General features: G+C 43.7%; 2 protein-coding genes across 2 annotated transcripts; one reads left to right on the forward strand and one right to left on the reverse strand.

The window, feature by feature from the left end:
• Nucleotides 1–2,980: 2,980 nt before the first annotated feature.
• Nucleotides 2,981–30,067, forward strand: slc25a18 (solute carrier family 25 member 18). Its single transcript, XM_084334967.1, has 10 exons — nucleotides 2,981–3,091; nucleotides 4,306–4,658; nucleotides 4,973–5,095; nucleotides 7,157–7,212; nucleotides 9,761–9,851; nucleotides 10,708–10,826; nucleotides 13,498–13,690; nucleotides 24,216–24,394; nucleotides 25,730–25,805; nucleotides 28,864–30,067. Exons 2-10 carry the CDS (start codon nucleotides 4,639–4,641, stop codon nucleotides 29,003–29,005), a joined length of 999 nt encoding a protein of 332 aa, XP_084191093.1. The 5' UTR covers nucleotides 2,981–3,091; nucleotides 4,306–4,638; the 3' UTR covers nucleotides 29,006–30,067.
• Nucleotides 30,068–32,415: 2,348 nt separating this feature from the next.
• LOC311244895 (V-type proton ATPase subunit E 1-like) lies at nucleotides 32,416–52,086 on the reverse strand. Its single transcript, XM_084334586.1, has 9 exons — nucleotides 51,871–52,086; nucleotides 50,076–50,141; nucleotides 47,723–47,832; nucleotides 45,155–45,221; nucleotides 42,388–42,477; nucleotides 41,501–41,569; nucleotides 36,796–36,890; nucleotides 33,858–33,945; nucleotides 32,416–33,173 (listed from the first exon to the last, which is right to left on the reverse strand). Exons 1-9 carry the CDS (start codon nucleotides 51,901–51,903, stop codon nucleotides 33,111–33,113), a joined length of 681 nt encoding a protein of 226 aa, XP_084190712.1. The 5' UTR covers nucleotides 51,904–52,086; the 3' UTR covers nucleotides 32,416–33,110.
• Between the last annotated feature and the right edge of the window lie 7,065 nt (nucleotides 52,087–59,151).

The following is a 59,151-nucleotide window of genomic DNA, read 5'->3' on the forward strand; positions in this document are numbered from 1 at the left end:
GGTGGTCTGTGCTTATATACCGCGAGGATCGTCGGTCATTGGCACCACCACCCCGGTTTGATAGTCCCGTCGTCGTTTAAAGGGAATGCTCGTGAGTTGTGAATGGGTAGTGCGCTCCGAGTCCTAATTACTAGTTTTAATGAAACAGGTAGCAACCAAAGTGGTGCGAGTTGTTGTACAAACTTCATTATCAGTGGTTGCACGCTGTTTGATTTGGCATACGTTTACATTTGCGATGTAGGCTAATTTGTCTATTTACAATGTGTGCATGCACACTCCAGTGGGCTAATAATAAGTAAGAAGATTTATGTTCCATTAGATACATCTGATTAGCACAATTACCCACTAGTACTCATTTATATATGTTTTTATATTCTGTTTAATCACCTGTACATTGCATATTACTATTGCACTTTACTGTTACATTTGCACTGGTTGGATGCCAAACTTATTTTCGTTGTACTCTACTTGTTGTGCTGTATGATGACAATACATTTTATTTTTCAGCCTTTCAGCAAAATCCCGATGGTCATCGTGGCCGAGAGAGCATGGTTGGTGAGGCAGAATTTGTTTTGTAAACATTGGAAGCGGAGTCGAAGTTGAGCGCCTACACGGTATGTAAAACTGTGGCGCCCCCCGTCGCAAATGGTGAAAAGCGCATGTGATGGCCATTGCATTAACGGTGAGCGAGTGACAAAGTGCTGCAGAATAATATGTGGGCTGTTTTCAACGACATTTGTTTACAGTTTCCCTCGCCTTTATTATACCACAACTCATTAGTACTCCCTTTTTGCTATAATTAAATTATTTGTCCATGCGACCCATTTTGACTACTGTACCCACTACCCACAATATGACCCACAACTCACAACAATATTTATCAATATTACCATGAAGCTCTTCGATGGGAAATTCGCTTTTTTTTTTTTATTATCTGAATGCTATTTTGGGGTAGACAGTGGCTTATGGTGGTCACTCCTCCCAAAAGGCAGGGTGGTTCGTTAGTGGACAGCCATCACAGTGCTGTCAGTGCCATGATGGCTCACTGGGTCTCTTGGGAACCCCCTTCAGGCTGTGACGTTGCTAGGAGACAGAGCAATCCAGCGATTGTCCAATATAAAGCCTGGGCTAAATGGCTTGAGCGAGCTACAGGCTCTAACTGTAACCATTCAGTAAGACCACGAAGGTCTTCTCCTTATGATGCAAGGTATTCCTACAGATCGTGCAAGTAACATTATCTGTCAGTTTATAGACCCGTGGGAACTTTAGGCTTTAGAGGTCAGGACTCTTAGGTCCATAGGCTACAATAATAAACTAACCAAAAAGGTATTATTTGATCTTACTATTATCACAAGAAGCAGACGTAGGTTAGGTGTGCAATGCATGCTACTTAGAAAGAAATGTGTATTGGTCCATAATCTGTAATCCTTCCTCGTGCATCCTATTAGTTTGTGGATGACCTTTTAACCCGTAAAGGAAGCTTTGCGTTATAACAGTAGCATCCTCAGCTTTTACACTGCATCTGTAAACAATTAAGGCACTCATTTAATTTGGATAGATGCAGTGGAAGTGGAAGTATGTGCTATTTTATTTTTATTTATTTATTTATTTACACACTTTATATTGTAGGCCTTTGATCATCACAATCCCATCAAACGTAGTGAAATACTCTCATCCAGTAGTGAAGGGGTGTGAGGGGGTTTGCAACACGACACCGCAGGCAGTGTGGGGGCCACATTTCGCCTATGGCAAAAAAAACGGGTTTGAACTAGCCTCTCCCTCATTGGCTCCCAATGAAAGGCTCGGCTGTGAAAAGCCCACCCTCCCTCCCTCCCTCCCTCCACAAAAGACCATCCATAACCCTTTGAATAAAGAAAACTAATCTGCTATTAGGGTTGGAAATTTTAAAGAGTTTACTATCGAGGACAGAAGCAATATACAGTAGTAAACTTCCACAACGCTAAACTCTCCGTGTAGAAGTATGACGTGTTTTCTAAACATTTCACGTGACAGTGCACAGATAAATAATATACACCTGTCATCCCACCCTGAATCTGAAATATGTATCAAATGCTTTGCCAAGCTGTACTTTATCTTCTCGTAGTTGTTCTAGTTTATGTTATTCCATTGTAATTAACAGTAAACAGCTATTATATTTCACCATAAATAACCCTCCAACCACAACCACGTAGGCCACACAACTACACATTCTTTCAGAAAAAACTATTTATAAAACATCTATTTGTATGCAAGAATTCCCCTCGTGATGTGACAAATTACCAGTGTTAGTAGTTGTTTTTCCATTAACACCAATCAATACACCAATCAATGCTCATGAATTATAGTTGGAGGGCAATGGAGAGGTTGTGTTGATTTAGTCACATGCGCTTTTTGTAGCTGTTGTGCTTTCCAGTGCCCCATTCATTTACATGCTTTATTCTACATATACCAGATTCTATCAATAAATGGCTTCAAGTAGTTGGCATTTATAGTAATATATCATTGTTAACAAGGTTGTAATTGTCAGTCTCTCTTCATCCATGTATATTGTGCCCTGAGGGATTATGTAATACCAGCACTACTGAATAGAATGCTCATTACTGATGTAAAGCCTTTTTTGTCGCTGTTCAAGATGTGTGTATATATACTTTCAAAAAGGACTCGTATATCACATTATATTCATGGAGAATTAAGTGAGTGTGTGTGTGTGTGTGTGTGTGTGTGTGTGTGTGTGTGTGTGTGTGTGTGTGTGTGTGTGTGTGTGTGTGTGTGTGTGTGTGTGTGTGTGTGTGTGTGTGTGTGTGTGTGTGTGTGTGTGTGTGTGTGTGTGTGCGTGGCAGCAACCACAAAGGCGTGAGTTTATGTGGAGTTGTGTTAGCGCAGAGCCTGGTTGCCGGGGCCGTGTCACACGGAGAGTCACCGGGAGAGGGAGGGACTTAGGCAGCAGGACAATACTGGTGTTTGTGCAACGGCCCCTGAGCGGCGGCTGGCTCTCTCAGATCGCTCTCGCTTGACTACCACTGCTGCACACATTGTTGGCGTGAAAGGAGAGGGGACAGCTTGATCCAGCCCGGGGGATGCTCTGACAGAGGTAAGTCCCCATATCCCACTGCTGTAGCTCTGCCGTGGTAGAAAATGAGGGAGAAAAAAAAGTTTTACTCTATTCAGTCCCACAGGGGTTATGCTGCGTGAGCCCGGTGTTTCTGTGCGAATCGGTGCTCGGGGGTGTGAGACACCAGTGGAGTGAGACAGCCTGTGTTTTGGCAGCAGGGGTACCAGTGTGTGTGAAAGGAGCTGAAAGAACGTTTTCTCAGAGAGGGGCTCAGTGAGAGGCATGTGCAGAATGCGACTGGGATCCAGCATCACATAGGGGGAGAAAAGGCAGAGCTTGATGGAACAGAGAAGAGAGAGAGAGACTCCCAGACAGAAGAAAGTAGAGAGATGGCGACAGGGGGACGGTATCAGGAGATGGAGTTTTAAAAGAGGGCGTCAAGGTGAGAGACTATCACAGGTGATTTGATATTTCTTTCTCCCCTGCGTACTGAGAGGAAGAGTGTGTCGAGGATAGAGGGAAGGTTTACGTTGGTAAAAATAGACAGGGAACGTAGGTGGAGAGATTAAGAGAGATTAATTAGGGAGCTGAGGGGAGGAAGGAAGGAAGGAAGGGAGGAAGTGAGTAAGAAGGGAACAGGAAGGAAATGAAGGGGAGATAAGGACAACTTGACTAGTAGGAGAGAGGAACTGAGGAGCTGTGAACTTCAGACATCGTCTAGAAAACCTGCATATCAGGCTGGAGACCGCAGATGACTAATCCAACAGAAAGAGGAGGCAAAAAGGACTCATCAAACTTTTATTTTAATTGTTTTTTTTACACGTTGTCCTCAAATCTCTCTCTTTCAGTCCCTTGTAATGGTGGATTTCAAAGGAGGTAAAAGGAAACTGGTAAGCCCCTCATATTTCAGTTTAGTTCTGCCCTCCTCGCTAGATCAAACAGTCTTATCCCTTTTAGCTGGCAGATTAGAGAGATTTAAGATGTCTCCCCGTGGTTGTCCCAGGATATGGTACTATTCACAATTATGAATGAGCAAGGCTGGAGTTTATAGCCGTTGAGATTCAATACGAGGTGTGTGTGTCAATTTCCAAGCACAACCTGCCCACCTGCTACTACAGAGAGCCGTAACAAACGGTGAACAATGCTTCAACAAAGAAAATACCCCTGAGGCCTGTATGGGACAAAGAATCCACTTTATTCGCCTGGACTATCCTGTCCTATCCACATTAACCGCATGTGTTCTGTTTTGTCAGACGTTGGGACACGGACCGGACCTCGGCGTGAGGTACATCAAAGCAGGAAGGCTGGCCAGGAGACACGGAACCAACTCTGGTGGTTGGTGCCACATTTAAAAAACGAAAGAGGATCCATCAGCACCGTATGAGGGAGCAACAGCCAGCTCACCGGTGACAGAGAGAAGAGGCTGTGTGAGTGGCACTGGGAGGCCGTGCTGGAGACTGGTGGGGCGGGCGAGGGTTCGGCAGTGCATCACGGTGTGGGCCGGAGTGTAGGAGGGAGGAGGAGGAAGAGGCAGAGAGGGAGAGGAGAGGAACGGACCTGGGCCCCGTAGCCCAGCTGGTAACAGGATGGGTGACCTGAAGGTTAGGTGAGCATCTTCACCCTGTTCCTTTTACTTTATGTCACTTGGAATCAGAACATCGTCATTTGCCAATTGTGCAAGTTAAAAGTTATTTCCATCATTGTGTAATTGTGTGTGAGTGTGCGTGTGTGTGTGTGTGTGTGCATGTGCATTTGTGTGCATGCATGTGTGTGTGATTGCATGTTCATGCTCTATCCCGTCGGCGTGTTTGCCCATGGAAATGTGTCATTTGGACGGCTTGCGTGGGAGGCTGTGTGTAAATGCATCTGTGCGTGCATGTGTTGTATCATGTGTGTGTCTGTGTTTTGCTCCATTTGCAGCCTCCCTGCTAAGCTGATTAATGGGGGCGTGGCAGGGCTGGTGGGTGTCACATGTGTGTTTCCTATTGACCTGGCCAAGACCCGCCTACAGAACCAACAGGGTGCTCAAGTCTACAAAGGATTGTGAGTAGTACTCCCACGGCCCAAATTTACCAAAATAATAATAACAACAGATATAGAGACAGAAAGAGAAGGGCTTGCCTTGCCTTTAACTTAACTAACCTCATTTTCAGCATCTCTAGACTTTTTTAAATTTGTTTTTGTATTTAATTATTTTCTTATGTTGTGAAATAGTAAGACAGAGGCAACTCCATTGACTTCACTACTTTTCTATTTAGCTTTTTATTAAAAAAATAATTTGTTTATTAATATTATAATTAGGTATAATCTTATTTGGCATCACCTCATCTCATGATTGCTTTACAAATCAGTAGAAATGTTATCAGAGGGCAGCTGGGTAGCGCAGTGGACTAAGCACTTGCCTATCACCGCAGAGACTCTGGGATCAAATCCAGCTGTCAGCGGTACCTCCGGCTTGGTCAGTCGTCCCTACTAACACAATTGGCAGTGTTAGCGGGTGGGAAGCCGGTGGGGTACAGTATGTGTCCTGGTCGTTGTAAACTGCGACTCCTACTGGTTGGTCTGGGCACCTGTTCAGCAGGGAGGGGATCTGGGGGAAATAGCGTGAACCTCCACACACGTTACGTTCCCCCAGTGAAACTCCTCGCTGTCAGGTGAAAAGAAGCGGCTGGCGACTCCACATGTATCGGAGGAGGCATGTGGTAGTTCTACACCCTCCCCAGGCCAACAGTGGGGCAATGCACGCAACGACCAGGAAGGGAATTAGCATAATGACTGGTGAAAAATACAGAAAGCCCAAAAATAAATAGAATAATAAGAAATGTGAGGCGGTTAGGTGGTCGAGCGGAGATTGCGTTCGTCACCAGCCCCGGAGCTGTGAGCTTGGTTCGCCTGTTCGAATCCAGCTCACAGCTCCGGGGTTGTCACCAGCTTGGCTGGCCGTCTGCACTGATACAATTGGCTGTATCAGAGGGTGGGAGAAGCTGGCGGGGTGGGTCCGGGTCGTTGTAAACAGCGACTCCTACAGTTCGGTCGGGGCGCCTGCTAAGCGCGGATTGGACGTGAGGGGGATAGTGTGGTCCTCCCACACGCTACGCCCTCTCAATGAGAATCCGCGCTGCCAGGTGAAAAGAAGCGGTGATTGGCTGGACGTGTGTCGGAGGAAGCACGTGGTAGCCTCCACTCTCCCAAATGATCTGACTGTGGGGGGTAAAGCGCAGCGACCAGGAAGGGACTGGGAATTGGCATACGACTAACATTGGGATGGGAGAAAATCTGAGGAAAATGGAGGGGGGAAAAGACCAATAAAAAAAAAATAAAAAATAAGAAGAAATGTTATCTGTGAGAGGAACAGAGACACAGAAAGGTAGAGTGTTGTTGTTTTGGATTTAAAGCATGGCTACCTGAATGTTATGTGGTCAGAAGTATTGTCTTTTTTCCAGACCAAAACCTGTCCACTGTGTGTCAGACAAGTAAAGACTTGTTGTCTTGGTTACTGGGACTTTTCTGGCTCATTTTCTTCTTCTTTTTTTACGGGAGCTTTTGTGCTCACCACAAAGACAACAGACTATTTCTGCACATCCACACAGATAATTCTATGACATCAGAGGTTTTAGCAGGCATTGTGCCTATTCAGTAGGGTCCAGATAGAATGTTGGCTCAGGAGTCAGGGACCTAGTGGTTGGCTGCAGGGTGAGCCCTTGGCACCTCTTCAACTCATGGTGTATTTAAGTTAAAGCCTAGCTGCCTGGGGAATGATGTTTTTAGGGACGGGATAACAGGGATATACCTACTCTCTGTGGGGATAAGTGGCGCTCGGAGACTTGTGCATTCTATGAACTGGTTATTTGGCATTGACTCAATGATTATGCATTCTTTGAACTTTGATAACTTGTAGATAAGTGTAATAATAATAATAATGATAATAATAAAACATAGAGATAATTCACAATACTTTGGTTGTAAAGTAGAGCATGTACAAATGCTATAGACTTAGTAAGATGAAATAACCATCAACGTCCATCAGATGACTACAGCAGCAGAACATGATATTGTGGGAGTACATCACATGACAAAACCACCCTGTTGTTACTTGTCTTGAAGGTTGGATTGCTTGTCAAAGACCATACAGACGGAAGGCTACTTCGGGTGCTATAGAGGTACTCCTTTTGTTTCTAGTCGTGGTAACAAACAGCTCACAACTCTAGCTTAATTAGCCCACCTACGCTGCCGTGTCTCCTGTGAACCTTGAGTCTTTTTATAGAAACCAGTTAACTGGCCTCGAGCACGCACCATACCATATGAGCTAACTGGCCTCGAGCACGCACCATACCATATGAGCTAACTGGCCTCGAGCACGCACCATACCATATGAGCTAACTGGCCTTGAGCACGCACCATACCATATGAGTTCTCTAGCCTTGGACACGCACCATACCATAAGCTAACTGGCCTTGGGTACGCACCATACCATTATGAGTTCTCTAGCCTTGGACACGCACCATACCATATTATGAGCTAACTGGCCTTGGGCATGCACCATACCATTATGAGTTCTCTAGCCTTGGGCACGCACCATACCATATGAGCTAACTGGCCTTGGGCACGCACCATACCATATGAGTTCTCTAGCCTTGGGCACGCACCATACCATATGAGCTAACTGGCCTTGGGCACGCACCATACCATTATGAGTTCTCTAGCCTTGGGCACGCACCATACCATATGAGCTAACTGGCCTTGGGCACGCACCATACCATATGAGTTCTCTAGCCTTGGGCACGCACCATACCATATGAGCTAACTGGCCTTGGGCACGCACCATACCATATGAGTTCTCTAGCCTTGGGCACGCACCATACCATATGAGCTAGCCTTGGACACGCACCATACTATATGAGTTCTCTAGCCTTGGGCACGCACCATACCATATGAGCTAGCCTTGGACACGCACCATACTATATGAGTTCTCTAGCCTTGGGCACGCACCATACCATATGAGCTAGCCTTGGACACGCACCATACTATATGAGTTCTCTAGCCTTGGACACGCACAATACCATAAGCTAACTGGCCTTGGGCACGCACCATACCATTATGAGTTATCTAGCCTTGGACACGCACCATACCATAAGCTAACTGGCCTTGGGTACGCACCATACCATTATGAGTTCTCTAGCCTTGGACACGCACGGACAAGCTGATCGAGCTAGGTCTGAGCTCCGCCCTGAGCGCCTGGGTACTGGACTTTCTGAGCGAAAGACCCCAGGCGGTCAGGGTGGGGGGTCAGACCTCCAACACCATCACCCTGAGCATCGGGTCCCCCCAGGGCTGTGTTCTGAGCCCCCTGCTGTACTCACTCTACACACACGACTGTGTGGCCAAGTTCAGCTCCAACTCCATAGTGAAGTTCGCAGATGACACGGTGGTGGTGGGGCTGATCTCGGACAACGACGAGAAGGCCTACCGGGAGGAGGTTGAGGTACTGGAACGCTGGTGCCAGGACAACAGCCTGCTCCTGAACATTGGCAAAACCAAGGAGCTGATCGTGGATTATAGGAGAGGACAGCAGGAGACACACACACCACTGATGATAAACGGGGCTACCGTGGACAGGGTGAGCAGCTTCAAGTACCTGGGGGTCCACATCTCAGAGGACCTGACATGGTCAACACACATAGAAACAGTAGTAAAGAAGGCGAAACAGCGTCTCTACCACCTGAGACAGTTAAGGAAGTTCAGAGTATCGGGGAAGATACTCCAGTCCTTCTACTCAGGAGCTGTAGAGAGCATCCTGACCGGAAACATCACTGCCTGGTATGGAAACAGCACGGCACAGGACAAGAAGGCCCTACAGAGAGTGGTGCGCTCAGCCGAGCGTACCACGGGTATTGCACTACCCCCCCTGCAGGTTCTATACAACAAGAGGTGCAAATCCAGAGCCTGCAGGATAATGAAAGACCCTCACCACCCCAATAACAGCCTGTTTCAGCTGCTGAGGTCAGGCAGACGCCTGCGAACCCCAGCTACTAGGACAGAGCGGCTTAGGCTCAGCTTCTTCCCCCAGGCCATCAGAGCCATGAACAATGAACATTGAGTGCTCAGAACATTGAACTGTCCACACACAAGCACACATGAACACACACACGACACGCACACTGTGCACGCTCACACACGAGCAGCCACTTAACACTTTAACATGAGCGGGCACACACTCATGTCGCACACACGCACACTTATGGCCAAAGGAAAGGACACTTTAAATTAGAAGAACAGGAACAGTGTATTGCACTACCAAAGCTAACTAGCATGTCCCACATGCTCTGTAAATAACTATGTACAGATACAGAGAAAATGTTTGTCACTCCATGTTACCTGCTACCTGTTACTGCACAATGTTGTTTTCTTCTTTTGATTCTATTATATGTACCACTGTATTGCACATCGTTGCGGGCAAGACCACCCGCATTTCATTGTATACCTGTATGCCGTGACAATTAAAACTCTTGACTTGACTTGACTTGACTAGCCTTGGACACGCACCATACCATATGAGCTAGCCTTGGGCACACACCATACCATATGAGCTAACTAGCCTTGGGCACGCACAATACCTTATGCCAGTGCCCAGGTTGTCGTTTGTGTGACTTTGTGGAAGCGAGTGCACGGGTCACATTATTAAGACCTCATCATAATTTCCCTCCCCAGGCGCAGCAGTGAATCTCACTCTGGTCACACCAGAGAAAGCCATCAAACTGGCAGCCAATGATATCTTCAGACAGAAGCTCTCCAGGGACGGGTAACTTGGTGTTTGTCCTTAAACGTGATCTCAAACTATGACGTGGATTAAGCTAAAACGTAGCCATAGATTAATTATGTTAAATGTACATACCTGCAGTGTATTGGATCAGGATACGTTTGGTATTATTACAATTATGTTAAAGGTGCTATAGATGACATTCAGCTACTAGATGTCACACTAGATCACCAGCATGTAATTTATCCAATTAGGTGCATTCCACGTGGGGAAATGGAAAGTAGGGAAGGGATACATACCTGCAACATGTAAACAACAACATTAATTGTGGACCCGCACAATCTTTTTAAATTATAAATTCATTAATCAATAATATATTGGGGGGGGGAAACCAATTATTTTATTCTGCACCTTTCTAAAAGCTCAGTATTATATAAGAAAAAATACACATACATACAAATGTTATCTATAGCACATTTAAATCAAAATCAATACAGAGAGTTTATATCTAGCTGCATTACTGAAGCCGCTAGTTTAGTGTGTGGAGCAGTTTGTGGCTGAATGCCTTGCTCAAGGGCACTTCAACAGTGGATGTCGAGGAAGGGGGAGCGTGCCGCCCATTCAAATAACAATACATTGTATTATAGCAATATCAATATATAATAGTAATATCCTCTCTTATATAAAGGATTCAATGTCCCCGACGACATCACTGGTGGCCATATTCACTAATTTTTATTCTCAATAACTGTCAAACTAAATGAACATGGGCAAAACTGTTTTTGGATGTGTGTGAGATTATGTGCAAAATAAATAAATATTTTATAAATAAATAATCTGTTACTGAGCCTGCTTGTTTGTTTGTTTGTTCCCCCCCCCCCCCCCCCCCCCCCCACAGGAAGTTACCCCTTTGGGGGGAGGTGCTGGCAGGCTGTGGGGCGGGGACCTGTCAGGTGGTGGTCACCACGCCCATGGAGATGCTGAAGATCCAGCTCCAGGACGCAGGGCGGCTGAAGGGTGAGTCAGTCAACGGACACGCAACGGAAAATCCTGCCTAAAATAATCAGTCCTGCTGCTGCAGGGACTATTACTGAAAAAAGGAGACAATACCCACACACTGTGTCTTCCTCCTTCCTTCCTCGCTTGACTTGTATGGCATTTCAAACCACTTTAGATCCCAATTTGGCCTGAAAAAAAGTCAATCTAATCGGGGCCGAGATTCAGTGTGTGGATTGGTCCTCCATTATTCAGTCAGTGTATCAGGTCAGTGATGAGACACCAGTAGTATACTATATACTGTATACTATAGAGAGTAGATTGTTGCTAGTGAGGTTTTTGGCACCAGTATAGTATGTATTAGTAGTTATACAACGGCATGCAAATTTCTCTATTCTGATTGGCTGAAACAGTCCATTTACACGTATGTATCCTTCATAATCCACGCTCCTGGTCCCAGGACCCGCCCACCACCGAATCACATCACTCCGCCGGATCACTCCGTCGGAAAAAACAAGATGGCGGACAATAATCTTTAACAAATGGATATGTTGATAGCGTCATAACGACTAAATATAAAGCGATTCTGTCAAGGGGAACGTGTTAGTATTTTAAACAATGTTGGATGATGTAATTGATGGGTCTTGACTCAATCTAGAACAAAAGAAAAATCGCGGATTGTTTGATTGATTAATTGATAGATTTAAATTTCTACTTCCTCCCCACTGACTGCACTGCAGCGTTCACTCTCACTGTCCGACGCTGGAGTACCCACAAACACACACACACACACACACACACACACACACACACACACTGTGACACACACACACACACACACGCACACACACACACACACACACACACACACACACACACACACACACACACACTCCTGTCTGCAACAGCGGAGGAGTCAGACTGAGAGAGAAGCAGCGCTGTTTTAAGTGAGCATGGTCTATTGAATTGATTGATTGGTTGATTGCTAATTTTATTACTGTACCCCTGGTTTCCAACTGGTTAAGTTTAGGCTAAAAGAAATAAATAAAAAAATAGGGCGAAGAAAACGTTTTTTTCCTATAGGGCAAAGAAAACGTTTTAATTTGTTTTACCTACTTTATATTCTGCATCTGGTAATAAAATTTTCAATCAATCATTCCAATAATACACAGTTGGATGTGTTAGTTGGTTGGATGCACTTCAAGCTGCTTCCACATGAGGCAACTTCTCTCAATCATTCCAATAATACAGTTGGATGTGTTAGTTTGGTTGGATGCACTTCAAGCTGCTTCCACATGGAGTTGTGGGAACTACTTTTTCTGGCGGATGGTTTTTTCAATAAATCTTCGATTAATGTGTGTTTATTGTATAGAAATAAGGTTGGATGAATCTAGCAGTTGTATAAAAGCTTTACACCACGTGCAGTCGTGGTTTGTGACCAATAAACCATGCCTAGGGGGGTCTAACGACCCTCGGCTGCGCCTCGGGCCTAACAACCACCCCTAGGCATGGTTTATTGGTCACAAACCACTCCTGCGTGTGATGTAATGCTTAATTGTATAGACGGGTTTCTCGTCCACGTCAGACTCAGTGTGCGCACACATCAAGGAGGCAAAAATTAAGGTAATTCCTGTCGGAACAATGGGGCAGACTACAATATATTTGCATTTCTTTAGCCATGCTAGCCACCTGATCCTTTAGTGCTCCATTATACCTTTAGTCAGGGGAGTGCCATGGTTTCTTCATAGAGCTCCATAATACCATTATACCTTTAGTTAGGGGAGTGCCATGGTTTCTCCATAGAGCTCCATTATACCATTAGTCAGGGGAGTGCCATGGTTTCTCCATAGAGCTCCATTATACTTTTAGTCAGGGGAGTGTCATGGTTTCTCCATAGAGCTCCATTATACTTTTAGTCAGGGGAATGCCATGGTTTTTATATGGCCAGCATTTATATGGCCATTTAATTCTGGATAGGGGCTTTAAAACAGACCCGTTGTTTTATATGAGCATCAAGTGAGGGCCGGTAGAATCCAGGTAGAATTCTGATACAGACTGCAGTAACTGCAGCCGGCGTACGGGGAAACATTAGTGCAGTAACTACATTTACTGCGTATTGCCTCGGTTTTGAGTGATTTTGTAGTTACTGCAATTCTTCATATTATCTTTCTCTAAAACGGAGCAAGATTGAACTCTGAAACTTTGTCACAAGATAAAACCGATATTGAGAAGTTCAGTTTTACTTATAACTCAGTTTAGAAAAATATTGTAATTACTGTGGTTAGGCTCTGCAGGGCAGTATAGTCTACTGTATGATAGCCATATACAATTTATAGATATATATATACATACCCACTCTGTGCACTGCACACACTGTATATATATATATATGTATATATCCCATACCTACTCTTATTAGTTATACCACTGGCCAGTATGGCTTACTACTACCATAGTGTATTTATACTTATATTATACTCACTGTACATATGAGCATATTTACTCAGCAGCTCTGTTATATATATATCCCATTTAATCACTTGTTACACTGTATATTACTGTATATACACTGTATATTATTACACACATGTCCTGTATATTGTTATGCGCTTTACTGTCACCTTGTGCTCTGGTTAGATGATGATACATTTGAATCTAATCAATATCTGTTTGTTTTTGTTTGATCTGTTAGCTGCCAAGATGGCTGTTCCAACCCCAGCTCCAGCTGGTGCACCGGGTCCTGTGCCATCGCTGGTGGCTCCCCAGCCCACCAGGCCCACCCCCACCCCTGCACCCAGGACCTCAGCCACCAGCATCACCCTGGAGCTGCTGAGGACACGTGGCCTGGCTGGACTCTACAGGGGAGCAGGAGCCACTCTGCTGAGGTCAGACAACACACACACACACACACTCCTTCACCCTTTGTTTTCTCTCTCTCTCGCTCTCTCTCGCTCTCTCTCCATCTCTTATCTCTCTTTTCCTCCTTTATCTTTAGTCTGGTGAAACAAGATAAATTGACAGAACTACAACAACAGCAGCTACTGAAACATCAGTAACACTCAGTCAGTCAATCTTTCCAGCCCCATGCACACAGAGACTTATGTACATGTATGTAAATATTTACAGACACACTACAACATACAGACAGTTTACAAACAAGTAAATACAAGTATGAAGGTGGGGTCGGCCATTTCAGAGAAATTGTGAGCGTACATGTCCAGCTGAAATAGAGCAAGCTCTGCGTTACTTTTCTAAGCCTGGCACTGTGCTATGCTCAGTGTACTATGTTCAGTGTACTATGTTCAATGTGTACTATGTTCAGTGTGTACTATGTTCAGTGTACTATGCTCAGTGTACTATGCTCAGTGTACTATGCTCAGTGTACTATGCTCAATGTACTATGCATACACAACAAACATTTTCTACAGACTCACAGAAGCATAGGGTGGATTTTTCAAAAAGGAATAAAGAATATTTCCTGGCCTCTGACCTAGTCTAGATGGAAACATAGGTCCACCTGCATTTTCACTGCCTGTTTTTTCTTAATCCTTGAAGTGTCTATTTTAAGATTCTGCCAGGTAACAGGTTGAAATAATGTCCCATGGGGTTTATTTATAACCCTTTATTACACCTACCTGAACCAAAACCTGAAAAAGAAAACAGCATAACTTTTGAAGTTAACAACATATAGAGACAAATTAAAACATTTTCCCAAACAAGTTTGACCCAAGGAATTCAGTACAATAGTTATTTTTAAGATTCAAACACATCTTGGTTCAATTTCAGGACAGAAAAAGCAAAAAAAACGCTGAAAAAACGTATATCACACTCTATTTTTCCCTTTTACTCAAATGTAGTGCATTGGACGAGATCGATTTAGGTTAATATTGGAATAATATTGTAATAAAGATTGTCTCATGCCGTTATGCCCTAAATATTGTAGATTTTGTGTAAACATGGCCAAAAGTGGAAGATGAATGTGAAAAGACTAATTTGTCCTACATAGACAAAAATGAACACATTTTCCTATACAATTTGAAATCCAGTGAAATATGTTTTGTTAAGGTTCAAACAAAGTACTATTACAGTACATCTTCTCTGTTGGCACAACATTCAAACCTAAACTACTAATCATCATGATCATCATCGCCAAAGAGATTGTCAAAGTCTATCTCTCCAATCTCCATCCTCCTCATCACACTCGTATTCTCCATCCTCCTCATCCACGTTACGTTTAGCAAAATCTGCTTCCTTATTAAGAGCTTCTTGCTCTTCTGACTCCGCTTTCTGGGCCAGTACCACAACAAGAGAAGGAGGGAGGATGGGTCCCAACCATCCAGACAGGCTCTAAACACCCCCTCATCCATCATCTTCTCCCAGCCCATATCCTGATCATAGGGTTTGGGCCTCTCAAATATTGGCTGGTCTGCTCTTTTGCAGCAGGCAACTCTGAAGTTGACTTGCTGTACATGTGGGATGAGGACAGACTTTGAGAGGAGGCAGGTGTTCAAGGTCTACTTTGGATTTGGATATGCCCATCAACCTCCAAGAACTCATGCATTACCCCCTCGCGCCTCATGCACTTGGCTCTCCCGATGGCTTTTCTGCCAAGACAAACAATGATGATCCTCCTCTACCAGCATGACCAACCTCTCTATATACTGATGATCCTCCTCTACCATGTCAGCATGACCAACCTCTCTATATACTGATGATCCTCCTCTACCAGCATGACCGACCTCTCCATATACTGATGATCCTCCTCTACCAGCATGACCAACCTCTCCATATACTGATGATCCTCCTCTACCAGCATGACCGACCTCTCTATATACTGATGATCCGCCTCTACCATGTCAGCATGACCAACCTCTCCATATACTGATGATCCTACTCTACCATGTCAGCATGACCAACCTCTCTATATACTGATGATCCTCCTCTACCAGCATGACCAACCTCTCCATATACTGATGATCCTCCTCTACCATGTCAGCATGACCAACCTCTCTATATACTGATGATCCTCCTCTACCAGCATGACCGACCTCTCCATATACTGATGATCCTCCTCTACCAGCATGACCAACCTCTCCATATACTGATGGTCCTCCTCTACCATGTCAGCATGACCAAGTTTCAAGTTTCAAGTTTCTTTAATAGTTGTCATACAGAAGTACAGAATACTTTCATACAAAATGCTTCTTACTGTTACGCTCCAGAGACTGTGCTAGACAAGATAGTATCAAATAACATAGTATAGCATGTAATTTAGAAGAAGAAAATGAGGTCACAGTGTTCGGTATAGACATATGTACAATGTTCTGAGTTACCATATAATATACAATACTATGCAGTGTACTAATGTACAGTACTATATAGTGCAAAGCAGAAATGGGATGAGGTACAATTTAGGTACAATTTACAGTAAGGTGTACGAGTTGTAGTGCAATCCTTCATCAATAAATATAAAGTGTGGGGAGTGGGTGCTACAGTGTGTTTGTTTAAAGTGGGTGTGTGCTATAAAGTGTGTGGAGTGGGTGCTACAGTGTGTTTGTTTAAAGTGAGTGTGTGCGTGTGGATGTGTGTGCTATGTGCGTTTGGTGGTTGTTGTTGTGTAGTGTTCATTGTTCGTTTAGCAGCCTGATGGCCTGGGGATAGAAGCTTCTTCTGAGTCTTTCTGTGCTCGCCTTGAGACTCCGGTATCGCTTGCCTGACCGCAGCAGTTCAAAGAGGCAGTTGTTCGGGTGACTGGAGTCTTTAATGATTCTCTTAGCCTTGCCCTTGCAACGCTTGTTGTAAATGTTCTGGAGGGTGGGGAGCCCCCCTCCAATTGTGCGTTCGGCTGAACGTGTCACTCTTTGTAGTCTGCTTCGGTCTTGTGCAGTGCTATTCCCAAACCAGGAGGTGATGTTGCCGGTCAAGATGCTCTCTATTGTACATGAGTAGAAGTTCTTAAGGATCTTCTGACTGACTTGGAACTTCCTTAGGCGCCTGAGGAAGTAGAGGCGTTGTCGTGCCTTCTTCACAACACTGTCAATGTGTGTGGTCCATGTCAAGTCCTCGGATATGTAGGCTCCGAGGTACTTAAAGCTGTTGACTCTCTCAACCGGTGCCCCGTCGATGCTGAGGGGGCTGTAGTCCTTGACCCCCGACCTCCTGAAGTCCACAATCATCTCCTTTGTTTTGCTGACGTTCAGGGAGAGGCTGTTTTCCTGGCACCATCCCGCCAGGACCTTGACCTCTTCCAGGTAGGCCCTCTCGTCGTTGGCAGAGATCAGGCCCACCACCACTGTGTCGTCAGCAAATTTGATGATTGTATTGCTACTCCGCTGAGCCACACAGTCGTGTGTGTACAGGGAGTAAAGGAGGGGACTCAGAACACAGCCCTGGGGGGCCCCTATGTTGAGGGTGATGGATAAGGAGGTGCAGTTGCCTGCTCTCACCACCTGGGGTCTGCCAGTCAGGAAGTCCAAGACCCACTGGCAGAGGTCATAGTTCAAGCCCAGGTCCCTGAGCTTGGCTATGAGTATGGAGGGGACTATGGTATTGAATGCCGAGCTGTAGTCGATGAATAGCATTCTCACATAGTTCCCCTGCCTCTTGTCCAGGTGTGATGCTGCTGTGTGCAGCACATGGGCTATGGCGTCCTCCGTGGACCTGTTGGGGCGGTATGCAAATTGCAGGGGGTCCATGTTGATGGGGAGGGAGGAGCAGATGTAGCCCTTTACTAGCTTCTCAAAGCACTTCATGGCTATGGAGGTGAGAGCTACAGGGCGGTAGTCGTTGAGGCAAGCAGGCTTGGATTTTTTGGGTACAGGGATAATAGTGGACTTCTTCAGGCAGGTGGGGATGACAGCCTGTTCTAAGGACAGGTTAAATATGTCAGTGAATACTGGGGCCAGTTGGTCGGCACAGACTTTTAGGACGCGGCCGGGGATGCCGTCCGGACCTGCTGCCTTCCTGATATTCACTTTTTTAAAGGTCCGCCTCACCTCATGCTCTGTTACCCTGAACACTGCGCCTCCATCAGCAGCCGACCCCCCCCCCCCCCATTGCCGTGGCTTGTGAGCTGGTGTTGTTATTACCAGCATCAAACCTCGCATAGAAGGTATTGAGGTCATTTGCTAAGGAGATGTCACTGTTCAGTTTGAGGGAGGCGCCTTTGTAGTCTGTCATCGTTTTGAGCCCCTGCCACATAGCTCTAGAGTCAGCTTGTTCAAACTGGAGTTCAATTTTATCCCTGTAGCGCCGTTTGGCCTCTGACACTGTCCTCCAACCTCTCTATATACCGATGATCCTCCTCTACCATGTCAGCATGACCAACCTCTCTATACTGATGATCCTCCTCTACCATGTCAGCATGACCAACCTCTCTATATACCGACGGTCCTCCTCTACCATGTCAGCATGACCAACCTCTCCATATACTGATGATCATACTCTACCATGTCAGCATGACCAACCTCTCTATATACTGATGATCCTCCTCTACCAGCATGACCAACCTCTCCATATACTGATGATCCTCCTCTACCAGCATGACCAACTTCTCCATATACTGATGATCCTCCTCTACCATGTCAGCATGACCAACCTCTCTATATATTGATGATCCTCCGCTACCAGCATGACCAACCTCTCCATATACTGATGATCCTCCTCTACCATGTCAGCATGACCAACCTCTCTATATATACTGATGATCCTCCTCTACCATGTCAGCATGACCTACCTCTCTATATACTGATGATCCTCCTCTACCATGTCAGCATGACCAACCTCTATATATACTGATGATCATCCTCTACCAGCATGACCAACCTCTATATACTGATGATCCTCCTCTACCATGTCAGCATGACCAACCTCTCTATATACTGATGATCCTCCTCTACCATGTCAGCATGACCGACCTCTCCATATACTGATGATCCGCCTCTACCATGTCAGCATGACCAACCTCTATATACTGATGATCTTCCTCTACCATGTCAGCATGACCAACCTCTATATACTGATGATCTTCCTCTACCATGTCATCAAGACCAACCTCTCATATACTGATAATCCTCCTCTACCAGCATGACCAACCTCTCCATATACTGATGATCCTCATCTACCATGTCAGCATGACCAACCTCTCATATACTGATGATCCTCATCTACCATGTCAGCATTACCAACCTCTATATACTGATGATCCTCCTCTACCAGCCAGCATGACCAACCTCTCTATACTGATGATCCTCCTCTACCAGCCAGCATGACCAACATCTCTATATACTGATGATCCTCCTCTACCAGCATGACCAACCTCTCCATATACTGATGATCCTCCTCTACCATGTCAGCATGGCCAACCTCTCCATATACTGGTGATCCTTCCTCCTCTACCATATCAGCATGACCAACATCTCTATATACTGATTATCCTCCTCTACCAGCCAGCATGAACAACCTCTCTATAAACTGGTGATCCTCCTACCAGCATGACTAACCTCTCTATATACTGGTGATCCTCCTCTACCAGCATGACCAACCTCTCTATATACTGGTGATCCTCCTCTACCATGCCAGCATGACCAACCTCTCCATATACTGATGATCCTCCTCTACCATGCCAGCATGACCAACCTCTCCATATACTGATGATCCTCCTCTACCATGCCAGCATGACCAACCTCTCCATATACTGATGATCCTCCTCTACCATGTCAGCATGACCAACCTCTATATACTGATGATCCTCATCTACCATGTCAGCATGACCAACCTCTCCAGATACCTTGACCACTGCACTGGCACTGCAAGCTAATACATGTGTCCAAACTGGCTGAGTCTCTGGACTCGGAGTACTGCAGCACTCTGCTGGGATACTATGACTTTTCTGGGGATGACTGTGCCAGCGCTTTCAAAGGAAAGAGACAGGTGAATCCGTTGAATAGTCTGCAGAAGAACGCTAGATTCCAGAAGGCTTTTAGTCAGCTTGGCACATTGTCGCTGGTAACAGATGAGCTCCAACAGGAGATGGAGTCCTTCACATGCATTATGGATGGCCATGGTTGGATGAAGTCAGTTGATGCTGTGTGAGCCAAGATGCTGCAGAAAATTATGGGTGCTGATAAAGTCCTGGATGCAAACTCCAAAGTAGACATTGAACGCCTGCCTCCCCGTTTCATCCCACATGTACAGCGAGCCAACTTCAGAGTCGCCTGCTACAAAAGAGCAGAACAGCCAATATTCAAGAGGCCCAAAGCCTATGATCAAAGTATGGACTGGGAAAAACAATGGATGAGGAGGTGTTAGAACCTGTCTGGATGGTTGGACCCATCCTCCCTCCTTCTCTTGTTGAGGTACTGGCCCAGAAAGTGGAGTAAGAAGAGCAAGAAGCTCTTGATAAGGAGGCAGATTACGCAAAAAATAACATGGATGGAGGATGGAGAGTACGAGTGTGATGAGGCGGAGTTAGAGATGGAGATCGAAGAGATAGACTTTGACAATTGTTTTAGTGATGATGATGATTAGTAGTTTAGGGCACAAAATACAAATAGACAAAAAGACTTGAATGTTGTGTCAACAAAGAAGATATCCAGTCCATGATATCCAGTGCATATGAAAACATATAGTTTGAACCTTAACAATAAATAAATCAGGCGGCTAAGTGGCGCAGTGGGCAAGGCGCTCGCCAATAACGCAGGAGATGCTGGGTTCAAGCCCAGCTCTCGGCGTTGCTTCCGGCTTGGCTGGTCGTTCATACTAATACAATTGGCAGTATTAGGGGGTGGGAAAGCCGGTGGGTGGGGATCGGACGTTGTTGACAGCGACTCCTACAGGTCGGTTGGTGCGCCTGTACAGCAGAATCAGGAAGTATCGGGGGCAGCGTGAGCCTCCCACGTGTTACTCCTCGCCACTGAGAGATCGCGCTGTACAGGTGAAAAGATGCGACAGCTGCCTCATCGTGTACCGGAGGGGACACGTGATGCAAGGCTTGGTCCACATTGCAGCCGACCAGTGGGAGGCATGGGCTAACAACGTTCGAGACAGGGGAGGGTAGAATTGGATAATACGAAATTGGGATGGGAGAAAAATAGAAAATGGGGGAGAAAAAGTAGATAAATCACTGATCAAAATCGCATGGGAAAATGTGTTAATTTGTCTCTATATTGTTTATGCAAAACTATAATATTTAGGGCATAACAGCATGGAGACAATCTTTATTACAATATTATTTCCAATATTAACCTAAATCGATCTCGTCCAATGCACTACATTTTAGTAAAAAGGGAAAATAGAGATGTGATATACGTTTTTCTTCCAGCGGTTTTTGCCTTTTCTGTCCTGAAATTTTATCAAGATGTGTTTGAATCTTAAAAATAACAATTGTACTGAATTCCTTGGGTCAAACTTGTTTGGGAAAATGTTTTAATTTGTCTCTATATGTTGTTAACTTCAAAAGTTATGCTGTTTTCTTTTTCTTATTTTTCAGGTTTTGGTTCAGGATAGGTGTAATAAAGGGTTAAAGATAAACCCCATGGGACATTATTCCAACCTGTTACCTGTCAGAATCTTAAAATAGACACTTCAAGGATTAATAAAAAACAGGTGGTGAAAAAAAATTCACCCTATGCAGGTGGACCTATGTTTCCATCTAGACTAACCGGTTTTGTTCACTGTGGGTATTTTTCTGACAAGAAACACAATGGTGGTGTTCGTTTTCTGAATGGTGCGGAACACCATTTGGCAGGCCAAAACAATCTGATTGAGTCTTAAGATTTAGGTCACCTTGAGATTTTGGAGTTCCTGATCACAGTGCCTAGCAAGAGTCACAGACAGGCCTGGAGTCGTCCTGTAGTGTTTCTAGTTGTGACGCATGACAGTGAAGATGAGTTGGAGGACCTCTCAGCAGACCTGCGTTTCTTCCCCTGCTTAAAAGGTGGCCTAACTGGGGATATATTTCTTGCTATATTCCTCACTATATTCCTTGCTATATTCCTTGCTATATTCCTTGCTATATTTCTCGCTATATTTATTGGTATATTTCTCGCTATATTTATTGGTATATTTCTCGCTATATTTCCTGGTCTGAATGATTTTCCCAGTCCGGCCCTGGTCACAGAGACCGGATTTCTTTCGTATTTTATCAATCGGTAGCTGCTGGGATATAAAGAAAGTTTCACCAAACATTACCAACATGGTTTTAAAAAAAAGAGTTTCCAACCCCGACTTTAATACACACACAGCAGTGTAGAGAAATGCCTGAGTGATCCAATCAGAACCTGGTTGACCGGCTGTTGAGTTTTGAAGCTGTTTTTTCTTTTGGTTCAACTTTACTGACTGGTTATTGACTGTTCCGTAACTACTGCCTGTGAAGGATATTTTTCTTAATTTGTCCTTTAATACAGTAACATTCTAAACATACTTGTGCTGCCTTGCTTGTGGCTGTTTATTGCTTCGTCATTGCTTGCCTGTGGGTTATGTGTGCATTCTGGTTTTGTGGGTTTAATTCATATTGGTTCATGACGAGTGAAGTGTTGATTCATGTATCCAGGTAGTGATCGAGTTTTAACCGTCTCTCAGGAGGTTAGTTATACTGGAGGTTAGTTATACTAGAGGTTAGTTCTACTGGAGGTTAGCTATACTGGAGGTTAGCTATACTCAAGGTTAGTTATACTGGAGGTTATTTATACTGGAGGTTAGCTATACTCAAGGTTAGTTATACTGGAGGTTATTTATACTGGAGGTTGTGTTGGTAAAGACATTTCAGTTCAGTTCATCATATTGGTGCCACTTAGTTCAACATTTCTCCTATACACCCTCTGTATCACTTCTCTCTTGTTAACACATTTTCAAATGGTTAAATAATTAAACCCATCCTAACTACTTAGACCCATCCTAACTACTTAGACCCATCCTAACTACATAGACCCATCCTAACTACTTAGACCTATCATAACTACTTATACCTATCATAAATACATAGTCATATCCTAACTACTTTGACCCATCCTAACTACTTAGACCTATCCTAATTACTTAGACCCATCCTAACTATGTAGACCTATCCTAACTACTTAGACACACCCTAACTACTCACAAGTGCCCAGGGAGCATTTAGGGTCCAGTCTTGCTCAAGAATACAGATTTATAATTGTATTCTCTAAGTCTCTCTTCTCTTCTCTTCTCTTCTCTTCTCTTCTCTTCTCTTCTCTTCTCTTCCCTTCTCTTCTCTTCTCTTCTCTTCTCTTCTCTTCTCTTCTCTTCTCTTCTCTTCTCTTCTCTTCTCTTCTCTTCTCTTCTCTTCTCTTCTCTTCTCTTCTCTTCTCTTCTCTTCTCTTCTCTCTGCCTGTCTCTGTTCTTTCTGTTTCATCACTGTGATAATGAGTTGATAGTTGGTTATATAACCTGTAGTGTGATGGTTACTGTATGTTCTGGCATCTACCTACACGTTGTCGGTGTGGCCCGGCTCCCGGTTACATGTTTGTCCGGCTGCACATAGGTCTTGCCGTGGCGTTCAGCGCTCCCCTCAGAGAAGCACCGACATTTTGAAAAGTTTGCTTAAGTGAACTTCATACTCAAGTGTCAGACTCATTTATCCAAGGCGACTTACAAAAGGTGCAACAGTGGGGGTCCTATGGGCTCTAATGCTGGAGAGAACAATGTTCTCATTGAAAGGACCTATACCCTTTATCACCCACGCACAGAGACTGATACTTGCATACATTTTCTTTTTTGCTTATTTGTTTTTGCATTGTTTATTTGTACTATAGTATTGTGCTTAATGTTTTCTCTTCTCATGCTTTGGGGATGTGATGGGGGTGGTGGGATGGGGGATGGCGGGAGTGAATTAAGTTGAATTGTAGGATCACTAATACAGAAAGTAACCAAACACGAATCAATAGTGTCAACAGCCTGAAAATAAGAAGCTAAATATACAAGTAGTACACAGTGAAGGACAAGGAGGACGCCAGCAAGTTTTTCTTGGGTAACACTTTAAATTGAGTGGGCATGAACTAATACTAAGTACAGTAGGAACTAATGAGGAACTATATGTTATCAAACTATGTCAAGTGAGTAGCTCACAAATATTGATTGAACTTTCCTAGGCCATGGAAATAACATATTCAAATGTTTGGGGTTAATCTTTCTTAAAAGCTCTTTTATATGTCTTCATTGGTATAGTATAGTATAGTTATTAGGTACTTAATCATTATTTGGGCCTAAAACAAAGTGTTACCACTTTTTCATGTTCCAATTACATTTACCAATTCCTATCCATGCTGATGAAAATATTGTCTCTCTCTCTCTCTCTCTCTCTCTCTCTCTCTCTCTCTCTCTCTCTCTCTCTCTCTCTCTCTCTCTCTCTCTCTCTCTCTCTCTCTCTCTCTCTCTCTCTCTCTCTCTCTCCAGGGATGTTCCATTCTCTATGATCTACTTCCCACTGTTTGCCAACCTGAATGCGGTGGGGCGGAGGGGGGCAGGTCCCGGTTCCCAGGGCGACACCCAGGAGCGCTCCCCCTTCCTGCAGTCCTTCATGGCAGGCTGTGCTGCCGGCTCTGTGGCGGCTGTAGCTGTAACTCCACTGGATGGTGAGAGAGAGAGAGAGTGCGTCCACCCACACAAACTGTGAAGACATTTCAGACATTTCAGAGATAACACAAACTGTGAAGACATTTCAGACATTTCAAAGATAACACAAACTGTGAAGACATTTCAGAGATAACACAAACTGTGAAGACATTTCAGAGATAACGGATACTGTCCATGAAGACATTTCAGAGCTAACAGATACTGTCCATGAAGACATTTCAGAGATAACACAAACTGTCCATGAAGACATTTCAGAGATAACAGATACTGTCCATGAAGACATTTAAGATATAACAGAAACTGACCATGAAGACATTTCAGAGATAACAGATACTGTCCATGAAGACATTTCAGAGCTAACGGATACTGTCCATGAAGACATTTAAGATATAACAGAAACTGACCATGAAGACATTTCAGAGATAACAGATACTGTCCATGAAGACATTTCAGAGATAACGGATACTGTCCATGAAGACATTTCAGAGATAACAGAAACTGACCATGAAGACATTTCAGAGATAACAGATACTGTCCATGAAGACATTTCAGAGATAACACAAACTGTCCATGAAGACATTTCAGAGATAACAGATACTGTCCATGAAGACATTTAAGATAGAACAGAAACTGACCATGAAGACATTTCAGAGATAACACAAACTGTCCATGAAGACATTTCAGAGATAACAGATACTGTCCATGAAGACATTTAAGATATAACAGAAACTGACCATGAAGACATTTCAGAGATAACAGATACTGTCCATGAAGACATTTCAGAGATAACGGATACTGTCCATGAAGACATTTCAGAGATAACACAAACTGTCCATGAAGACATTTCAGAGATAACACAAACTGTCCATGAAGACATTTCAGAGATAACACAAACTGTCCATGAAGACATTTCAGAGATAACGGATACTGTTCATGAAGACATTTCAGAGATAACGGATACTGTCCATGAAGACATTTCAGAGATAACAGATACTGTCCATGAAGACATTTCAGAGATAACACAAACTGGCCATGAAGACATTTTCGAGATAACAGATACTGTCCATGAAGACATTTCAGAGATAACACAAACTGGCCATGAAGACATTTTCGACATAACAGATACTGTCCATGAAGACATTTCAGAGATAACAGGAGTGCATCCACAAATTCACGTGTGCTACGAACACCACAGTGTATATTTTAAACATTGAACCCAAACACACACTGAGGTGGTGTTACATGTACTTTCATAGTCAACATACACTGTAAATGAATGAGATTGTAGCAGAGTGATGACGGTGTAACTGTGTGCTGCTCATCTGTCCCTACAGTGATAAAGACCCGTCTGCAGACCTTGCAGAAGGCGGAGGGCGAGGACTCGTACAGAGGGATTGTTGACTGCACACAGTAAGACTGACTAGATGACCTGCTGACTGCAGTCAGTCACTCTTTACACTGCTTTCTTTCTTTATCTCTCTCTCTCTCTCTCTCTCTCTCTCTCTCTCTCTCTCTCTCTCTCTCTCTCTCTCTCTCTCTCTCTCTCTCTCTCTCTCTCTCTCTCTCTTAGCGCATCAATATGTACACACTATAAAAGAATAAAATGCAAAAGAGAGGCACATGGGACATGCTATTATAAGCACAACACTAGAGAAGTGTGCTCAGTAGAGTGCAAATCTCCACCAGGCAGTTTGCCTATATTCTGGAGTCAATCGATTCTTCACGTCTGGTCAATGTTAGCATGACAGTCAAACATCAAAAAAGAAAATTTATATTCTCCTTTGGTTCATTACAATTTACTCAAGCCTAGTAACAGACACAATATTTCTGACACTGTGAATACATCCCCTGGGATCCATAGATGTCCCTAGATACAAAGCACATGCAAATGGACCTTGTAGAAATCTTCCATTTACTTAGGTATGTATTTTAGGTGACATTTCTGAAAATATGGCTAGGGCTTACGAGGTTAATTAGATTGAATATCCAGTCAGACTGTTTGTTATCTAGTCTTAACTACATTGAATATCCAGTCAGATAGTTTGTTATCAAGTCTTAATTACATTGAATATCCAGTCAGACAGTTTGTTATCAAGTCTTAATTACATTGAATATCCAGTCAGTTTGTTATCAAGTCTTAATTACATTGAATATCGTCAGACAGTTTGTTATCAAGTCTTAATTACATTGAATATCCAGTCAGACAGTTTGTTATTAAGTCTTAACTACATGCCTATTACCATTGATTATAATTACCGGAATCCAAACACACTCACACAGTATACTGTAATGACCATGGATGCCTGGACTCGCTAGCCCTTGGGTCAGACCCTTTAGTTGACTGGTTAGCGCTGTCGCTTGTGGTCTGGGTGACCCAGGTTTGATTCCCAGCTGACCTCTGAATTTTCTATAATACAGAGGTCATCCACTGTCTGTGGGAAAGAAAATAAGCCTAACTGTGTTGACAATTCACTAGCCTACCAAGGACAGATAACAGACAGCAGTCTACATGTTAGATATGACCTACCAAGGACAGATAACAGACAGCAGTCTACATGTTAGATATGGCCTACCAAGGACAGATAACAGACAGCAGTCTACATGTTAGATATGGCCTACCCGCCTGTTCGAGCCCAGTGCTCCACATTGCTTTCAGTTTAGCTGGTCGTCCGTACTAATACACATTGGCAGTATTAGGGGGTGGGAAACTGATGGGTGGAGATCGGGCGTTGTGGACAGCGACTCCTACAGGTCGGTTGGTGCGCCTGCGCAGTAGAATCAGGAAGCGATGGGGGCGGCGCCCCTCCAAAGCGCAGACCCCTGACGCTGAAAGATTGCGCCGCGCAGGTGAAAAAATGCGACTGCTGTTACCTCGAGTATCGGAGGGGGCTCGTGCTATGTATGACTTAATCCACATTGCAGCCGGCTTGTGGGAGGCAAAAAACAGCGTTCCAGACAGGGGAGGGTTGAATTGGATGATACGAAATTGGGATGGGAGAAAAATAGAAAATGGGAGAAAAAGTGGATAAAAAAAAAAGATATGGCCTACCAAGGACAGATAACAGACCGCAGTCTACATGTTAGATATGACCTACCAAGGACAGATAACAGACGGCAGTCTACAGGTTATATATGGCCTACCAAGGACAGATAACAGACAGCAGTCTACATGTTAGATATGACCTACCAAGGGCTGAGAACAGACAGCAGTCTACATGTTAGATATGACCTACCAAAGACAGCTGACAGACAGTAGCCTATATGTTATATATGGCCTACCATTTGCTTGTGGAAATCCTGACATTATATTGGTGAAAATTAAATGGCTACGTTTAATTGACATTTAATACCTGGTGGCATCACTGGTAACGTTAGCTAGCTTGACACTAACAGTATGTCTGACTGACTCCACAAGTTTGTTTTGGGGCAACAACTTCACCTCCTAAGATATATTCACACAGTGTCCTTCTCACACCTGTTTTTGTTCCTTGGACGACTTGCCCGGATCAGGCTGAGGTCCTTAACACTGAGGTCCTGATGTGTGCGGCTACGTGGCGTAGTGGGCAAGGCGCTCGCCACGAATGCGGAGACGCTGGGCTCGCCTGTTCGAGCCCAGCGCTCCACATTGCTTTCAGTTTAGCTGGTCGTTCATACTAATACACATTGGCCGTATTAGGGGGTGGGAAACTGATGGGTGGGGATCGGGCATTGTGGACAGCGACTCCTACAGGTCGGTTGGTGCGCCTGCGCAGTAGAATCAGGAAGTGTCGGGGGCAGCGTGAGCCTCCCACGCGTTACTCCTCGCCACTGAGAGATCGAGCTGCGCAGGTGAAAAGATGCGACTGCTGTTACCTCAAGTACCGGAGGGGACTTGTGCTATGTATGACTTAGTCCACATTGCAGCCGGCTTGTGGGAGGCAAGAAACAGCGTTCGTGACAGGGGAGGGTTGAATTGGATGATACGAAATTGGGATGGGAGAAAATATAGAAAATGGGAGAAAAAGTGGATAAAAAAAAAAAACACTGAGGTCCTGATTAATGTTTCATCTATAGTAGCCATTTCAATGTCCAATTTAAGGATTGGCATTTAGCTGCATGGCACTGCAGTTGAAGTGTGCTGTTCACCCAAGTATTACACTGTATTATGCTGCCACCTGGTGGAGATAAAAAGTCATCCCAAATGGGCGCAGTTGGTCGCCTCCCCAGTAGCTCCCAACCAGTCAAGCCGGGCGGAGTTAGCGCTCGATTGGTTACAGGACATGTACCAAAAAGGTCTTGCATCACCAAAACCACGAGAGGTCCTTGTTCATACAGTCATAACTGTGCACAAAAAGGATTAGACTAATCGGCCTTGTAGTTTGTGGGATTTGCAGACAGATACACGCACAAATACACACACACACATACACACTGGACCGATTACATGACCTCCCCCAGGCTGCCACCAACTCTCTGTCTCTCTCACCAGGCGCATCATGAGGAGAGAGGGCCCGTCAGCCTTCCTGAAAGGGGCCACATGCCGTGCTCTGGTCATTGCTCCTCTCTTTGGAATCGCACAGGGTGTCTACTTCCTGGGGGTCGGCGAAGCACTGCTGGAGAGGCTGGGATAGCGGCGTTTGGCGGCAGTGGTGGTGATGATGATGATGATTATGATGATGGGGGTTCCCAATCAGCTAACCAAAAGAGTGTGATGTGAGGAGGCTCTAACATGTGCTCTAATATGTGAACCAGTGGTCCACACTAATCATGTTTCACTAGACTTCTAAATGCTGTCAACAGGGTCCTGTGTCTGTGTGTGCGTGACACTAACCGAAGGGTGCGTGTCCCATGGTGGCGGGGTCATCCCAGGTTGCTTGCTTCAGTACGTCGAGGGCTGTTCGCTCTGACCTGAGAGATTAGGCCTTCTCTTTGTCGTCACTATGGAGAGAGCTGCTGCAAGTGGTATAAAGAGCTCTGAAGAAAATTGCCAAGCAATCGTGCTATTTATATTACTACATAGTAAAATCACTGGATATCGCTCACTGTAAGTGACAAATATCCCCCCCCCCCCTTTCAATTAAACAAAACATTTTAAAAGAAAAATATATGATAAAAAAGAAATGTAAAAAAAGTCTTAATATTTATGTTATGTGTTTGACGTATGCCATTGTCTGATAAGTCTGAACCAAAGGTTTGGCTCAAATTCAACTGCCAATCTTTTCCATTTCACCAAGTTTTCCCTGAAAAAGGGGGCTTAACCTGCTTCCTTCCTTCCTCCTCCATCCGTGAGTTCAGAGTTGTAATCTCGGATTCCCGAATGTGAGGTGCTGCCTCCCAGTGACTCTCGGGTCATCTGTTAATCTGCTGGTAATGCTTTAATCCTAGTCTGTGTACCGTATACCCGGTCAGACGACTCACCTACTGCTTGTAGGTTACAGGTTAGTCTGCCTGCGTGGCCACTCTCTCGTGGCCTTGACTTCTTATTCTTACGCAGCCCTGGGGAGGCTTAAAGGGTGAGTTCAGAACGTTGGACCATGTGCCTTTTATTTCCTCCTCGTTGATGATGTCGTCGAAGGGTAAATCCTTTTTTCAGCATGATCCATGCGGTGCTTGGACTGGAGTCTGGACTGCATTTATGACCGCTTTTATCCAAAGCGCTTTACAATTTTGTTCCTCACGTTCACACACCGATGGTAGAGGCGAGCATGCAAGGTGCCAACCTGCTCACCAGGAGCAGTTAGGGGTTAAGTTCGAGTAAGACACTTAACCCCTAATTGCTCCCGATGAGCAGGTCGGCACCTTGCACGGTTGCCTCCGCCATCGGTGTGTGAATGGGTCAAATGTGAGGGACAAAATTGTAAAGCGCTTTGGATAAAAGCGCTATATAAATGCACCATTTACCATACATTTTTTACCATTTATTGCTTCATACTGGATACCCAGTTCAGTCTACTAGTCAATAACATCAGGTGTAGGAACAGGGCTAGTGGTCCGACATTCTGAATATACCCCTTTAAACACTCTTCACAAAGCTACAGCCGTAATAACTTGTTAGTTCAACTTTTATTTAATTTTTTTTATGCTAAAATGACGCACACGCGACAAAAGTGCAATCAAGCCTTATCTTTGCTCAGTCTCTTTTTCCTAAAACATTAAAAACTTGTATGTTAAGTCTCCAATCAGTTTGGTGGAATTCAATGTGTTGAAACTCTTACGAAAAAGTAATATTTCCAAAGAGGTATTTTGTGGTATTTCCATCATTTTCTGGTGACTGGTAGTGACCGGTCAGCCAGTTTCACCGAGCCAGGAGAATCTGTAGTCTCGATAGTCTATATCAGAGACAGTCCACAGACCTGAGCAGGAGATTCCAGGAGAGAGGATATCCTACAGAATGGATAGATAAAGCTGCTAACCGCTTTGATGTGGCCACACAGGACGAATGCCTACAACCTAGAATTAGACCCACTAAGGACCAGTCCCCACTGTGCTGCACTACATACTCTCCTGTAGGTTTTGAATTAAAAAAGATCCTACATAAACATTGGCACATCATCAACTCTGATCCCAAACTCCAAGCTGTTTTCAAGGAACCTCCTGCCGTAGTTTACAAACGCCCCCCCAACCTGAGAAACCAACTAGTGAGATCCTATAGCCCACCCACGGCTCACAGACCCACGTTCCTAGATAACACCCCGGATGGGAACTATAAGTGTGGTAACTGTGCACAGTGTGGCTATACTCTTAGACCTACACACATCCACGTAATGGTAAAACCCTCAGAGTCCGTGGCTTCATCACCTGTAGCTCCACTCATGTCATCTACCTAATCAAATGTCCTTGTGGCCTGTGCTATGTAGGTAAAACCAACCAGCAACTCAAAATACGCATAAGCGAACACCGCAGCAACATCAGATGTGGTGATGAACATAACCCGGTTGCAGTACACTTTAGACAGGCAGGACACAATATCAGCACATTAAGATACACAGGCATTGAAAAGGTAGAGAGACCAGCGAGAGGAGGAGACCATGGCAAACTACTTTTGCAGAGAGAGACCTACCATATTCACACCCTGCAGACTATGGCCCCTCTTGGACTGAATGAAGAGTTTGACATTAAACCCTTCCTGTAAATACACACATTCTGTCCTGATTGTGTTTTTTTAATTAATTTTTCTGTTTTTTAAGTTTTCTTATTATATATTTTCTCAATTTTGGCATGTGAAGGTGTGTCACATTTAACTACTAAACTACCGTACTACTGTTATTGTTACTATGTACCATATGTTCTAGGCACTTGAGCTGCAATATGGTCTGTAAATGTGTAGCCTATAGGCTAATTGATTGACCTGGCTCAACCTTGACCTTTAATTTGTATAGGTATATATACCCCACCCCTTTTCACATGTCGTTGACACTTGAAAAAGGCCACAGGCCGAAACGTTGTGTTCAAGTACATTAAAACTTGGGAACACTAGACGGTGTGCAGACTTTTCTTCCACAAACATTACAGATCTAATTCGAGTCTAGCACCCGTGACTACATTTGGGATGTGCGTGAGTCTTTTCTACTACGTGGTAGTGACTGATACCATGATATTATCACCAGTTAAATGAGATTATACCATGGTATTATTTAAGTACTGTACCAAGGTGATACATTACTTTTACCATGAAAAACGATCACAGTACGTTTTTGTAAGGGAATGTTATTTTTTGGTATTTGTGTTCAACAGTTTTGATTGGAGGATCAAGAAAAGAGGGTGGGGGTTGAGATAGGTCAGGCCTTTGATAATTGAAAAGACTCAGAACGATTATGGCATCTCGACTTGCCAACTGTTTGTTATTACTCAGAGTCCAATGGGTGGCACTAAAAGCTAATCTTTTTCTTTTTCTACATTTTTAATGCCAGATACATTTTAGTGAGAATAGAAATAAGTAGGCTACTACATTCTTCTTCATTGTAGAGAGCGCATATAGCCTGAATGGAATGAATGATTTGTTTACAAGTTGTAAATAAAAGACATCTTATATATTCTGGTTTCTCAGCTGAATGTTTATTTTATTACTTTACTTCATAGCATGTTAAGTGCAGTTATACATCCACATTCACATGCACGCACACACAGCACATCAAAGCACTTTGGCTGCAATTATTGTATGAAAGGTGCTATACAAATAAAGTCTATTATTGTTAATATTATAAAACAACATCTTAGGAAAATAATAGTTAATGAAAACATTAAGGTGGCAAACCAGAGAATGTATACAGGGACTTGCCCGTCTTGCATCCCAGGCGACAAATCAAAGAGCTTCAAGGACAGATTGCTTCAATTGTTTTTTTTTAACCCATTTAGACTTAAAACGCCTGCTAATAATGCATTATATAGCATGCATATACACACGTGTTTGCCGGTTTCAATGGGTTAAACGAACAGCTGAAGAATACCCTGTCAGTCACACGTCACTGAGCAGGACCTGAGGAGGTAAGAAAGAGGGGGTGGAGGCACTTCCTGTCTGTAAAAGAACACTTGTTGGGTTTCACTCAATCGACCAAATGGAAAAGCACATAACAGCGGACGGTTAACCCGAGGCATCACTGTGTTTATACCTGGATGACCAGCGGGGCCATCGCTCATATCATAACTCATTATAGTGATACAGCTGTGGATCTGAAACACTACAGTCGGCCATCGCTGCTGTATGTTCCAACTTCAGTCCATGTAGGAATCCTTCGGTTAGTCCATGAACTTCCGGTTGGGGTTGGCACCGAATAAGGCCATTCTGATGGCCGGCATCATCTGTCGGTCAGAGGTCAGGGTGCGTCGTTAGTAGGCAACTCTTCATCACAAACCAAACAATCTCCTAAAATTATTCATCTTCAAATAAGAACATAATATGACTTAATACGCTAAATTGAATTAGGGATGCACCGATCTGACTTTTTCTGGCACGATACTGATAGCGATACCTGGGCTTTGGGTAGACTTGGACCATTGGGGTCATTGGACAAAGACTATTGAGATATAATAAATAAATCTTTCTCCATTACGTGTCAACATTTCTGCAAATCAAGTCACTTTACTTTTGATTTATTTATTTATTTATTTTTTTAACTTTTATTTATAGCATTTTCAGCTTTTTCTGGCCATGCAGGACCGATAGAGGGATAACGGGAGGAGAGGTAGGGAAGACATGCTGCAAATGGTCGCCGGGACTGGGAAACGAACCCGGGACGACCGTTTCGCGGCTCAGCGCGCTATGTGGTGTGCTACTGGAGCGCCCTTTACTTTTGATTTCTGGCACGTTAGACATGTTTCTCTGTATCGGATTGTAGTATCAGGGAAAATCTCCATTACTGATTTTAGCCTGGTATCGGACCGGTATCCAATACCAGCATCGGTATCGATGCATCCCTAAATGGAATCGTGAGGTGCGTCCTTAAGATCTAGATCTGACTTGACATACAGACAGGTCTGTTGTACCTGCTGTGCCATGAGGTCCAGTCTGCTCTCCAGGGTGTTCGCCACCTTGATCTTCCCGTTGTCATTGTACACCTCAACTCCTCCACATCTGGTGGAAGAAAAGTATATATGTTGACAGATAAGATAAGATAATTCCTTATTGTCCGTTGGTACAGAAATGTGTTGTGTGTTGGAACACACAATACTGCGTTACAAAAAAGATAACATAAGTAAGACAACTATGTTACAGCAGACAAACATACAAACAAGACATCAGAGAGACAATGTAATTAACCCCTTCCAACCAACGTTATTAATTTTGATGTGGCACAGTCCCATAAGTACAAGGTTATTTTGTATTGCACAGCCCTTTTATATTGCACTGCCCCGTGTTAAGTTGCGACCACATTTCTATCGTACTTGTTAAGTAGGACCAGTAGCCTAGCTTAAAACTCCAGGGCCCTCATTTATCAATGGTGCGTACTGCGTACGCACAGATATGTGCGTAACCCGTGCATACGATCATTTCTAAGCAAAGTGTGTGACTTATCAATTTGAACGTGTGCTTGACTTTGTGCGTATATTTACGCACAGCTCTGACCGTGCGTACCTGGCGCCCGGTGGTAGAATATTATTATTGCAACGCGGAAATAAGTTTCCGTGCATTACTTCCAACACTGGCGTGTTCTGTATGAACCATAATTCATTATAGTTCATTGTAAAATAGCGACAGTAGTGTAATTATAACGTGCTCACGCGCGAACAAGAGGTTGGCCTGCTTGTTTGGCACGGGGGGGGGGGGGGGGCAGACGCAGAACACCCACCTGCAAACGCGATTAAATATTGTTTCAAATAATACTAATACGAAATACTATTATTTTGTGTGTCATGTTTCCAAATAAGATTGGTCACAACGAAATGCTTTCTACTTCAATTTGTTGGTTAGAATAGATGACCTCAGTTGAAACTTCACTGAGACTAACAGTCTATTTGTGAGCTCCCGCACAGACGTGATAATAATAATAATAGCTTCATTTTATATAGCGCCTTTCAAGAGACCCAAGGTCGCTTTACATAGATAAGGGGGGGGGGGGAATAACAAACATAGTGGACAGACGCAACATATAAATATGATGATGGAATTCAAGTTCAAGTTTGTATTGATCACATATAGGCAGGCTACACATGGCGTAGGCTACATCATACATGGCAGTGAGATTTATTGTTCTTGTATATGCTCTCGTATTATTGTTTATATAGGCTACCGATTGTATGCCTCTATAAATCATATGCAGGTAGAAAATTGACGGAAAATCCATTGCGATTTGGAATAAAATTGAGGAGAACTTTAATCCCTGGGTATTACTCTAATGAAACGGGAAAAGGCAGTCATATTCCAGCACGGTCTTTATTAGTTTTTGCGCTGCCCAGGCAGCAATGGTTAATAGATATCATATCCGACATCTGTCTGTCAGCCTGTCACGTATTTCTTCATAACACGCTTCGCTCGGCTTAGTCCACTTTTCCACATTTCATGGGGGTGTTTCATGACCATTATATGGTTAATTACGGGCGGTTCTATATGCAAATACTTAAAATCGTGCACGAGCGCGGAACAAATGGTATTTATCAACACGGAGTGTGCGTAGAACCTGTATACGCACGTTTGATAAATCCCGATTTTTCTGTGCGTACACACATTCTAAATTCTGTGCTTAACACTTTCAGTGCCAACGATGAGATTTCTCATTAGTTCATGCCAACCGTTGAGTGCCAGCCGACGAGAGATCTCGTTTTTAATCATTATTTTTTTTATTATCGATTTCCATTAATTTTTCATCAATCTAGCCTTACGTTACCAGTGGGGATCTGTCTGAACTCGAACAGGGAAAATACCGCCCCCTACCGTCTCTCCGGATGGTACTGCACCCCTTTGGATTGGATTGAATGAAACGCATGGAGAAAAAAAAAAGTCCTGCTTCCACATTTTACTTGTCAGACAAGTAACCGGAGACGATCGAAGTCATTGCCCACCACCAGAACAGCGGAGAATGTGTGTTTCCAGTACCCAGCGTTGGATCAATAAACGCGATCGATATTTGGAATGGCGATCAGGAATTGGAATAATCTTTTTGGAGAACATCTGATCTGAGGTAAGAAATCTATGTTACCAGTCTTGGGATAATCGGAGCTATTTTCACCTATATATCAGCGTGTGTGTGTGTCTGTGTGATCAGGAAATAAGATAATAGATTTTTCAGCCCGCTTCTATAGCGTGCATAAGTACACATATACTATCGATAATCTAGCGTTTATTTGAAAACGATTCATAAATAGGCCGAAAAATTACAACGTGTTTTGTGTATTCCAGTAAAGGCCGTTTATCACAGAATCTTAATTTTTTTCTGAAACTTTCAAAAAACTAGCGTTTTTCAAAATGGTATAAAACGGAAATGAACCAATTCAAAAACAATCCGTTTCGACAATGTTGACTGCAAACAAGTCATTGATAAGCGACGGCCATATTAGACACATAGCCATAATTTAAGATATAGTTTATGCGTTCGCAAATATGAGAGCTCTGTCATTGAAGTGGGTGGTGGCACGCAACAGGGTTCCGGGGCACCGCATGGCTGGCACTGAAAGTGTTAAGAACAAAAATAGAACACTTTCTACGCATTGTTGATAAATGAGGGCCCAGGAGAGGTGTTTTTGGCCAACAGCTAGGCTAGCCGGTCCATATCCGCTTCCGTTCATTTGTGTTAAGCTAGGCTAGCTTGCAGCCGGATAGCTTTCTACTGAACACAGAGAGGAAATTGGTATCCATCTTGTTGTCTGACACTGGAGAAGATGGTAAGTGCATTTCCAAAAAAATTTGGCGTGTTCCTTTAAGAGTTCTATTTGACAAGCTCTCTACAGTACTACTATAACATAATGAAATGCGTACTAATCATCTTACATGTCTGGTGAGAGAAAACGCTGGTTGTCAATTCTGACCACTATGTTGCATTTCACAGCCTCTCTGTACAGCGGGATGTCTTTATCAACTGCAGCCTGTGAAGGGAAACAAATGAGGAAGTCACAGTTAAAGAGGAACAACACACTACAGGTTAACCTTTCACTACCACACTACAGACGGTTAACAGTTTTAAAACTAGATGTAGTAGCACCAGGCGCCCAGTAGAGGGCAGCAAGGACCGTGAATGAAATCTACTGTAAATACGGTTACTTCCGGATAACCGACAGTTCCGCCATTTTTTACCGGACTGAGTCGCGTTTTCTTCCCTAGACGTTCACAGAAAGGTAAAGAAACAATATATGTTGTATTTTATGGTAATAACGTTGAGGTTTGTTTGACCCGTGAGATATAAACAAGACATTCCAGTCATTGCTTGTAAGAAAAAAGATTTTGGTTGGTGGCTGGTGTGAGCTGGGTAGTGTAATTTTATGAAATTTAGACATCCATCGAAAGCCCTGGGTCTCCTCTTTCTCTGGACTACAACGATTTCATGAGTGCTTCCTGTTCTCGCGTCTAAATCAAACGTGTTTTGATGTAATGCGCAGAGATTTTTTATAAGCTCATATTTCGCTAATAACACTTAAAATCCTTGCTAAACAAACGACTGCTGTTTTGATAGGGTTAGGGTCTTTACTCTTGGCTACATTTGAAAAATAAACACAACATCACTTAATACTCATTGATCTATTTGTCGAACGTTAAATAAATCTGGTTATCTCGTTAACAGGTTAAAGGTAATTGTAAAGGCCATATGAGTGTTTTGTTTATTGATTATTATTAGTATTATTATTATCTATATATTATATATTGGATCAATGCACTGTTTTAAACTGTCTTATTTATGTTTGGACACTAGAGGGCTCACCACCCATTACAGCCCTATAAATAGCCAAGGTGATCAATGGAATCGTGTGCACCTGTGTTAGGATACAATTTTCTACCTGTTTCACTGCTGTTTCACTGCTGTTTCACCGTTTCATCTGAGCACTTGACAACTGTTCTGATTTAACCCTTCATTCACCATCATTCACCTTTGGACAACAATAAACCTGTAAACCGAACCGGCGGCAACTTTGGACATTCAATTCATTCAACATCACAACTTTGGGACCGAGTAGGAGCCACTATTAGCGGGTGCACCGTGGACGCTTGTCAATTCACTGGGGAGCGACAAGCGGCCACTACAAAGTAGAAAATTACCTAATGGAAGAAGGACGTGAGTAAAGTGAGTACAAAGCTGGAAAACTCCTCACGAAAAAAGGACGTGAGTAAAAAGTATAGGACAACTTTCCTCACGAATGGAAGAGAGGTAAGAAGATTGGAAACTTTATTACCTGAAATTGAAATGGATAGTAGCGTGAAGAGCTGTAAACGCCTTCCGTGAAGATAGAAATGTTTGGACGCTATGCTGTAATTGCAAATGGAAAAGTGAGTCGGGACATTGTCACATTGTTGCGGTTCCGTGCGAACGCCAGAGGAGGATCCTTACGTCAGACTAATTAATTGTGATATTGTGGATTATGGAACGGACTGGAAGCCGTATTAAATGTAACGGATTGGATGCCGTATTACGTTGAACCATCGCAATTAATGCCGTCTGGACGTATGGAAATGAAATTGTTCGCTTGGACATCCCTGATGTGTGGCAATAAAATTCCCTGTTCCATATAGCCCTACATCAGTGAAAATTGGAAGTTTCTTTTCATTGTAGTATATTATGTTACTGCATAATTTACTAAGCAGAAAGAAAAGGAAACTCACTTTTGAAGGCTCTGACACCACACACCAAGTGAATGCAACGTTCAAACTACAATAAGGATAAATAAAAAATAAAAAGGATAAATAACATGTCTGAAGCCAAGATGAGGCCAAACAGTCATGGAGGTAGTAAAATAGCCTCTATGATTAGAAAGGTTGAAGCTGAAAAGGCAAGCTTAATGGAACGCCTTGCCAATTTAAAGAAAAGGCAAGAGCTTGAGAAACAACAAAGCGATTTGGAATATGAGACTGCCCTTGCCAATTTAAAGAAAAAACAAGAGCTTGAGAAACAAATGTATTTGAAATATGAAACATTGGAAAACAGACAAGCCAAGCAAGCAGCCAAACCGGCCAATGAATATCGCAACAATGGTGCTGATGTTTTTACTAATCACTGTGTTGATTTCAGCTCCAAGGAGTGCGAGCACAAGATACGTAAACTCCCCCTAGAACTTCCGTGGTCTGAGTCCAGAGGAAAGGACGGTGATCAAGGGGAGGGCAGTGAGGAAGAGGACGACGATTCGATTCCCTTTCATGTTCCCTCCAGGGAATGGTTGATGGATCATGGCCTGATTGAGGAGGAAGAAGAGGACGACAAAGCGAGCGCGCCTCATGTTCCCTCCAAGGAGTGGACGGTGGAGGGCGACCTGCTGAGTCCTACCCAGAGACTTCCTCCGAATGAACCAGACGATGATGAAGAAGAAGAGGACGACAAAACGGGCGCGCCTCACGTTCCCTCCAAGGAGTGGATTGTTCCTCAGACAGTTCCTCAGAACGTCGATGACGATGGTGGTGGTGGTGAGGAGGACGGTGTCGATGATGATGATGATGGTGGTGAGGAGGAGGACGGCGTCGATGGCGTCGATGATGAAGAAGAGGGCGGCGTCGATGATGAAGAAGAGGACGACAATTTGATCGCATTTTACGTCCCCTCCATTCTGACTGTGCCTCAAGAGGACATCGAAGATGATGAGGAGGAGGAGGAGGACGTTGATGAAGATGGGGATGACGATGACTATTCAATCCCACTTTATGTTCCCTCCAGGGTGTGGGTTGAAGGCGACCTGCTGAGTCCTACCCAGAGACTTCCTCAGAACGAACCAGACGATGATGATGATGGGGACGGTGAGGAGGACAACGTTGATGAAGAGGAGGACGCCGATGACTAAGGCAGAGAGGAAGAAGCAGTGACAGAGGAAATCGCTGTGTCAGACGCTGAGAGGGAGAGGTACAGTGTGGCAGCTGTGGGGGAGAGTGCTGCAGAGGAAATGCTGGAAGAACCTGAAACAGCACCAGCAAACCCAACCATTGACTCTGCTACATGGGCACCTGATGAAGACGAGGATGATGAGAGAGAGGAATCAGATGACTCCACAGATGATGAACGTACTGGGAAACCAGATGATGTGTGCGGCTGCAGCTCCTCAGAGAGTGAGGCAGAGGAGGAGGAAGATGCACACAACAGGGCCACTACTGAACCTCCAGTGTTTAAAACGAGAGCTCTCAGAAGCAGGACAGCAGCAGTCGCAGCCAGTCCAGGAGGGCTGACCGGGCGGCACCGTCCTGAGGAGGAGAGGGACGGCAGCATGGAGGTGCATCTCCCGAGACGTGGCTCTGCTCTGCAAGGACCTGCTGAGGACGGGAGTGTTGGAGGAGATGACGAGCCGGTGGAGGAGCAACTGCCTAAAGAAGCTTGTCAAGTGAGGCCCATGGAAGCCCATGGTGTTACCGGGGCCGGTGGTGACCGAACACTTTTGAATGTGCCAGTTTCCAAGAGTAGAAACTACAAAAGACGACGGCGTAAGGAAACCTGGGAAAGAATGGCTGAGACTTCCCGACCGACTTACCGCCGACAGCCATCCTGATTACCCTGATGGAGAGCCACAACCAGTAGACAGACATTGGCTATATGCCTATCAGAGCTATATGGCTCTGTTGTTTAAAAAAAAAAAGAGGCATTATTTCTTTGGCTCAAATATATCTTGTATGTTTATATTTTAGAACAGTACCCATAATAATGGAACCAGTTGTTGGACCAAAGTCTGACCAACAGCCTAGTGCTTGAAGTACTTTGAATATTATGGAAATACCTTGACTGTTACTTGACTCGCTAACTAATTTGTTCTTCCCATGCACAGGGACAACAAGCGAAAACCAGGACCCAGTCAAGCTTATTTGTGTTTGGAATTATGATTTGAAATTGATTATGTCGGTAGCTTCTCCGATATATATATATATATATATATATATATATATATATTTTGTAACTGTTTAGTTTAAAGCACAATTAGGCGCCGGTATGTAGAACAATGGCCAGCTATAATGAACACTCACCTGACCATGTTATTTGTTTTATAATTGTGTAGACACAATTAGGGGCCGGTGTAAAGGCCATATGAGTGTTTTGTTTATTGATTATTATTAGTATTATTATTATCTATATATTATATATTGGATCAATGCACTGTTTTAAACTGTCTTATTTATGTTTGGACACTAGAGGGCTCACCACCCATTACAGCCCTATAAATAGCCAAGGTGATCAATGGAATCGTGTGCACCTGTGTTAGGATACAATTTTCTACCTGTTTCACTGCTGTTTCACTGCTGTTTCACTGTTTCATCTGAGCACTTGACAACTGTTCTGATTTAACCCTTCATTCACCATCATTCACCTTTGGACAACAATAAACCTGTAAACCGAACCGGCGGCAACTTTGGACATTCAATTCATTCAACATCACAACTTTGGGACAGAGTAGGAGCCACTATTAGCGGGTGCACCGTGGACGCTTGTCAATTCACTGGGGAGCGACAAGCGGCCACTACAGTAATCATGTTTTTAATAAAACATTGTTGTTCCAGTTAACATGTGTTCAGCTCTGACCTGGACTATATCCACGTCTTGCTTCCGACAGCGAACAGTCACTTTAGGCTCCAGCAACTGGTAGAATCCCTGAGAAGAAGAAGGAGAAGAAGAAGAAGTATAAACTCAGAGATAGCGCTGTTCTGTACTAAATACAGATAACGCTGAGAATCGAATCAATTGGTTGTTGTTTACCAGGTGCAATAATGCTAAATGCCTTTTAAATCTCGTACCAGAGAGCGCTTACTAATTCAAAATATATATATATCATAAGAATCATCAATCAAAGTCTTAGCGAAGACCAAATGGACCAATGAATTGACTACGAGGGTGTAGCCCTATTCATAGAAGACAGGGTGGTTGGACAAATTAAAAGGTGCTGCCTGTAAGTGGTATTCCTTTGGTTCAAATAAGTGCTCTACGTGTTAAAATAATAGCTCTACATTCTGACAGCCATCACATGTAACATGGGTCTCTCAGTCCCTCCGCTCTGCAGTAAACACAAAATACATTTGGTGTATCCCGTTCCTACTTTATCTAATCAGGAGCGAGAACTCTGTCACTGCAAAAATGGTCTGACAAAAATAAGAACTAAAAACTAGTTTTAAGCTAATTATGAGCTTGAAACAAGTAAGATAATCTGCCAGAGCAGTAAGAAAATCTGGCTTGGCAAGCTTTCTTGAAATATCTAGGGTTCTCTCTCCTGATAAAGTGAGAACAGGATACCAGAAAAGGTCATTTGTCTTTACTGCAGAGCGGAGGGACTGAGAAACCCATGTTACTGACCAGATACTCTATCAGTGATGGCTGTCAGAATGTAGAGCTATTTAACACTTATTTTAACTTTAAAGGCTCTAACATAGTATCTGCTTGTATGTTACTGGCCCTAAAAGCAGCAGAAGACCTACTTGAAGCAGCAAACCCTCCAACAGGCTGGAATACATTTCTGTGTTCTTGGCAGTGTCCGCAAGCCTTTCTCGGGCATCATGCAGCAGATCCTGACACACAGAGAGAGAGAGAGAGAAAGAGAAAATAAGGAACACATTATCAAAGGTGCTATAGATATAATTCAGCCACTAGATGTCACACTAGAGCACCAGCATGTCATTTATCCAATCAGGTGCATTCCACATGGGGATATGGGAAGTAGGAAGGGGATGCATGTTAACTCATTCAGCGCCAGCTATTAGACGGGGGCCGTTGTAGCAATGCCACGCTTTAAAAGATAGGAGTGTGTCACCTTGTTTGTAGAGCTATAACTATATTCTATATTATAGCTATGGATACAATACTATGGCCCATTTGACATCAAATATCTATCGTTCAATATGTGAAAAAGAATTAATTGTTTCATCCATACGTTCCCGTGTTATACAGTGGTGAATATAAGTCTATTTTTAGAGTGGTCTCTGGTAATTCCCGAAAGGCTGAGTTATAGACTCATACGTGAATCCTACTATAAGCGTTGCCGTTTCTTGCCTGGACACGCTACTATTCCCAAATCAAATCTATATAATAGGTATTATGTTTCATCATGAATGGATGAAAGGGGGGGGAGGGGGTCGTTTCTGATTATTTGATTTCCAGTAACGGCATTCGTATTGAACACTAAAAACGTTGATCAGCTCGATCGGTATAAAAGCATTGCACGATCAAGCCAGAATTGACGTCAGATAGTCCTTACCTGTGATCTGGAGTATTCCAAAAATAATATTCCAATTGTTTGATCGCCATCTGGTCCATCCGATGTCCATTTGGTCCACGACATAACCCACCACAACATATGGATCGGGAGCATTTGACGCACTTCAATGCAACCGGGAGAACCGCTCGACTGGCCCGACCCAGAAAACTGCACCCGGAGACATTGGACTGTTGCACAGGCCAAGATAGGTTTCAAAGGGTGCTCGATACCGCCATCAAGCTGGATGCGGCCGGTATTGCACTTTGGCGATCTCAGACTCATTCCCTATGGTAACACCAAGATCCCTGGATGAATAATGAATAAAAATATCGAATAAAAGAATAAACGACCAAAACCCGAGATATATCGGGTCTGGTAGCCAACGCATGGCGAGTTAACCCGACTTATCTTGAGTTTGGCAATTAAAGAGTTAACAACAACATTCATTTTGGGGGCGGTCAGGTGGCGTAGCGGAGATTGCGTTCGTCACCAATGCTGGAGACGCTGGGTTCGCGTGTTCGAATCCAGCTCCCGGCGTTGTCACCAGCTTGGCTGGCCGTTCACACTAATACAATTGGCAGTATTAGGGGGTGGAGAAAGCTGGCGGGTGGGTCCTGGGCGTTGTGGACAGCGACCCCTACAGTTCGGTCGGGGCGCCTGCTCAGCGAGGGTAGGATCTGGAGAGAGGTAGTGCGGCCTCCCACACGTTACACTCTCCCAGTGAGAATCTGCGCGGCCAGGCTGCGTATAGCTTATCCGCAACAGTAAGTTACTTCCGGGGTAGGCCTGATTGGCCCCGACAGGCACGTGACGCGCAACTTTCTCTGCCGCGCGGCACGCTCCGCGGAGCGGCAGAGCTTGTGGAATTACGTAACCGTCCAAATCCGCTATGACTCTCATTCGGCGCTTCAGCTCACCTGGCATAGCAGCGGTCCGCGGTCCTGCGGTTCGTTGTTGACGCGAGTTCGAATCCCATGATTTTTTTTTTTTTAACGTGATTTTTTTTTTAACATGTATTCTTTCACCGGTTAAGGTTAGGCATGGTTAAGGTTAAGGTTAAGGTTAGGCATTGTTTCGGAGTTGGTTAAGGTTAGAACGGTTAAGTTTAGGCGCTGTTAAGGAGCTGGTTAAGGTTAGAGTTTGTGTTAGAGAATGGCAATATTCTTTCTATGGTTAAGGTTAGGCATGGTTATGGTTAAGGTTAAGGTTAAGGTTAGGCATTGTTTCGGAGTTGGTTAAGGTTAGAACGGTTAAGTTTAGGCGCTGTTAAGGAGCTGGTTAAGGTTAGAGTTTGTGTTAGAGAATGGCAATAGACAGCCTATTTCCGCGCGACAGCTCTCAGCAGCCTCGTTGCGCGTCCTGAGTTTGCCGCGTCACGTGCCTGTCGGGGCCAATCAGGCCTACCCCGGAAGTAACTTACTGTTGCGGAACAGGTACACGCGGCCAGGCTGGCTGCCGGCTGGCTGCACATGTGTCGGAGGAAAACATGTGACAGTCTCCGGCCTCCCGGACCAACAGTAGGGGAAAGTGCGCAACAACCAGGAAGGGAGTTGGGAATTGGCATAACGACTAACAGTGGGATGGGAGAAAAATCGGAAAAAGGAGGGGAAAAAAAAATAAAAAATGTAGAACCCGCAATTTTTTTTTAAATTATTAATTTATTAATCAATAATATTTGGGGGGGGAGCAATACTTTTATTCCGCATCTTTCTAAAAGCTCTGTGGATGTATTATTCTTTTATTTTTTTATGATTACTCTACATAGAAAATGTATCTATAGCACCTTTAATTGTGTTTAGTTTAGCTTATTTGACAGAGACCATTTAGAATTGCACTGGGCAGGGGTACAGTCGGGTAGAAACACAACACAGTACAATATAATTCAGCAATGTGCTGAGGAAGTGATGGTGGTAACTACTGACCAGTCCAATACAACACAGTACAATATAATACAGCAATGTGCTGAGGAAGTGATGGTGGTAACTACTGACCATGATCATGTCGTCCCGAGACTTCAACACCTTCAGTCTGGCCTGGTTCATCAGATTGGACATCTGACTGTAAGGAGAAGATCATAGCGAGCCAATTATGACACAGAAACCAGGTGTGTGTGTGTGTGTGTGTGTGTGTACGTTAACTAGGGCTGCAACTAATGACTATTTTGGTAGTCGACTAATCTGTTGATTATTTTTTCGATTAGTCGACTAATCGAAAAACAATTATATTTTTAAAAGAAATATATATATATATATATATATATATATAATTTTTTTTTTTTTTTTTTTTTTTTTTAACTACCTATCTTTGTGAAAGTGGCTTCTCAGCTCTGGTCCAGCTGAAGACAGAGCAGAGGAACAGATTGGACATTGAACATGACCTCAGAGTTGCTTTGAGACTCTTGTCAGGACCAAACAACATCCCCAGTTATCCCATTAGTTCCCCCAAACTTACTGTCGGTCTGTTATGTTAAGCTAAGAAGTCTTCAGCTGGCTGGACCAGAGCTGAGAAGCCACTTTCACAGAGATAGGTAGTGCAAAAAAAAAAAAAAAAAAAATATATATATATATATATATAATAATTTTTATTTTTATTTTTTTTTAATGACTAATCGACGCAACAATATCTCGTCGACGATTTTTCATAATCGTCGTCGTCGATTATGTCGACTAATCGTTGCAGCCCTAACGTTAACCCTTTCAGGTGTACATGTTTTGGAATGTCTTGGAAGTGCTGCAACGTTTCTCTGTCAGTATATTACTTTTTAAATATTTTTTTTACCTTTATTTAGCCAGATAAAACATTAACACTTTCTTTGCCACGCTTATGTACATCCTTATACCATCCTCTGCCAGCTCTATTTGTCTATGGAGAAGTTCCCCTTCTTTGCAGGGCTATAACTTTTTAAATTGTATTGCTAAATTGACATTACTATGGCCCATTCAACATCAAGTATCCATCGTTCAGGATGTAGGAACGTTATACTTTTTCATTCACATATTCATACTAAAATACGGTCTAAAGTATAAATATGTTTTTATCGTTTTCTGCAGCATTCTGCAGAACGTGATTTATAGCCCTAAATGCATTATATTGATGATCAAATACAGTTTGAAAGCGATCGGCGCCGGATAAAGATTTTCAAATGGACGTGCTTCTAGAAGTTACTACTTATCATCTGATGTTGACCGGATGGGGGTGGGGTCGTTTATAATTCCATGGCCAACGTTAGATGATTCATGTAATGTGGGTGATATGATCATTAGAGCAGTTTGTATCAAACACGGTAAAAATAAACGCTGAAACTTACCCCAGTCTCCTCGGGCCGTTGGGCGATGAGCGTGGAGCAAAAATATTCCTATTATGGGATGTTGAAATATGCGATCCATCTCCAGGTTGTATAATAGTATATACGTCCAAATCATGTTGTTTATCGCGTTATTGGTAACGGATCGCTATCCATTGTGTCGAGCTTGAGTCCCGGGACCTATAGCGAGTGATCGGACCGAATTTGGATGAGCACCAGTTTCCGTTTCCGGTTTCCGGTTTGGGCGATCCGCCGATCGGCCACCAGATGGCGCTCTTGAACCGTTGGAGAGTTGAGAGGGGATCAACAGTAGATCTCAAGTCTCAGCGGGAGAAATATGATTGCGATCACAGATTTTTGAAATATTGATCTCAATGACGTGTTACGGCGTCATTGGCAGAATTAGCATGGCGGGGAATGACGAGTTAAGGCGTCCTTGGCGATTAAAGTGTTAAGAACATAATCAATGAGAGGTGCTCCGTGAAGCCTCTCCATTGTCTTTAGAACCTCTGGCCAGACTGGCTGGACACTGGCTGAGACGTTCACCTTTCACAACCTGGCCAGACCTGGCCAAAGCTGGCACTGTTATAATCATCATGATTTAGCTTGCGTACCACAGTTGGTGGTGTGAATTTAGAAAGGTTGCCTAGCCACTAGAGAGTTTACAAGAAACGCAATGGAGACACAAACCCAACCATACAATACCATATTAGACCATGGCTAGCCCCAGCCAGGCTGAATATAGCTAATGGAGACACAACCCCACATCCGTACAATGCTAGACCATGGCTAGCCCCAGCCAGGCTGAACATAGCTAATGGAGACAAAATCCCAACCATAACATACCACGCTAGACCATGGCTAGCCCCAGCTAGGCTGAACATGGCTAATGGAGACACAACCCCAACCACACCATGCTAGACCATGGTTAGCCCCAGCTAGGCTGAACAAAGCTAATGGAGAGACACAACCCCAACCACACCATGCTAGACCATGGTTAGCCCCAGCCAGGCTGAACAAAGCTAATGGAGACAACCCCAACCTTACCATACCATGCTAGACCATGGTTAGCCCCAGCCAGGCTAAACATAGCTAATGGAGACAAGTCATTATTAGACTATCTCTGGAAATATTCCAAGAAACCACAGATATACCGTTTTGTAGTCTACACATGCTGTGCCATCAGCCCAAAACAAGCTCCCATTTAATAAAAAATACCCAGTCCCCAATGTTGACAACAAAAGAAAGAACTCACATTTTCTTATGCATTTCAATCTGCTTCTCTTTCTTCTCATAGTATTCCATAATCTTCACCCTTTGCGTCTGCACCAGACGGCCTTTCTCTATGTTGAACTCTTCCTCTGCCTGTGAATAAAGGAACAGGAATGACCAGACAGGAATAGACAACTCTACTGCCCTGCAGAAGCTAACTGCAGTAACTAATCTTTTTCAAAATGTAGTTATAAGTGAAATTGAACTTCTCAATATCTGTTTTATCTTGTGATAAAGTTTCAGAGTTCAATCTTGCACTGTTTTAGAGAAAAATGGTAAAAGTAATTGCAGTAACTACAAAATCACTGGATAGTCAAATAACTTTAAAGACATTTTTCTCAGTTTCAGTGTTATTCACTGCATTATGCATATATATTTATAGTTACCATATATATATATCCATATCTGTCTGACTATACCTGCATATAATCCCTTCTATACAACAATTTATAAACTTACATTTAGTCATTTAGCTGACGCTTATCCAAAGCGACTTACAAGTTTTGTACGACAAGTCAGTAGGAAGGGTACAACTATCAGCTGAGTAACAATGTTCATCAAAGTGTTCAGACTTGAGTGCTAGTGTTGAGTGAGTGTATGTATTTTTTCCCCCATTTTTTTTAAAATTTCAAATATTGATTGAAGTGTGTCTTGAGTCATGTGTCTTTTTGCATATAACCCATATAATTGTGTATCATAGCATGTACAATAATGTTGTATATACCGTATACATATATTTACCGTATATATATTTATCTACATCTGTCTGTATATACCTGCATATAATCTTTTTACATATCTGTAGATACTATATCTATATCTATACATGTCCCTTAATGGGTGGCCTTACCTACTCTTACTAGTTATACTGCTGGCCAGTATGACTTATTGTAGGGATGTTCGATATTGGCTTTTTTACCGATATACCGATATTGTCCAACTCCTTCACCAGATCCGGACCCATCACACTCACCATCAATGACTCCACCATCACCCCCTACCCCCTAGTCCGAAACCTTGGTGTCCTCCTCGACCCCACCCTCTCATTTGACCCCCACGTCCGCTCCATTGTAAAAATATCATACTTTCACCTCCGCAACATTGCTAAAATCCGTCACCGACTCTCCCTCCCTGCTGCTGAATCCCTCATACACGCCTTCATCTCCTCCCGCCTGGACTATTGCAACTCCCTCCTCACTGGCATCACCTCCCGCTCCCTCCATAAACTGCAAATGGTCCAAAACTCAGCCGCCCGCCTCCTCACTAACACCCGGTCCCGTGAACGCATCACTCCTGTCCTCCACTCTCTCCACTGGCTCCCAATCAAACACAGCATAAACTTTAAAACACTACTCCTCACCTTCAAAGCCCTCCACAGCCTGCCCCCCCCCCCTACCTGACTGATCTCCTTCTTCCCTACCGCCCCACCCGTTCCCTCCGGTCCTCCTCCACTGCCTCCCTCACTGTCCCGACATCCAATCTAAAAAACGTTGGTGATCGGGCCTTCTCTCGCACTGCACCCCGACTCTGGAACTCCCTCCCTCAGTCCATCAGAGACTCCCCTACACTCTCCACCTTCAAAGCTCGCCTCAAAACCCACCTGTACTCCCTTGCCTTCAACCCCCCCACCCATAACCCCCCCCCCCCCCTGCAACCTGATTGATGTCTGTCTCCTGTCGCTCTGTCTTTTTGTGCTATCTCATGCTGTCTTCCCTGTTCCCCCCATGGTCTCATGTTCCTTTTGTTTTTGTTTCTTTGTTGTTTCTTTGTTTTTACTTTGCTCCCGACTACTGTCAGCGACTTCGGGTCATTGAGAAGCGCTATATAAATTAAATTAATTATTATTATTATTTCCGATACCGATATCAACCGATACCGATATATGCGGGGTTTCCCCCCCAAAAAAACGGAATAATTTAACATTACATATCTCTTGTCGTGGAATAAAAAAAACGATATTACATTTTAATGCCAATATCGGCCGATAATATCGGACATCCCTACTTATTAGTTACTTATTAGTACCATAGTGTCTTTATACCTGTATCCATCACTGTACATAATAATACTATAACACTGTACATCTGATTAGCTAGTACCCATTTATATATTTGAGATCACCTGTACATTGTATATTGCACTTGACTGTTACATTTGCACTCTGGTTCGATGCCAAACCTCTTTTCATTGTACTGTACTTGTGCTGTATAATGACTATACATTTTAATCTAATCTAACCTAATCTAAAACAAGACACAGGCCAACACCACTACAACTACACACATTACTAATATTGTTCTCGGCATGCATTGTACACTAGATGGATATAGAGTTACCTTGGCATCAATTTCCTCTGCTTTCTCGCTGGCTTCTTGTTCAATGAAAGCCATCATGTGTTTGATCTGTCAAAAGATAAATCAGAAGATTTTTATGAATCTGTTTATTCACATTTTCTTTCATTTACAAACGTAATTTTTTTTAATTTAAAATGAAACAAACACGGGCCACAACACTCCGCGCCCCCCCATCTCTCCTCCCCCCATTTTGTCTAGTTTTAGAGCCTGTAGGATCCAACTGCTGTGTGTAGGTGGAGAGACATGCTTCCACTTCAGCAATATTACATGTCTGTCTAGCTAAGCTAAGGCGGGGTGGGGCGGGGGGTAACTGTACATTGGATTATCGACGAAACCTTACTTGGTCCCAAGAAGTGGTTGTGGTATTCACTGACCGTTCGGAAGTATTTTAAAAATGTTTGACATGTACATGGGTACCTTAGTCGTGTAGTGTATCTTGTAGACCAGGCCCATTGCAAGTTGCTGTACTCTGTCGTCTAAAGCCATCCTAGGTAGTCAAAATGTGCAGGGGTGAGGTGGGTTCTAGGAGTAAGGTCAAGCAGTAGTCTGACCAGTTTGTTTTGTGATGTTTGTAATTTAGTTTTTAGTGCCTTTGAGGTGCTTTGGTACCATGAGGTGCAAGCATAGTCGTAGTACCCTTGAATGAGAGTGCTCCTGTCAGAGTCTTCAGGGTATTCTTGTTTACCAGAGAGGAGATCCGGTACAAGAATCTACAAGAATCTAGTTTGTTGACTTTTTTTATTACATTGGATGCCATTTTGTCACAGGAAAGATTTGCCTCTAGGATGGAACCTAGGTATGTAATTTCATCTTTCCTTGTGACAAGAAGCCACTACAGTTCAATATTAAACATCTAGCTAAGAGAGAGAAGACCACTACAGTTCAATATTAAACATCTAGCTAAGAGAGAGAAGACACTACAGTTCAATATTAAACATCTAGCTAAGAGAGAGAAGACCACTACAGTTCAATATTAAACTTCTAGCTAAGAGAGGAGAAGCCACTACAGTTCAATATTAAACATCGAGCTAAGAGAGGAGAAAACCACCACTACAGTTAAATATTAAACATATAGCTAAGAGAGAGAAGCCACTACAGTTCAATATTAAACATTTAGCTAAGAGAGAGGAGAAGACACTACAGTTCAATATTAAATATCTAGCTAAGAGAGAGAAGACCACTACAGTTCAATGTACCGGATGTACATTAAACAGACCCCTGCAAACTAGACAAATAAGTATGTTCTGGACATGTATGTCAAGTCTGCAAAGATCTGCTTACATCTGTTACAGAGAGGACTAATAGCAGGAAATGACATTTGAAAAATATGACAAACTGTCATCAAGGCCCTGGTAATCCTACACGATTTGTACACGAATGCATTTGTGTCTATTTATGATGGAGGACCCTAATGTAAACAAGACGAACGTATTTTTCTGGTCTTCATCCTCTTAGCAGTTGTTTGTATTGAGCTGTACTGTATTGTACCCATTCTGCAATTTGTTAATAAAGTTTTCAATCAATCAATCAAGCAATGATGTGCACAGTGCATTATTTCCACCAGCTGTTTTACAGAGAATACAACATTCTAGTCTCACAATCACTGTTTTCAAACACCTCCGAGAGACACACACAAGCAAATAACTGAATTGAGAACTATGTTGTGATAATGAGGTTTTCAGCATCAGCTAAGCGCTAGCTAACGTTGGCTAATAATACGTAGCTGTTATCGAGCAGCTGGCGGCTAACATGAACGTTAGCTTGCTAGCTAGCCTACCTGTTTCTGTACGTCGGCATCGCTGAGCGCCATGGCTGTTTATAAGGATGTTTAATTTGTTTACAATTTTGCGAAAGTCGCCTTTGAATCGTATGTTATTTGTAGTCTGACAGTCAAAGCGTTTTTTAACTGATAGGTTCCCAGATTCCTTGTGACTAGCGAGTGACAACAAAACTTTCTGGACGGAGGATCAGGTGACAGTGTTCCTCTTCTTCACGAACGTCAGCGCTGATTTGGGAGTTGCGCAGAAATTGCGCAATAACCTGAGCTTCCGGCAGCCTGCGCGCAAACCGAACGCGGAAGTGAAACTCCGTTGGGGGAAATATGCGTGATTACCAAACCTAGCCGCATTTCTCGGAGACGCTCTCTGATTGGCCGACGCCTGTTTCTACACTGGTTAAGCTTAGGCACTCTTCGAAGTTGGTTAAGGTTAGAGTTTGTCTTAGAGCATGGCGATAGAACGCCAGGTAGTTTGCAGGCTGTTTGACGTGGAAATGAGCAAAGACACAGCTCGTCACGGATTGGGCAAACGTGTCAGTGGCCGATCAGAGAGCGTCTCCGAGAAATGCGGCTAGGTTTGGTAATCACGCGGAAAATATACATGCATACCGTAATCTCTTTAATTGATTGATTGATTGGGGGGGCGGCTACGTGGCGTAGTGGGCAAGGCACTCGCCACGAATGATATAGACGCTGGGCTTGCCTGTTCGAGCCCAGCGCTCCACATTGCTTTCAGTTTAGCTGGTCGTTCATACTAATACACATTGGCCGTATTAGGGGGTGGGAAACTGATGGGTGGGGATCGGGCGTTGTGGACAGCGACTCCTACAGGTCGGTTGGTGCGCCTACGCAGTAGAATCAGGAAGTGTCGGGGGCAGCCACAAAACAGTCACATCTAGAGACCTCAAAACCTACTCTAGCGAGGCCTTCAACCTTGAACTGGAGAGTCTGGACTGGTCAGATGAACTCAATGGTACACTGGTTGAAGAAACATGGCTTGGTTTCAAAACCAAATTCTCAGCAATACTAAACGACATGGCCCCCCTAAGAACCACCAGGGTAAAAAATCGCGCTGAGCCGTGAATGCACTCCGAAATACTGGCCGCTATGAAAACCAGAGACAAAAAATGCTCTGAGTTTCGTAAAAGTCAGTCAAAGCTTACTAAAAGCACGAGCAGTGAACTCCAAGCCCACGTGACTGAACTCAAACTAGAAAGAAACAGACTAAGAAACGACGTAAACTCCATGATCAAAACTGCAAAAAAGAATTTCATCAATGACAAAACTGAGGAAAACAAAAACAAACCACGTGAACTTTGGAAATTACTCAATAATCAACTAGGATGCAGTAAAAAACTTAAAACCAGATTCTCAAACATAAACATAAAAACGGACAACACGCTCATCACAGACAAGCTGGATGTAGCCAATTACTTAAACATTTTCTTCACAAACATAGCCACAACACTGGTAAACAAACTACCCTCCCACTCAGGGCTTTATGGGGTAGAACACATAGTAGCTTACTACAAAAACCTAGGGGTCCGCAAGGACGACTTCAAGCTGGAAATGGTAACAACAGATGAGGTACTCAATAAACTGAGCGCCCTCCAACTTAACAAGGCCACTGGCCATGACAACATCCCCTCCAAATTCCTCAGAGACTCAGCAGCCGCCATCACCCCAATCATCACACACATAATAAACCTCTCCATAAAACAGGGACACGTCCCCAAGGACTTCAAAATTGCGAGGGTGACCCCTCTGCACAAAAAGGGCAGCAAATTAGACCCAGGCAACTACCGCCCTGTTTCTATTCTCACCTCCATCTCGAAAGTCATGGAAAAAATAGTCTACGAACAGGTCGAAAAGTACCTAGCGGAAAAAAATCTAATCTACGAATTCCAATCTGGCTTCAGAACATCCCACTCCACTGACACATGCCTTCTCTATTTGAATGACCACATCAAACAAGAGGTGGACGCAGGCAAATACTGCGGCATGGTCATGCTGGACCTACAAAAGGCCTTTGACACGGTCAATCACTCCATTCTGATTGACAAGCTAAAAGCAATTGGTTTTGATAGTCTATCAGTGAGCTGGATGCAATCCTACCTTGAGGGGAGGGAACAGATGGTGGAGGTAAACGGTACCCTATCCCCCCCCCTCACAGTGAGCTGTGGTGTTCCACAAGGAAGCATACTAGGACCGCTACTGTTCCTAATTTATGCAAATGACATGTCGTCAGCTTGTGACTGCAACTTGTTCCTGTTTGCGGACGACTCAGCCCTGCTGATCTCTGACAAGAACAAGTTACAGGTTGAAAAAACCCTCAGCTCGGAACTAGGCAGAATCTGCATATGGCTCGCTGATAACAAACTATCATTACACATGGGCAAAACAGAGTCCATTCTCTTCGGTTCAAATAACAAACTCAGCAAGACCGACGGCTTCTCAGTTACAGTGGGTGACAATATTGTCACAAGGAAAGATGAAATTACCTACCTGGGTTCCATCCTATAGAGGCTAATCTCTCCTGTGACAAAATGGCATCCAATGTAATAAAAAAAGTCAACCAACGAACTCGATTCTTGTACCGGATCTCCTCTCTGGTAAACAAGAACACCCTGAAGACTCTGGCAGGAGCACTCATTCAGGGGTACTACGACTATGCTTGCACCTCATGGTACCAAAGCACCTCAAAGGCGCTAAAAACAAAATTACAAACATCTCAAAACAAACTGGTCAGACTACTGCTTGACCTTACTCCTAGAACCCACCTCACCCCTGCCCACTTTGACAACCTATGCTTAGAGTAGACGACAGAGTACAACAACTTGCAATGGGCCTGGTCTACAAGATACACTACACGACCAAGGTACCCATGTACATGTCAAAATACTTCCCAAAGGTCAGTGAATACCACGATCACAACACCAGAGGGAGCTCCACAAATCATGTTAAACCCAGATTCGGCTCAAATAAGGGACTAAACACGTTTCGCAATTATGCCACATCAATGTGGAACGCCCTACCCAAAGCTGTAAAGGAATGTGGATCACTACCCACTTTCAAAACCTCTCTCAAGGGACACCTACGGGAGACTGCAATTCAACACTGGCCCCTGTAAATATCCTAACCCAACCCCCTCCAATGTACAGTCATTTACCTAGTATGGTTTTGTCAATAGTTCAATGTACAATTTTGTTTGTTTGTACAGTGTCTCCCCCCCCCCCCCCCCCTCAATGTACAGTATTACTTGTTTATACAGTGTGCCCCCCGGCCCCCCCCCCCCCCCCCCCAACCACCTCCAATGTAAATTACCCAGTATGGTTGTCAATATCCCAATGTACCCAACCCCCCCCACACAACCTCCTCCAATGTACAGTTTCTACGTCAAATGTATATACTCCCTTTTCTTGACTCCTTCTGTATCACAAACAGTACTGTATTTGCAAATCTGGTATGTCATAAATGTATAGATGTAGCAGTACTGACTATCTGTAGTATGTCATATATGTCCTGATGAATTGAAAATGGGGGACCCTGATGTAAACAAGACGAAAGTCTTTCTCTGGTCTGCATCCCCTTAACAATTGTGTGTATTGAGCTGTACTGTATTGTACCCATTCTACAATCTGTTAATAAAGTTTTCAATCAATCAATCAATCAATCAATCAATCAATCAGCGTGAGCCTCCCACGCGTTACTCCTCGCCACTGAGAGATCGAGCTGCGCAGGTGAAAAGATGCGACTGCTGTTACCTCAAGTACCGGAGGGGACTTGTGCTATGTATGACTTAGTCCACATTGCAGCCGGCTTGTGGGAGGCAAGAAACAGCGTTCGTGACAGGGGAGGGTTGAATTGGATGATACGAAATGGGAACATTGTTGTGGTGAAACGTGTTTAGACCCTTGTTTGAGCCGAATCTGGGTTGAACATGATTTGTGGAACTCCCTCTGGTGTTGTGGTTGTGGAATTCACTGACCTTTGGGAAGTATTTCGACATGTACATGGGTATCTTAGTGGTATAGTGTATCTTGTAGACCAGGCCCATTGCAAGTTGCTGTACTCTGTCGTCTACTCTAAGCCATCCTAGGTTGTCAAAGTGGGCAGGGGTGAGGTGGGTTTTAGGAGTAAGGTCAAGCAGTAGTCTGACCAGTTTGTTTTGTGTTGTTTGTAGTCTTGTTTTTAGGGCTTTTGAGGTGCTTTGGTACCATGAGGTGCAAGCATAGTCGTAGTACCCTTGAGTGATCCTGTTAGAGTCTTCAAGGTATTCTTGTTTACCAAAGAGGAGATACGGTACAGGAATCTTGTTTGTTGGTTGACTTTTTTTATTACACTGGTTGCCATTTTGTCACAGTAAAGAGTTGCCTCTAGGATGGAACCCAGGTAATTTCATCTTTCCATGTGACAATATTGTCACCCACTGTAACAGAGAAGCCGTTGGTCTTGCTGAGTTTGTTATTTGATCCAAAGAGAATGGACTCTGTTTTACGCAGGTGTAATGATAGTTTGTTGTTCAAAGCTGAGGGCTTTTTCAACCTGCAACTTGTCCCTGTCAGAGACCAGCAGGGCTGAGTCGTCCGCAAACAGGGACAAGTTGCTGTCACAAGCTGATGACATGTAATTTGCATATATTAGGAACAGTAACAGTCCTAGTATGCTTCTTTGTGGAACACCACAGCTCACTGGGAGGGGGGGGGGGGGGGGGGCAGTGTACCGTTTACCCCCACCATCTGTTCTCTCCCCTCCAGGTAGGATTGCATCCAGCTCACTGATAGACTATCAAAAGCAATTGCTTTTAGCTTGTCAATCAGAATGGAGTGATTGACAGTGTCAAAAGCCTTTTGGAGGTCCAACATGACCATGCCACAGTATTTGCCTGTGTCCACCTCTTGTTTGATGTGGTCGTTCAATTAGAGAAGGCATGTGTCAGTGGAGTGGGATGTTCTGAAGCCAGATTGGAATTCGTATTCGATTTTTTTCCCGCAAGGTACTTTTCGACCTGTTCGTAGACTGTTTTTTCCATAACTTTCGATATGGAGGTAAGAATAGAAACAGGGCGGTAGTTGCCTGGGTCTAATTTGCCGCCTTTTTTGTGCAGGGGGGTCACTCTCGCAATTTTGAAGTCTTTGGGGATGTATCCCTGTTTTATGGAGAGGTTTATTATGTGGGTGATGATTTGGAGGGGATATTGTCATGGCCAGTGGCCTTGTTAGGTTGGAGGGCGCTCAGTTTTTTGAGCACCTCATCTGTTGTTACCATTTAGAGTTTGAAGTCGTCTTTGCGGACCCCTAGGTTTTTGTAGAAGACTAGGATGTGTTCTACTCCAAAATGCCCAGAGTGGGAGGGTAGTTTATTTATTACATTTTAGAATTAATTTCAAAAGTCCTGGTGCTCACTTTCAGAGCTCTGCACGGCCAGGCACCAGAATATTTAACTGACCTGCTGGAACCATATGTGCCCAGCAGGACCCTGAGGACAGCTGACCAGGATCTGTTGGTCATTCCGCGCACCAGGCTGATCACCAAAGGTGACAGAGCCTTTCAGTCTGTAGCGCCTAGACTCTGGAATGCCCTTCCTCGTGGCCTAAGAGCTGTAGAGTCTGTTGACATTTTAAAAAATCAGCTAAAAACATTACTGTTTAAACAGGCCTTTGGGTAATGTTTGAGCTTTTCCTTCAGGTATAGAATATGTCTTTTGTTTTGTTTTGTTTCTCTGTGATGCATTGTGTTTTGTTCTGTCTTATCTCTTAAATGGTTCTTGCTTTTTATTTTACTTTATTTAATTTCTGCTGTATGTAAAGCACTTTGTGAGTTGTCTCTGTGAAAAGTGCTATATAAATAAACGTTACTTACTTACTTACAGTGTTGTTGCTATGTTTGTAAAGAAAATTTGACGTTTGCTTCAGTGCTACATCAAGTTAACTACTTTATCAACTACTTTAGAGCATATGTATTTCAGTATGTGGCATAAAACTGTGGAATTATCTACAGAATGATTTAAAGAGTTGTATAAATATCTTTCAGTTCAAGAAAATGTATTAAGGAAGAACAATCAGACTCTATGAAGTTGAGGCTTTCAGTATGACTATATCTTTCTTTTTTTCATGTTATTGTAAGTACCCATTCCAAATTCTGAATCAAGAGCCCCATCTTTCACTCTGCCATCCTTCTCTCCCATTTCAGACACTGAAGCGTTGACATTGGTAACGTCAAACCATCCCACTACATGCCAGCTGGACCCAATGCCCTCCCCACTCCTCCCCATAGCACCAGACATTCTCCCATTCCTAATGGCAACCATCAACACCTCTCTCAACTCTGGGGTGGTTGCCACCTCCCTAAAACAAGCTAGAGTCACACCGCTCATCAAAAAAACAACCCTGAACCCCACCGTCATAGATAACTACCGCCCTGTCTCTCTTCTCTCTTTTCTCTCTAAATCACTTGAACGTGCCGTATCCAACCAACTCACTGATTATCTATTACAGAATGACTTCCTAGACCCAAATCAGTCAGGCTTCAAGACTGGTCACTCCACAGAGACGGCCCTCATAGCAGTCACAGAGGCTCTTCACTTAGCAAGAGCAAAAGGCCTCTCTTCTGTCCTGATTCTCCTGGACCTGTCAACAGCTCCTCAGATCCTCCTCGTATCTCTTGCAGGAATGGGAGTTGTAGGCTCTGCGCTGGCATGGCTGTCATCCTACCTCGACAACCGCTCCTACCAAGTATCATGGAAAGGCACTCTGTCAGGCACTCTGTCAGCCCCCCCGCCCCCCTACAGATGAGTGTCCCCCAGGGCTTGGTCCTTGGTCCTTGGTCCTCCTCTTCTTCAAATCTCGGCCTGCCTGTCCAACATACCAGAGATGTATTATACCCCTCATGCTGACTTGTTGTTCACAATCTATAAGTCGCTTTGGATAAAAGCATCAGCTAAATGACTCAATTGTAAATTGTAAGTATTGATTGTTACATATTTGTAATTAACAAGACCATCTATTTCTATTGTTTATTTATGTTTTGAGTAAGGGGCAAGCTAAATACGATGTTCTTCTCCCTGCTCATTTTCACTCATGGGATGTGCAAATTGAGAGGTGCTTTGATTATGAAACACTTTTGGAACTTATGGAACTGTGCATTGCCATGAACGTAACAAATAACATTTAATTAAATTAGATGAACATTTTATTAAATGATGTCCCTGTGCACCTCACACACACACACACACACACACACACACACACACACACACACACACACACACACACAGAATAAT

The sequence above is a fragment of the Notolepis coatsorum genome (genome assembly GCF_963971535.1).
Source record: "Notolepis coatsorum genome assembly, chromosome: 18".
Taxonomy (NCBI): domain Eukaryota; kingdom Metazoa; phylum Chordata; class Actinopteri; order Aulopiformes; family Paralepididae; genus Notolepis; species Notolepis coatsorum.

Coding starts and splice junctions, on each gene's coding strand:
- slc25a18 (XM_084334967.1), top strand. CDS start 4,639: ATGGGTGACCTGAAGGTTAG. Junction 4,659..4,972: donor ATGGGTGACCTGAAGGTTAG/GTGAGCATCTTC, acceptor CTCCATTTGCAG/CCTCCCTGCTAAGCTGATTA. Junction 25,806..28,863: donor GGGATTGTTGACTGCACACA/GTAAGACTGACT, acceptor CTCTCTCACCAG/GCGCATCATGAGGAGAGAGG.
- LOC311244895 (XM_084334586.1), bottom strand. CDS start 51,903: ATGGCGCTCAGCGATGCCGACGTACAGAAACAG. Junction 47,833..50,075: donor CAGAGGAAATTGATGCCAAG/GTAACTCTATAT, acceptor CTTTATTCACAG/GCAGAGGAAGAGTTCAACAT. Junction 42,478..45,154: donor CTCGGGACGACATGATCATG/GTCAGTAGTTAC, acceptor TCTGTGTGTCAG/GATCTGCTGCATGATGCCCG.